The sequence below is a fragment of the Papaver somniferum genome, chromosome 6 (genome assembly GCF_003573695.1).
Source record: "Papaver somniferum cultivar HN1 chromosome 6, ASM357369v1, whole genome shotgun sequence".
Classification (NCBI taxonomy): Eukaryota; Viridiplantae; Streptophyta; class Magnoliopsida; order Ranunculales; family Papaveraceae; genus Papaver; species Papaver somniferum.
Genome location: NC_039363.1, coordinates 176,731,565 through 176,792,512, shown reverse-complemented (window position 1 = coordinate 176,792,512; position 60,948 = coordinate 176,731,565). Strand labels below are relative to the sequence as shown.

Genomic DNA, 60,948 nt, shown 5'->3' with positions numbered 1-60,948 from the left:
GTAATTGCACCACCAATACCAGCCACCCTACCATCCAGCACCACCACTGTCGACCACCGCCGACCAAAACCAGCACCACGACCGCCCACCACCACCACCTCCCAAAAATACGATGAAACCAATTTTGGTTTCATCATAAATACGATGAAACCGATTTTGGTTTCATCATAAATAAGATGAAACCGATTTTGGTTTCATCATAAATACGATGAAACCGATTTTGGTTTCATCTTGGTTTCGTGAGAAATCACCTGCAAGAAATTTTTTAAGAGGTATTATACATCTTCATGGATAGAAATACATTGTTGAAATACGATGAAACCGATTTTGGTTTCATCATAAATAAGATGAAACCATAATTGGTTTCTGCGCTTCAACAGCAATACCACCAGTTATGTCTCAAGACCCATTACTCAGCTTCACCTGGTATAGCTTTCCATCTAGGTTTACAGGCAATTCCTCATTGTATTGCAGCACTTCATTGCACCTGCAACTACAAATTCACTTCAAATCCCATACCCACTGCATTACTGCCTTGCATTTCAGTTCAAGCTCATACCTGAACACCACAAATGCTCCATCTCAGGCTCAGTTTGATCTTCAACTGGACCTGCAATATCCATATTAATTCAACCAGAGCAAAACCAGTTCCTCCATGGATTCTGATTATCACCAGCTGCAGTTCATAATCACCACCAACATAGGCATCTCAGTTCTTCTCTACTCTCAACCTGCAACTATACTTAAAAACCATTCTCAAGCATCAGCTCAAACCATTCTTCATAGAGAACCAACTCAAAGCCAACACCAGTACCACCTTCTCTATAATATTAACTTCAGCTGCAACCGGAGCTTACTAGCAGCATCAAATGAAACTCGTCACAAGACCCTGTCACTGCAATAACCATATCAAACCCATCACTGCAATAACCATATCAACAATACCAGCATCTACACTTGCACACTGCCAATCTGAAAGCAGCGGCAGCAACATCTCCTAGCTGACTCTACTCAGCTCCACAATCCAATTCACCACCTGCAATTGCTTCCCTCTCTGTGATGAACAGGTTTCGTGCACGATACGTCGATACCTAAGTAATAAGCATCCAACAATAAGACATTATGAAGGTGAACATACAATCTTACAAAATTATTGATAACTATGGCAGCTGAGAAAAAGCTGAACAGGTTACCCGACCTTTCAAGTCCTTAGAACAACAATTTTACTCTACGAAACCTGCACCAAAACAGAAATCATACTTTAGAATTTGCCATCCGACAACAACATAGACAACAATGATGAGCAGAAATAGTGAGTTACTTTCTCACTAAGGAATCTGTTTTCTACTCCAAGGAACCAACTTGAAATTACTCACTCGTGCCAGACGTAGTACTCTCCTTCCCTTGTTTCGTTCTCAGCTGTAATAGATTCACCTAGCACCAAAAAAGGACATCGGCATGAGTACAACCCAGGGGGAATCTACATATCAACGTCTATCAGTTACAGATGATAGCTAAAATAAGGAAACGATAAATATGATATCACCTCAAAAAAATTTCAGGAAAGCAAAGTATGAATGGTATAAAAGCGACGTATAATATTCATATGGGATTGTTAAATGTGACCCCATAACCTAAGAGGCATTATGAAATATGATGACTAAGAGGAAACATCTTGTTTAATACAGAAAATGCGCACATACCAACAAGGAAAACAAACAATCCAGGGAGGAGTTGTCAAAAATGTGCACAATCTTACTTCACCTGCTTAGTGAATCATAACGATAACATGTGATGCACAGGACATGCCCCTTCAAATCCTCCCATTTCAGGACACACACCAAGAATCTGGTGCTGTCGCTCACATAAAATTTGTCGCAATCACAATTTAGAGAATAATCGATAATAATTCCTAAGTACAAGTAACAAGATCAAGAAACTAGAGATTCCATCCCAAAATAATTCCATGCAGAACACATAATGCATATGACCTATGAAAAAAGTTCAAACCTAATGAAGTCCCATCTATCCACTATGGATAACTGCATAACAAAGAAACGTGTTCAGTTTACATCAACTATATGATTCAGAAAGCAGAGATCAAGAGAAGGTTCAAAGCAAAACTTCAATATATTCCATGAGATGAAAGCTTTACAAAAAGAAACCTTATAGTTGAACCAGGTGCTATCAAGGATGGCATTATTAGATCATGGTATACTAACCCATAAATTTATCAACGAAATTCAGTTAAATTGTACTAATGAAGCATCAAAAATTAAGCAGGAACAGTTCATTCAGAACATGGATTTGAGGCTTTTTGGATGACAAATTCATACATGAAAGCTTTCACATCTTGGATCTCTGAACCATAAAACTATGAGATAAGATAAATCAAACTGATCAACTTCGACTAACAGCAGTAACAAATTAAATCAAGCAAGTGACTTTGAAATCATGCAGCAAGAGATTGATATCTAAAAAAAAAAATTAACCCTAAAAATAGCTCACAAATTAGAAAGCTAAACACACCCATGCCTTGAAATTCTACGTAATACAAAAAAAAAAAAGAAAAAAGAAAAAAAACAGCGGAAGAGTAGAATCTAACTTCAAATTACCAAAATCTGTACATGCAATTAACTTCACAGGGTCAACAATATCAAAATTAAACAACAATACTAAATAATGGTTTATACCTGATGATAATCAAAGATGAATTGATTTCAGATTTCAGTAACAAAACTGATTTTGCATTCTAGGTTTAAAATTTTTTTAAGGTTCTGATGATCAAGATTTCTAGGTTTTGAGAATAGATCGAGATTTCTATGTTGTGATTACTGAAATTTAGGTTTCAATTTGTGTTTTCATTGTGAGATTTCTAGGTTTTGATTCTGGAAATTTGTCTAAGGATTTGTTTCTGAGAGAGAGAGTGTTGGGTTCTCTCTAAGAGAGCAGTCGATGAAACCTAGAAAAAGGTCGAAGGGTATGTTTGGCTTTTTTAAAAGTAACAAAAACTAAATTTACACATTATTATTTGGCTTGGGGTTTTTGTCCCAGTTTTATTTAAAACGGTTTTTATTTGGTAGAAATAGTATGACCGGTTTTTTCTTATCACTAGTTTGTTCACCTAGGGGTTTTGTCACTAGTTCTGTTTTGAAATTACTTATGGGTGACCCGTTTTTGTCCTATTAGTGAACCCCTCTATCGGAAAGTGACGCCCCAATAATAGGCGTACATGTCTGTTATGTTTTTCTTTGTTTGAATGGTCTCAAATTCCGAAGAAAACCACAACGTGGGGTGCTGATAAAGAGATCAGGATGGGGATAGTAATAGCTAGGACCAAGGCAATCATGCCAAAGAAGCCACTAATAGCTAGGACCAAGGCATCTTCGGATGAATCGAGAAAACACAAACCCTAACATCTCCTCTACCCCTATTCTCCAGCCCCAATTTTCCTCATCCTATGAGTGCCATGAGAGATCTCGGTGGTGATATTGATTGATATGGAGGGAGATGATATGGTGGATTCTGGAGCTGCTGTAACTGCTAGAGTGGATCCAAACTTGGGAATACTAATCAATGCTGCAAATCAGGTTAGCCTCAATCCCAATTTAATCTCTATTGATTTTATCTGCAAATTCAATAACCCTAGTCCTCTCACAATTAATTCCCCCCCGGTTTATTCCATTTTATTTTTTGTTGTTTCGATAGTGATTGGATTGCTGCTGTTGTTGCTAGTAGTGGTAATTACTTTTCATTTCTTTGTAATTCCCAAAATCATCACAACCAATTTAAAAGCCAGCCATCCTACTTTGCATTTTTGATTTTCAAACAGCTTCTCATCATCTCTCTGCATTGAGTCTCTTCCACACCAGTCCTAGCTTTTCCTCATTTCTGTATAATGAGAATCTTGTAGTGAAATTGGCAGGGCTTTGGCAACCCTGGAAGCTGCGCCTGCAACAAGGACTGCTCTGTGGAACTTAATAAGAAGTCAAATTCGCCGCTCTATGTATCTCGACTCTATTAGAGGTGGTGAATTAGAATTTGATGGGTAAAAAGTATTTGGAATGAGTTATAAATCCTCCAAAGTATGGTTTCAGTGTAACAGTAACAACCTTTAAACTCCCTTTCACCAATAGATACCATACAGCCATGTTGTCGATCACCACCACCCTTTTTTCCTCTTTGTATTGTGTAAATGCGTTTTTAATGTTTCTGCTTTACTTTACCTTATATGTATCCAAAGAAATAAGACCCCAATAACCCATAGATCATGACAAGGCTTGATGTTCGCCAAACACAGGGGTCTAATATGTAACTGCCACATCAGCAGGAAAGGTTCTCCTTTTTGTAATGATAAAGGAATAGATAAGAAATAGAAAAGAGAAGTAAAAAACACCAACTTAATTACTTTAGAGTTGGGAAGAAATTTGAAGATCGCAATGAGGATGAAGAATGTTAATGTTCTTGTCGACAACATACTTAATGAAGTTTTTGTCTCGAGTTCAAGATTTTAAGACTGAGAAGAGATGTCTTTGTGTCTCCAAGTCTTGGTATAACCTAGTCGGTTATTTTAAGAAGACAATTTTTTTTTTTCTTCTTCTTTTTGTTGAGGATCATGATTGCAGCTAGACCTAGGAAATACACAATGACCTTGTCTTAGTTTCATGTGCTATCGCAAGTTTTTAGTCTTACACGAAATTCCAATCCAAATTGCATACACTAACTTACAGCAGAACACAGGGAAGCCAAACAACAGGCACACTCCACCGCTTTGTCTTTAGAAAACACTGAAACAGACACCAGAGATACATGCAGCCAGCATATTCCACCACTTTGTCTCCCTTCAGCCCTGCCTGCCGTTTCCAATTCTAGTAGGAGAAAAACCAAATGTAAATTACATTTGGTGAAATTTAGCTAAAAAATGTTAATAAATCCAGGTGGGTAAAAACAACTGTTGGAACTTGTAGTTTACCTGTTTACTTGTGAAATTTACACTTGCCTTTCCATGTATGTTACAAGTGAAAGTTGATGACCTTGTAACAGGAGAAAGTAAAGGTTGCTAGAGGGAAAGCAAAGAGCCCAATCGTTGCAGGATTGATATTCCCTGTGGACTTTGAGAAGGACGAAATAGCCGAAGTCTTTGGCCTTGGCAAAGGCAGAACTGATCTGTTGGGTTACTCCACGTGGACGAGACTGAGCTGCAAAAACAAAGCCTAACTAATTACCAGTGTGAGCTTTCAGTTTTAACAAGTTCTGTTTTCATTTGTATGTTAAGCGCATATAAAATTAACCAACTAGGATAGTTCATTAGTAATTGTGATGAAAATTGTTTTCCGCACAAGTCATATTAACCTTTCATGATTAGTTAGTTACTTCCAGTCACGTCATGTTACAACTCACATAATTGACACACTGATTTTATTTGCAATATGTATAGCAATGGTTGTCTAGAGCCTAGACAGATTACAAGTTTTGCCTAGACATAGTTGTGTTGCTCGATGTTCCAGGTTGTGCTGCAAGTTATGGGAAACCAGCAACAGAACCAACATTCCGACTTCAATAATCAAGTTCCAGATGTTGAGAGTCCTGATGACAGATCTTGTGGGTGTTGAAAATCCCCAGGATGGAGTTCAAGTTGTTCATCTTTACAACAGAAAGAAGCAGGTTGCTACAAGGTATGTTGTTAATGGCAAAGAAGAAGTTGGAAGTCTCATTTGTTAAGACTTCAGCTCCATGACACTTTTGTCGTATACAGTTTCCCTGCAGCAACATACTTAAAGGTTCTATGTGAGTAAGTTTATCATAAGTTGATTTGACTGAAAAATCTCCTTTGCTGTTCAGAGCCCACTGTATTTGATCTGCAGTATCTTTGTTGATAGTAAAATTTTCAAGACTGGTGAGAAGACCATCAAACTCCCTTCTAACTGTAGCATTTATTCTTCTTGGCACTGCCAAATTCCAGCTATTATTATCCTCAAGAAAAACTTCAGCCACTGTTTTGTTTTTACTTCTGGAGACTGCAAAAAGATTAGGAAACTTTTCTTGCAAAGAAATATTAGCCAACTACACATCTTTCCAGAATCTAACACTGTTGCCAGAATTAACTTTGAAGAAAATATTACTCTTGAAAGTAGCTTCACAGTTCATTATGCCCTTCCAAATTGACTTGCCATAAGAATTTTTTGGTATTTTAGAAAACCAACCATGCACTTCAGAACCATATTTTTCTTCTATAATTTCTCTCCAAAGGGCTTCTTTTTCATTTGCATATCTCCAAAGCCATTTGGTAAGTAAGATTTTATTCATCTTCTTCAAGCACTTGATACCCAATCCTCAATCTTTTTTTTTTTTTTTTTTTTTTGTAAAGAGTAGGCCATTTAACTAGAATAAGCTTTCTTTCATTATCATTCCATAGAAAGTTTCTCATGATACCTTCTAATCTCTTAGCTACAGAGGCAGGCATAACAAATAATGACATATAGTAAACATTTAAGCTTGCAAGAGCACTTTTGATTAAAGTGATTTTACCTGCTCTGCTCAAATTTTTTTTGAGTGTATCATGTTTATCGTCTTTCCTCTCGGTTTCGAATTCATGAAACGTTTGTTATTTGTTTTGATGATTTTGTAGCCCCTGCTGTGACAGCTGTGATGCTCGTGACTACATACGTACTTGCTTGATGTGTTTGGTCATAAAAGTCGTATGGAAGCAACGGATAACCACTGCTAACACATTTCTGATATTCTTCGGTTCTATTAAGATTTTATACTTCTCATCATGCATTGAAGTCCCTGAAGGCGGGTAAATCCCACTCTCTATCTTCCGTCTGTACGGGCATAATGTACGTTTGGAACTATAGAACATTGAAGAAACATCAATATTTGATATGGAGAACAAGGTTTCGATACTGGTCCGAGTGCCAGGCATTGGGCTTGCTTATACTGATCTCGCGACTGGGGTGCCAGCCGTTTTCGGACGTTTTGTGGCAGAGATTTTGCCTGCTCTTCAACAGGATTTAGTATTTGTGCGTGTTAAACCTTAACAAGTTACCTATGTTAGTGAAAGGGAATGCTTTGTTGTAGACAGGCTAGGTACAAAAGAGCATGGCATGTTCCGGTGCATTGTCAGGTATGGGTACAGAGATTTACAGCAAGAGAATCTTGAATTCATGTATTTCACTTTGGCCATGTATTGCAAAAAACAGTTGACAGTCAAAATATCTTAGATATGACTGCCTTTGGTTGAATAACTCAACATGTGAAAAAACAACGGATTGTAGTGTTATGCAGTAGGGTATATCTAGCCCCATGTGACAAAAGTGGAGGGAAGAAATTTTAGCCATCAATTTTACACCTGAGATTTTAAAGAAATTTAGATACCGTTCCATCTTTTATGGCTAGCAGCTGACGCATTTCCTTTGTTTTAAAAGCACCACCAAACCTCTTTGTGTCTCTCACACTACCAGACTGATAGATGATAAATTCCATCCATTTCTTCAAGGAATAAAGAAAGAAAATCAAGTGTGTTCCCAACTTTTCTCAACTCATAATCAGTTGCATCATCTCATAAAGAAAGAAAATCACTGAAAATTCAAATCGCAGTCTTGAAGATTGTAGCAAGTAAGTCTTCTAATTTCATTTCATTTAAGTTAATTTCTGTACAATCTATTTTAACTATCAAGCACAATTTGAACTTTATCAATCGGTATTAAGAACCCATATTATGAATTTGGCTGGTTAATGAAAAATTTAGTTTTCAAGTTTCACGTGCAATCTTCACCTACATGTTCAATATTTTTGATCATGATAAAATTTACAGAAAAATATAAAAAAATTGATTAAGGAAAATTGCATCAAACTTTTGGAACCCTAAATCTTTTTGTTCTCATTTGAACAATAGTCAGTTGGAACACTTCACTTCTTTGATGCTGCTATTATTTTTCTTTTCCATTTCTTGGTTTAGTTTTGGTAAACCAAGATGTTTATTAGATCACAACCATTGATTTCAGTATCTAATGGCTATGAGGCGTTGTTAGATCTTGTATAACTGGATCCTGTCCGTAGATTCTTTTTTCGATTGTTACATAGTAGAACTATGGCTAATTTTGTTGTTCTGACATTGCAATTTGTGGCTTTTTTGTTTAGGTCGAGTACTACTTACTACCGGCAGCTGTCAAACCGAGTTAACTGTAATCATTTTACAGCTCTTGCTCTTTTATCACACTGAAGATGTCCAAACGTGCAAGTAGTGGTACGCGTGGAGGTAAGGAACCTAAAGTAGTTGAATCAGAGTCAGAACCGGGATGGTGGGAAAGTTGTGATCCAGAAATATTCCGACAAGAATTTAGGATGAATTGGTCCACATTCGATTTCATATGTAATGAGTTAAAACCAACTTCAGCAACCAAAAAAAAAGATGCAACCAGTGATTTTCGAAGAACCGTCGCAGGGTTTATTTGGAAATTGGCATCAGGTAAAAGAAACAGCGATGTGGAAGCCAAATTCGGCGTAAAATATGCACGATGTCGTCTGAGTTTGAAGAAATTTGTGGGATCTTTGATGCCAGAGTACGTTGCATGGCCCGATGACAGTGAAATGGAAAACATTAAAACGGAGTTTGAAATAGTTTCTGGAATAGAAAACGTCGTAGGTTCCATCAATACAACTTGTATCCAAATTGTTAAACCGAATCCACAAAAATTTCCGACTGCCGACCTATATTATGATCGCCAACTTACTGGACGTCAGCGAAGTGCTTCATATTCAATTGCTTTACAGGAAGTGGTCGATCACAAGGGCGTGTTCACGGATGTTTTCGTCGGCGAGCCTGGTTCGTTGGATGATTGCCAAGTTTATCAAAGATCTCCTCTATGCAACAGGGTTTTAGAACAAGGTGCTTGGATAGCTGGTACTGACAAGTTCCCGTTGATGGATAACATTTTAGTTCCCTACATAGATTATCCTAATCTGACTTCGACACAACGGACGTTTGACACTCAACTTTATCAGATAGAATCAATAGCAAGAGAAGCTTGTCTAAGATTGAAGTCGAGGTGGCTAATTCTACAAAGAGAAACAGATCATCCTAATTTAGAAACCATAGAGGAAACTGTCAAAGCATGCTGTACCCTTCATAATATCTGTGCGATTAAAGACGACGACATAAGCCCGAAATGGAGAATGGATGTGGAGGATAACCTTATCATCCCTGAACCACCTGTTCTGTCAGACGATGCAAGTAACGAAAGAGATGCAGTTGCTGAATAGCTTGCTAGGAAACTAGCATCAGACTTGCACCTTCGTCTGTGATGAAAGGTATGCTCTTATTCACTTATGTGCAGGACAACAACTGATTTTTCTAGTTTCTCTGATTGGATTTTATTTTTCCAGTCTGGCCCTGACTGTTTTCAGTTTCTTAATCAGAAACAAGAAACAACACAATGTGGTGCAGACTTTGAAGACGAACAACAATGTAATTGGGAGGTCTCTGATGCTACCCATTAAAATATCAAATCCTTTCTTGGGCCGTTCAGTTCCTTGTGTTTTCTGCTCTCGCCTTTTCTTTTTTCACTTATAGTGTGCTGGCTTCTTGTAAGGACAATTATTATAATAAACAAAAAAGTATATTTATTATTTGCATCTAAACAAATTAATGTAACAAAACCAGCACGAGGGGTCAAGCAAAGTACCCACACTCACCATATCATCTAATCACTATCAAATTAAAGTTAGATCTCACTACAAGGAAGGAATGAAGAAAGATAGACGGATAAAAAAATTCGACTCATTTCTTCAACTTTGTTTGCTTGCTTTGGTAGACTTAGTCTTATGGGCGGGATTGGAGGTGGTAGATTAGCATTTAAGTGTTGCAATTCAAAAAAAAATTGTGACAAAAAAGCTAACACTAGTTCTCTTTCATACCAGTTGCTAGCATGTGAACTAGCATGCTAGATAGTTACGCTGAATGATTCGGCGCTGGAAAAATTATCTTTTCGCGGAATGGTTCAGCACTGGATGATATATCTTTTAATCTGACGGCTGAGATTTAAAGTGTTGAACCATTCATCATTGGACGCTGAATGGTTCATCGCTGGACTGACGTGGACTGCTAATCTAGCTGCTAGATTAGCACTCCCATAAGACTTAGGAGGTAGTCCTGACTGCTAATCTATCTACTAGACTAGCACCCGTAAGATTAAGTTTAAGTATCGTGGAAAGAAGAAAGAAAGAAAAGAAAGGGTCTGAACAGTGTGAAATTACAAGTTGATCTAACAATGGTACAAGAATCTGATTCTAATAGCATTTCCATCTAACGTCACCTCAAGAGAGCAGGAGTTTCAAGTCTATTAGTCTTTGTAATAATTTGTTTTTCTCTTTTGGGTGTCAGTTTGTCGCGTATTGTAATTGGGGTATTGCATTGCATATCAAATAATTGAGGGTCATTTACTTTGTAACAGAAAGTCCTTGTCTAGTAGCAGTAATGGCTGAGAGAAGGAAAAAGAGAAAAGAGGGAGAGTATTATAATGAAATATTGGATTTAAGGTTTCTATTTATCCTTTACATCAATGGGTAGAATCTAATACTTGTACATCAACGGTAGAAACTAAGTTTAAAAATTAATCGGTTTTCCAATGGTTTTTGGTTCGGTTTTAGCAGTTAAACCGAACCAAAACCAACACTATCGATTTTCCACTTTCTACACCATAACCAATCCATTAATAAATGGTTCGGTTTGGTTTCTTCCTAATTGGTCTAGTTTGGTCCGGTTCCAGCGGAAAACCGAAACCATGTGCACCCCTGTAAGTTAGGAGTTCATTTCATGAGAGCCGGTTTGGATCGGGCTTAAATAAGTGTGCGTGTGCGGTGATCTTGGCCATTTCTCCAACACAGAAAAGATTATAATACACTGTAAATGTCAAATGACCCATTTTGCACCAGTAGTATGTGAACCCATATGTAGCCAACCCAATCAGGCAGGTTACACGAGCAAGTGGGTTGGTAAAGATTGATATCCTAACCAGCTGGCCAACCAATGATTATTAAAAAAAATCAAATCAGAGGGTTAATTAATTTACCAATTAAAAGTACTTAGTCCTTAATTATCACATGGCTACGGTATAGGATAGTGCAGACCCTCTATATAATGTGCCTTCCAAAAGTCTTCTTCTAAATCATCATTTTGGTTTCCCCTTGTCTCTCGCATTCTCATATCTCCTGTTTCAAGATGTTTGAGGCAATTTCACATTGGTTTCCTCTTATCTTGTCTTCTCTCATTTTCATATTCTTCTTTTGTAAGGCAATTTCACATTTGTTTCATGGCAAGAAGACTGATGAAACCAAAGATTTGGATGGTGCTGATGATCAGAAGAGTGTAGTTGGCGTAGAACAGAAAAAGACGATCCATGGAACGGTTGTGTTGATGAAGAAAAATGTGTTGGATTTCACTGATTTTCAGTCGTCTTTATTGGATCGAGTTGATGAGTTTTTGGGACATGGGGTTTGTTTGCAGCTCGTTAGTGCTGTTCACGGTGATCCAGGTGATTTCATTTCCTTACTTTTCTATTGATTTTAATTTTATGTTAATAAGTTGAGAAGTAGCCTAAACCATGCACTAATGAATTACCGTATAATTTTTAAAAAATTATAGCCTTGAGACAAAAAAAATTACAGTACAAACTTAACAAGTTAAAATTTAGATTGTGTAAGTCAAGTTGGGGCTAGAAATTTCTGATGTTTGCCCGTGGTTATGAATTTTAAAAAAGTTATACTGTATTAGATTTGAGTTCCTCTATATTCCGGGGTCCTGGGAGTCTGGGGATAGTTGAGAAAACACTAGCCAAATTGAAGTTCTTCCATAAGCGTCCCAAATTTATATGTTTCTAACCGTGACCTATAGTTTTCTGCTAGTTAACACATGATTAAAATGGCTGAATAGATGAGTAAATATGTTTATTACTGTGAACCAATAGTTTTCTGCTTATGTTTATGATGAGTTTGTCTTGGTTGTTGACCAAATGTGAAGTGTTTTAATCATAGAGATCAGAGAGTCCTTGTTAAAGTTCTATTCTCTCTTACCTTATCACAACTCGACAACTCATACTTCACTTGTCTGTGGTCAATGGTTCTCAAAAAGATTTAGATCTCTTAATTTCCAATATTTTATGAACAATCAGATCAAATGCTAGTTTATAAATTAATTTTTATACAACCCTGCCTGCTTGCCTGACTGGAATTATTTTATTTATTTGCAATTTGCAACATTCTTTTCTGTTTTTAATTTCATCCAAATAAATTGCAAGTTGACAGTGCCACAACTAAATGTCGGGTGAACGTCAATCTGGTTCTACTTTTCGGATATTAATACTGAACGTCATATCGGAGGTTTTCTCCCTTTGCATTGGGGTACAATGATGTTCATCTTTTTGTTGTTTAATTGGGTCGTGAATAATAATACCCAAAACTTATCAATGTGATACTAAAATTAAATGCAGAAAATGAAATGCGAGGAAAACTTGGAAAAGAATCGCATATTGAACATTGGATCACGACAATGACCTCAGCCAAAGCAGGATCATCTGTATTTGGGATCACATTTGAATGGGACGAATCAATTGGAATTCCAGGGGCTTTCATTATTAAAAATCTCCACCACAGTGAGTTCTACCTCAAGTCACTCACACTTGAAGAAGTTCCTGGCGTAGGCCGTGTTCACTTCGTTTGCAACTCTTGGGTTTACCCGGCTCACCATTACAAAAGTAACCGCATTTTCTTTGCTAACCAGGTACGCTCCGTCAAAGAGACACAAAAAAATCTGACAGAAAATGGCAATGTTCTAATGTAATGTATATTTATTTAAGATTGATTATTGTTGCAGAGTTACCTTCCGAATCACACACCAGAACCTCTAAGAAAGTATAGAGAAGATGAGCTTAAGATTCTCCGTGGAGACGGAACGGGAGAACTCAAGGAGTGGGATCGAGTTTACGACTATGCAACGTACAATGATTTGGGTAACCCTGACAAAGGACCCAGGTACGCCAGACCAATTTGTGGGGGATCATCAGAGCTTCCTTATCCTAGAAGGGGACGTACCGGTCGCAAACCCACAAAGACAGGTATCAAATATCATCAGACGTAACTTCTTTACTAACTTGATTTTCTTGGTATAGAATCTCTACAATGTTTAAGGCGAGGCGCCCAAAGCGCAAAAGGCGAGGAGCCACTATCTCGAATTATTCTCTTTCTAGTCGTCTTGGGCGCCTTAGGCGTTAGGCGAGGCGAAGGTCTTTGCGCCCCGCCTCACGCAACATAGGTACAAATAATGTAAGTTTGAAGCATGCATGTGTCTAATGCAGGCTATTCGCTTGTTCTGTTTGTTAACAGATCCCAACTACGAAACCAGATTATTCCTGTTGAGCCTCGATATTTATGTGCCGAGAGATGAAAGATTTGGTCACTTGAAGATGTCTGATTTTCTAGCCTACTCTCTGAAGGCCATCGCCCAAGTCCTTCTTCCAGGGATAGTATCATTTTTGGATAGCACTCCAACGGAATTTGATTCTCTCCAGCAAGTGTTAGACCTACACGATGGAGGACTCCGGCTTCCATCCGCTGCAATAGATGTAATTCGCCACTCCGTCCCCTTTCAAATGATTAAGGAAATCTTTCGTACAGATGGACACGTACTTAAGTTCCCTGTACCTCATGTAATCCAAGGTACCAGAGGAAAATCTGTCGTCGCATCTCCTTAAATGTAAATTAGAGTTCAAGAATTGATTCTTCATGCTGCATTTTTCGTACTTGTGCAGAGGATAAGTTTGCATGGAGGAGTGACGAAGAATTCGGAAGAGAAATGCTTGCTGGAGTTAACCCTATTGCAATTCGACTTCTTGAGGTACAAGACAAATCAAAGTTCTTGACTCCGGTACTTTCCGATAGATTTGTAACTCTAAATTGATTTCCTTGTATCTGATTCAACAATTTGTAGGAGTTTCCACCAATCAGCAAGCTCGACCCTGAACTATATGGAGACCATTCAAGCTCAATAACCAAAGAACATATTGAGAAGAACCTAAATGGCTTAACAGTAGAAGAGGTAACTACATTTACGTCATACTATACGTTTTCATTACGAAAAATCATAATTATATATGTTTCTCAATGTACTGAGAATTTGAAGTATGAATGCATAGGCTTTGATGAACAAGAAGCTATTCATATTAGATCATCATGATACATTGATTCCGTACCTGAACCGCATAAATACAACTACAACAAAAACTTACGCGACAAGAACCGTCCTCTTGTACCAACAAGACGGGACATTGAAGCCTTTGGCTATTGAGCTAAGCTTGGTTCATCCAGATGGAGAAAAACACGGTGCAGTTAACGAAGTTCATACACCGTCTGAAGATGGTGTTAAAGCATCAGTTTGGCACCTGGCCAAAGCTTATGCAGCTGTGAATGACTCTGGTGTCCATCAACTCATAAGCCACTGGTAACACTTGTGCTCATATAAATTTTCTTGAGTTTCTAGCTAATGCACTTTTGAAGAGCCTGATTTTGTGAGATATTTTTACGCTGCAGGTTGAATACACATGCGGTTATTGAGCCGTTTGTAATTGCCACAAACAGGCAACTAAGTGTTATTCACCCAATTTACAAGCTGTTGCAACCTCATTATCGAGATACAATGAATATCAACGCATTGGCTCGTCAGACTCTCATTAGCGCTGAAGGTATCCTTGAAAATACTGTTTTCCCAGGAAAATACGCTATGGAATTGTCAGCAACAATTTATAAAACGTGGGATTTCACTGAGCAGGCACTCCCGGCCGATCTCGTTAAGAGGTAGTAATTTCCAAACGCATTAGATTTATCAATTCATTTTTAGATTCTTGCTGAACGAGTTCTTGGTTATTACTCCCCTCTCTGCAACTAATTGCTCATTTTCTTCGTTTGTTCAGAGGAATGGCAGTTCCGGACCCAACCAAACCACATGGCCTTAGCCTAGTGATTGAAGATTACCCTTTTGCTGTCGACGGGCTTGAAATTTGGTCAGCGACTGAGAAATGGGTTCATGAATATTGTTCATTTTACTATCCGACAGACGACTTGATCCAGGGTGATTCAGAACTCCAGGCATGGTGGAAAGATGTTCGAACCGAAGGCCATGGTGACTTGAAAGATAAACCATGGTGGCCAAAACTGCAAACTCTGTCAGACTTAACTAAATCATGCACCACCATTATATGGGTATCTTCAGCGCTCCATGCAGCAGTGAATTTTGGTCAGTTCCCATACGCAGGTTACTTACCGAACCGACCAACAGTAAGCCGAAGATTCATGCCCCAGCCAGGTACACCTGAATACGCTGAACTCGAAAACAACCCAGATTTAGTTTTCTTGAAAACTATAACTAGTCAACTACAAACCTTACTTGGGGTATCTCTAATTGAGACCCTGTCAAGGCATTCTTCTGATGAAGTTTACCTGGGACAAAGAGATTGTTCTGAATGGACATTAGATACAGAACCACTCGAAGCTTTTAAGAGATTTGGAGATAATCTGGTTGAGATTGAGAATAAGATAATGCAAATGAACCATGGTAAGAAATTCAGAAACAGATTTGGACCAGTGAATATGCCATACACACTGTTGTATCCAAATACTTCTGATCTAAGCAAAGTTGGTGGACTTACCGGCAAAGGAATTCCAAATAGTGTTTCCATTTGAGCTTTGAGTGGTTAGCCTAGATACATCTCAATAATGGAATGCTCATGCATCCCAGGAACTATGAATAGTTTTTATGGTGTACTTGTTTTATTGATTGCTTCTAACGAAAATAATTTCGCAGGACTTTGTATTTAGGTTTGCGTGGTTAGCCCAGTTTTATTTGGTATTGTCACACGATAATTTTACCACTATATTAGAGTGACATCCGATTTCCTAGCTAGGTAATTTGATGAGGTGAGTGACTATAAAAATTTTATTTTGGACAAACCCTGCCAAAAAAAACTTCAGAAACTATATGCACAGTAAAAAATACAAAATGCAAACTTGATGCGGTGGGTCCCATCTGTGTGTCATATGACACATCAAAAAAGTTTCCCATGAAACGTTAGTCACTGTCCAAGTTTTAGGGTTTAATGAGTCTATTTAAGTGTAGATCAGCTGATTAAAATCTTTTTTCTTTTTGAAGTTTATACCGATGAAGAAAAAATTTATACCACAATGTCAAGCATTCCAGAAGAGATTTACTTCGAAATTCTTTTAAAGGTACCAGTAAAATCCCTATTAGCTTGTAAGTGTGTTCGCAAGACATGGTTTTCTCTGATTTCTAACCCTAATTTTATTAAGACGCAACTTAATCTTACTATCCAAAGAAACGATAACCCTAATCTCATGCTTCATGGGATTACTGGAATTTATGAGTAATAGGTACCGCTACCTATTCTACTCTATAGGTAATGATTCATTGAATTCACTATTATCAAGGGATAAATATTTTCATGATTATGCAGCGGAATTGGATTACCCATTCAAATCAGTTTCTTCAGTTCAACTTATGTGTTGTTGTGACGGCCTGGTTTGCTTATGGTTCGGAGAGAAGAAATTATTTTGTATTTGGAATCCAGCCACAAGGGAGTACAAGACATTGCCAGAATCAAACAGATGCCATGTTAGTATGGTTGCACTTGGGTATGATTGTAAGACTAACAATTACAAGTTACTAGTTGGTGGTGAAAGTTTGTTCCAAGTCTGTTCCTTAGGATTAAATGCATGGAAAAGAATCGAAAACATACCTTATAGGTTTTATGGTGGTAGCCAATCCGGGGTGCTTGTTAATGGAGATTATCACTGGTTAGTGAAAAGGCGATTTTCCATTGTTGTAGTAGTTTCTATGAACATAAGCAACGAGAAATTCAAAGAAATGGAACTACCACAAGAAATTCGGGAGAATGATCAGTCGTTTAATTTGGGGGTGTTGGAAGGGTGCCTTTGCTCACCCGTTCGGGATGTTGATAGGAATTTGGAACTTTGGGTAATGCAAGACTATGGGGTTCGAGAGTCTTGGACTAAACGTTATACTGTGAAAAATATAAAAGGCCCTTACTGGAGACCTATTTGGTCTTATGTAGAAAGAGATTTATTTTGAAAGCTTAGTTTCACTCAACTCTAGAACTTATGTAGGGGGAGAAGAACAAATACAGGAACATGAATAAGAAGATGCTGATGAAGAGAGGGTGGTAAGAAGATGCTGATGAAGAGGCGTGAGTAACTGTTCGAACATCAACTTTAGCAATATAAAGACTTTACCATTTAGAATCAAAAATATTTTGGTACTGTCTTTTGAACCCCTTGTCGACAAGTGAACCCGTATTGGAGGTAAAATCCCACTGTCAGAAATCGTTAGTGCAGTGTTTCAATTATAACTTCGAATACATTATAAATTACAAATTACTAGGAAGTGCTACTTTAGTTAAAAGTTCGGAAGAAACTATGTTTTGTTTTCTTTTACATTTTTTTAACATCATTTGGCCAGAACTGTACAGCTTGAGGGAGTACGCTGTAGTGTACTAGTGTTGCAATGGTTCTTCCATGGTATAATGCCAAACTAACATTCATCAGAACCAGAGAAGTAATGGCGAAAAACACAGGAGAAGTCCTTGCTTCCATGACCTTCCTCGCACAACTCCACGATCTGCTTACACATAAGTCGCTACATTTTTAAGGTGATATTGTTTTTATACCAATATCATAAATGTTTGTCTTGCATGGGCAATCTACTGATGAGGGCGAGACTGATCGAGAGAGAGAACTTACATATCCTTTACCTGAGATGTCAATGGACATGTGAGATCAATATCTTCCGCTGACGTTGAGGCAAGTTTTAAGTCTTTGGCCTGGATTCTGGTCTATAATACAAGAACATGCAACAGGATATTCAGTTGCCAAGTGACGAAAGGAATTTTACAGAATGATTTACGAAATAAAAGCTGCACTAGTAATGTTAATGAGTTATGCAGAGTTCAAATTTGTTTACAGTTCTTACTTCAAATTAACTTGATGAACCTAATAAAAGTGAAACACGAAGGCGAAGAATATGGCAATTTGGCATATTATGATAGCATGTCATGAACAGATTACTACCACGAAAAACAGCTCCCGTGATTGGCACCCACACTTGCCAGTGGTGGAACTAGACATTAGTTATAGGGTGCGCTAGAGCTTTTCTTAGGCCTGGCTTAAGCATAAAATTCACACATCTATTATGTGGCGCTAACTCAAAACGATTTTTTGGGACCATGGTTTTATTTTGGGTAAAGACATTAGAAGTAAATTTAGGTCACCCCTTATCTAGATATTTATATTAATACCTAAATTACCCTCCTGATTAATTTTGGATGATGATTAGTTAGTGTAATGATTAGTGAGATGATTAAGTTAAAGATAATTAATGAGATTAAAAAATCAGATGGTTTTTCTTTTTAAAGAAGTAGAATTATTGAGAGAGTAAAGTTAGAGAAGATGAAAAAGGAAAACATGAAAAACGATGGATTTTATCAACCGCAACCGGAGGAAGGGTATTTGGGTACCCAGGTAGGCTTCAAATTTAGATAATGTTGGTTGAATTGCTCCAAACTTTCAAAAAAAATGAAATTGTTTATGTAGATTTGAGCCAGTTCGGTTACCATATGTCAAGAACATGTAACCGAACACACCTGAAAATGTAGTTCGGTTACGTTTTCCAAACACGCAGGTTCCCGAACTCGCTCGTTAATGGAGGTTTTGGTCGTACAGTGTAATGTTCGGTTACCTAGGATAAAATGGTAGGTAACAGAACTTCGAACATAACAATTTATTTGGGTACAACCTGTGTCTTCGGTTAGTTCGCAAACTTCGACGCAACCAAGTTCCCAACCGAACTGCAGGTTAAAAGTAACCTAGTGTTAAAAGTTTGGTTGGTTCGCAAACTTCAACATATTTTGCGAATCAACCAAACTGGGCTTATATATGCATATATGCAATTAGGCAAATGTTCGGTTATTATTTCTTGACGAATTAGGTAGAGTTCGGTTACGAAGTTTCAAAGTTAGAGTTCGGTTACAAAGCTTAGTATTTTTGCGAACGAACCGAACTTGTGGACTTCTCATTATTTTCGTAAACTAAAGTTCGGTGATATCCTTATTTTGCGAAGGAACCGAACTTATGGACTTGTGTTGTTCTAATACGAGTAGTTCGGTTAAAAATATTTTTTTTTTGCGAATCAACCGAACTCTGAGTTCGGTTAAGAAAAAATTAATTCTTGATAACCGAACTTTTCTCTGAAAAAAAAGCCCTCCATTAAACCTCTCTGCAACTTCCATTTTCAACTCATTTTAATGATTACTTCTCATTTATTCAACCAAAAACGAATAACAAGTAATGGGTTTGTGAGAATATCTTTGTTAATGTTTTAAATTAAGCTATATATATATAGTGGTGGTGGTAATCGGAGGTGGTGGTGGTAATCGGTGGTTGGTGGTGGTGGTGGTCGGTGGTTGGTGGTGGTGATAATCGGAGGTGGTGGTGGTGGTAATCGGCGATGGTGGGAGGTGGTGGTGGTTATATATATATATATATATAGGTGGTTATTGGGTTGGTTTTAAATTAAATTAGATTAAAGGTAGATTAGTCATTTCAATGCTTTAGGACACCCCTTATAATTATAAGGTAGGTGGCCTAATAGGACCATGGTCCCCCAAAAAAATCATGGTCCCCAAAAAATCGTTCCTCAAAAAAGGCTACAAAAAAAAAGTGTTTTTTCTCTTGTTGGGGGCTGGCTTAAGCTAGCCCTAGTCAGAAGGTAGTTCCACCCCTCCCACTTGCCTAGGCACAGTGATGTTGTCTATTTTTTTCAGGAGGACGTAGGTTCAGGAATACCTGATCTGAAAGTCTTCTTAAGATTTTGGAGCACCAGTAATAGACCACACCAGTCTCTTAAAAATGGGATTTGTATCTGGAGTGATTTTTTGCAGAAACAATTTGCATATGCCGAAACACAAACAGAAACCGGAAGGCGTCGAGAGATTGGTTGCCTGACCTAGTTGAAATACATTAAAACATATCGCAACTTCTTGAGTTTTGAGGCAGCTTAGTTTCCCGTTTAAAGTGGAACCTGGTATGCTGAAACTCCACATTCAGACTTCACAGCCTAGTCTATAGATTTATCACTCGTATGATATACCAATACACAATAGCCATCGGCATGCTCTAACTTGACGAAGGTCCTCCTCCAGTTTTTATCAAGAGAAGAACAAGTTTTAAGTGTAGAAACATAGGTTCAAAAGGATGCATACCATAAGTTAATTGGATGAAAATCCACCATTATAATTCTTTGAAGCTACGAAATTTACATCTCCATTAATTCACAACTTAACAATTTTGAACTTTTGATTGTATCTCCTTAGAGCAACCACAGTCACGACCAAATTTGGGTACTAAACCCAAATTTGGTCCCAGAAAGTGCCGCAGTGGTGAGGAGTAAAGCCATATTTAGTCCAGAGAATTAGGGTTTGTGACCAAATGTGGTCGCCAACCCAGACTAAAATGATCAATAGTGGGACGGGTTATTACGAGCGTATGAATCGAGATGGAAGTATAGTGGGCGCTTCACACCGGGCGTATGTATAAAGAACGTATGATATTGGGGCGGATGTATACAGAGCGTTTGAATTAGGCGTATTTATAAACACCGCCGGGCCATACGGAGATAAAACATACGCCCCATAGCAGGCGTAATTAGAATGTACGTCCCAATGGGGCGCAGTTATTAAAAACGCCTGGTTTGGGCGCATGTATTACGTGCTCCTGTGTGAGGCGCATGTATTATGAGCGTCTGTGTGATGCGCATGTATTATGAGCGTCTGGAATGGGCGCACGTATTGTGAGCGTTTGTTAGCAGGCGCAACTTTAATTTACGCCTGCTTTGGGCGCATGTATTACGAGCGTCTGTTACCAGGTGTACACCCAGACGTGCGCCAACGGTTATATTTTGGAACTGATTTTCTGATTTTCTGATTTTCCGACCGTTTGATACATTGCAACGGCTCTTTCGTATATCTATATATAGCATTTGATAGTACTAACTTATTTCTGCATCCATTATTATCTTATCATTTATCATTTCTATTTCAAGAAATATAGAAGTATGGCACCACGCGGTGCCAATTTTACAACAGAAGAAGATACAACGATATGTAGAATCCATTTAGCCATATCTCAAGATTCTGCTACCGGAACCGATCAACCAGAAAGATTATTATGGAGTCGGATCAAAGCTAAGCTGGAAGAAGCCCTGCCTTGTAAACCGAAACGTACTTGGACTTCTATCCAGAGTCGATTTCAGGGAATAAGTAGAGAGGTTTCACTTTATTCTGCAAAAGTGTTGGAAGTTGATGGTGAATATCATAGTGGCTCGAATGAAGTCTTGAAGGTAAGTAATCGTCAATTTTTGCACCCTTAATAATTATATACATGCAAATGAACTGATGAGTATTCAAAACAATAACAGGTTGAAGAGATAAGAAAGCGATTCAAAGAAAGTAATGGTAACAAAAAATTTAAGCACGAAGAGTGCTACGAAATTCTAAAAGATAGTATCAAATATTCAGGACGGTCGACGTTTGTGTTTGATTCAGCCCAACAAATGGAAGATTCTCAGAGTGGTGAGGAAAACGCTAATATTGAGGAAACAATTCCAGGCGAGTCCAATGATGATCTAGATATTGGAGATATAGAGAACACACGTAAGCGTCAGTTGGGGAAGAAAGCATCGAAACAACTAAAGAAAACAGGGAGAGAAAAATCCAATGCCCAGGAGGAAATGCTAGAGGATATAATTAAGGAGCAACAAAGTTTCAATGCTCATTACAAAGCACAATCACTAATGAAGATGAGACAGAGACAAGCTGAGTTTGAAGCAATACAAGCTAAGTCTTCGGCGAAACAAGCTATGCAAGAAAAACTCGATTTAAAGAAAGAAGCGGACGATGACTTAGCCATAATGTTGAAGGATGTCTCTGCATTGGACCCTGTAACAAGAGAGTACTTCGAACTTCGAAAGATGGAAATACTACAACGCAAAAGAAACCAATCTTAAAGCATTACCGGATTAGTTGAACCTTAATATTTATCATTAATAAAAAAACTAGTGAATTTTAGTGAATTTTAATATTTATATGATAAATAGTACATTAGTAAGCAACGTTACAACATATTTTCGAATGAAGAAATACGATACAACATATTTCCATCCCAACTTAATAATAATCTCTAAAATTTGACCATATGTGTTCGATTAAATCTTGACGCAAGCGAAAATGTGTTTCTTTATTGTGAATAGCATGACGCCGATGTGCAGCTCTCATTCTGGAAAGTTCCTCAGTACCTACCCTCGATATATTCACCGGTGCCGACCTGTTACGTGAGTCATATTCATGTGGCCAATCACCGGGAAGACGCTCATCCTCCACTATCATATTATGTAAAATAATAACCGTTTCATTATATAGGCAAGCACATCCGGGTTCCACATTCGTGCAGGTTGTTTGACAATGGAAAATTGTTGTTGCAGTACACCAAATCCACGCTCTACATCTTTCCGTGCACCCTATTGCATCGATGAAAATTTATATTTTTCCGGTGTATCTGGTTGTTTAATGGCCATCACAATAGTAGCAATCTGTGGATAAATGCCGTCACCGAGATAATATCCCATATCATATGCATGCCCGTTTATTTCAAAGTTCACCGGCGGTGTTTTCCCGTTGATAAGTTTTCGAAAAATATAAGAACGATTCATTACATTAATATCATTGCACGAGCCGGGCATACCAAAAAACGCATGCCAAAACCAGAGATCATGTGACACCACTGCTTCTAGCACAATACTTTCACTCCCTTTATACGCGGTGTATACCCCTGATTCTGCTGACGGACATCTATCCCATTTCCAATGCATACAATCCACGCTCCCCAGCATCCCAGGAAATCCCCTGTATTTGTTTTCTTTCAACAACAGTTCAACATCACCCGCAGTTGGTGAGCGTAAATATTCTTTCCCATACAGTACCACAATCGTCTTACAAAACCGACGGGTTGCTTCTAAAACGGTGGTTTCTCCAATGCGTAAATACTCATCTATTGCATTTGCTGCACATCCACAAGCTAACATTCGGATTGCTGCAGTTACTTTCTGATGATGGGATAATCCAAGAATGCCACAAGCATCTCTTTTTTGAGCAAAGTAAGGATTTCTAGACACCACATCTGCCAATATTCGGTTGAACAATTCTCGCCGCATTCTGAATCTCCTACGAAATATGTTAGCTGGGTAGGTGGGGTTGGCAGAAAAGTAGTCATTCCATAGAAGTATATCTCCGGCTTCACGATTTCTTGGTATTTTTATACGAGTATGAGACCATGTCATACTTGTAATGGCAGTTCCCAAACTAATTGCTAGGTTATTTCGGTTCAATGCAACCGCATCTTCATCTGATGAGTAAAACCTGTTATCAGATATCGCAGAAGAAGAAGTAGAAGAAAATTCGGAGTCCGAAGAAGAAGAAGAAGATTCAGCGTTATTGTCACAGTATTCCATTGGAATGTATAGTTTTAGAAGTGATTGGGAGAGTTCGAAGAAGAAGAATATTTGCAGTGTTGGTTTGTATTCACCGAGATATGTAGTATTGGTTTTATAGACACATGATAGACACTTATGGCATTGCAGATTGAAAATGCGAGTGAAAAGAATTGACACTGTAAAAACTAAGACTAAAGCTAAAAAGAAGCGACACTGACAATAGGTCGGATTGAAAATGGAGGCTTAAAAAGAAATCACACTAATTAAACTACAAGTACCCAAACGGAGGCTGAAAAGAAATCAACAAGTCATAATGAAAATGGAGTCTGAAAATGGAGCCTAAAAAGTGACTCTATATAGAGATAAGAATAGATATTGTAGATTCACTGAAAACGGAGGCTAAAAAGTACCCAAACAGATATTGCAAAGTACCCAAAGCGGAGGCTAAAAAGTACCCAAAGTGGAGGCTAAAAAGTACCCAAACAGATATTGCAGATTGAAAGTGACAAAGTTAGAAACGTCATCTGTAGGAGTATGCATCTAATTCATTAAACAAAGTTTGCGCTTAATCTGTAGGAGTATGCGATGGCGTTTGCCTTGGTGGGATAAACGTCATTCTCGGAAGGGGGTTAACAGACGACATTGTTGATGCTTGATTCACTGGAGTCCACACCGCTGGTGGGATAGTTTCAAAAAAAACTGCCGAATCCAATAGGAGGACGCGGTGTTTGTTGCATACGGGATTGCATCTGATCCTCCAGGTAATTGTTACGAGATACAAGTCCTCGTATTACTTCATCTTTTGCCTTTAAAAGTATCATCCTGTCTTCCGTTTCATATAATATAAACTCGCGAAACGCACGATTAAAATCGGCATGTTCTTGAACCAGACTATAAGCTTCAGGCTGTCGATGTAAAAAAAATTAACGAAGAAATGAGATTACCATATATTTTAATATAATGACGGGATGTACTTATGTATGATAATTGTTGTGGTGGTGGAATAGGTACATGCTGAGAAGGTCGTTGAATAAGGTGTTTAACACGGTTACCATCAATCCCATGTAGTTCAACTACCCAATCGACTTTGGTCACGAATTGATGGAAGTTAGTTACATGTCGCCAATATCGAAGATACATATTATATGAAACAGCTTTCACAAACATATTTGCATCTACCCATCCAGCTTCTTTCACAAGTTTTGCTTTCTCATGACTGACCTCGCCAATTTTAAATGGTGGATTTCTAGGAATTCCAAAAGTAGGATGATTTTGCCTCCAAGATCGTTCTCCTAGGTACCACATATTTTGTAAAATTACCAGTAATCAGAGAAAATAAGTTCTTCAACTTAGGATAAAATGATAACTTTGAAGTAATAATGTTCATATAAAAACAAAGTACTAATTCGGAAGTAGAACCAATAACTCGTGTTGTGTTCATATAGGTCAGACACAAGGTCAGACACTTATGTCAAGCACAAGGTCAGACACTTATGTATGACCTTTCTACTTCCTACTTATATAGGTCTTCTATAATATAGAACCATATAACTGACCTTGCCAATCCAAGTAAATATAACCCTTTTGTTTGAAAGCTCCAAAGCCTTGCGACCAACATCAGAGTCAAGAACACAAATGGCGGATTCCCACGGTTTCCATGTCACGATGTCTGCAGTCAACTGATTAAGCGCATTCCTACAGTGAACAATATCAATAGTCTTTTTCTTTGCTTTCCACGGGGAAGTTCTTGGCCATTTTTCTTCACTAGTTGGGTCGCACGGTCTAATATGCCCAGATATTCATATCCCCAAAACTACTCGATCATAACCAACCAAATAAATCAACTGCCAAAAAATATACATTTAAATGAAATAAAAATAAATAATAATTTACCTCTAATATTTGGAACGGCCCACTAAATGACTTCTGTCCCCTACCAGAGGCGTTGAGTGCCACACACAATTTCGCAAAAGCAGGACCACCCCAGTCATACATATCAACTGCACTTAGATCCTCAAAAGCATCTAACCAAGCCGCATCAATGTAGTTCTTTGCATTGGAAAAGAAAAAATTTCCCAAAACATACATAAAAAAGGCCCTCGCCACTTTTTCTGCAAGTTTGTCATCCAAATTAGCTGCAACCAAGATATCTTCTTTGAAATATGTAGTCAAAAATTTAATTGTGATTGCATCTGAAATCCACTGTGGCGGGGGGCGTATTTTTCCAGAAATTGGGGGATCTTCATAATCAAAGGGTTCTTCCATTTCTGGAAAAATATGCTCACGGACATAATCAAATTTGTACTTGCCTGGGTTATACGGAACCTCATCCCCAATTCCAATACTCAATCCTGTCAACATTACCCAATCAAGCGGCGTGAATCCCATTTCACCAAAAGGGAAGTGAAAAGTATGCGTTGTATCCCACCAACGCTCAACAAGATAATCAATCACTGGGTGTGATGCTTCTCCTATTTCCATGGCTAATAAACGTCCCCATCCTGCCTTGTTGATAATGTATTTAATTTTTGGACTATGTTTTGTTATCTCCTTATAATAAACAATGACCGAGAAGAGTGAACCACGATGTTGGTACCTGAATTTTGGATCGCTTGAATATGTAATATCTGTAGAAGCGTGTTTGTCACTATCTTCCAGGCAATTGTAGTTGTCTAGGGATACCACTGACGGTGTTGTTTCATATTCGCTATCTTCATCGAACCCGGAATCTGGAACCTCCAAATCTCCAACATTAGGGTCTATTTCAGGCTCCATTGGACCTTTACCTTTGCGTTTCTTATTATTCATCTTTTTTCCTTGTGAAAATCTCGACGTTATTCTGCTCAACATCTGAGCACGATATAAATACAAGTTAGTGATTGTTTTTTCAGCAGTACAACAGTACCCTCCATTTTAATAGATTTGCAACAACTGAGTTAGCAAATCGGCAGAAAATGAACAAATCAACATATGTTATGCTTAAATAAATCAAATTCCACCCAAAAACAAATCAACAAAATTACGCCTAATTAACCTAATTACTTAGGAATAAAAACCATACCTTTAATCTTCAATCAAATTTCCCCGCACCCAATTAACGAATTAGATTACTTGTTTCTTTCAGAAGAACATAGATTAATGGCCATCACATGAGATTTAGGAAGAAAATTTGCCCTAGATTTTTACTTAGGTTTCGTCGTCGTTTTTTTTTTTCTTCTGTAAACATAGGTTATGTAAAAAGAGGAGGAGAAGAGATAATAACGTATATATCCAGACGGTCTTTCTAAAAACGCCCCACTCAGAAGGATATTCTATGCACGCTCCACTCAGACGCTGCTTCTATAAACGCCCCACTCAGACGCTGCTTCTAGAAGCGCCCCACTCAGACGGATTTTTAATAAACGCCCGACACAGACGCACAATCCATCTACGCCTGAACTAGACGCACTTTCTATGTCTGCCCAACACAGACGCACCTTCCATATCCGCCCTACCCAGACGCACCTTCTATGTCCGCCCGAGTCAAACGCACTTTCTATCTCCGTATGTATCAGACGCACATAACTTCTCCGTCCCAGTAGACGCACTTCCCATCTCCGTCCCATGTTAGGCGTGAACTATACCTACGCCTCAATCAGGCGCACGTAATAAACTCCGTTTCATTCAGACGCATATTTTAAAGAACGCTCGGTCAAGAAACGTGAGTATAAGTTCCGTCTGCACCAAGCGTTCGTATAAGTTACGCTTCACCAAATTTTGGTCGTCCCCCATTGCGCTTGAACACCCAGAATACCAAATTTTTTTGGCTTTTAGTCTGACTTTTGGTATTTGGTCCGTCTCATGACCGTGGTTGCTCTTAGTTACAAAGGGTGAACCCTTTATGAGAAAGGGTGGGTCCCATCCCACATAAGACCCAGCAAATAAGTTTCGCATGAAACTTGAAGAGTGTCAAAGTTTTAGGGTTTAACGAGTCTATTTAAGGGTAGATCAGCTTAATAAACTTTTTTCCCCTTTTTTTCTTTGGAAGTATTTTACGGAGGATAAAAAATGTCAAGCATTCCACAAGAGATTTACTTTGATATCCTCTTAAAGTTACCAGTGAAATCTCTATTAGCTTGTAAGTGTGTTTGCAAGGCATGGTTTGCTCTAATTTCTAACCCTGGTTTCGTTAGCATGCAACTCAATCAAAGAAACGATAACCCTAATCTCATGTTTAAAGGCGCTACGAAGTCTACGAGTATTCATGGAATTCTTTATTATCGAGGGATAAATTTCTTCATGATTATGCAGTGGACTTGGATTTACCCATTCAAATCAGTTTCTTCGGATATTAAACTTGTGTGTAGTTGGGACGGCCTGGTTTGCTTATGGTTCGTAGACAGGGAGTACAAGAAATTGCCAAAATCGAATATACCTTATGTTACTATGGTTGCATTCGGTTATGATTATAAGACTAACGATTACAAGATACTAGCTGGTTATGAAAGTTTTTTCGAAGTCTGTTCGTTAGGATCAAATTCATGGAAAAGAATTGAAAATGTACCTTACAGGTTTTATGGTAACCAATCCGGGATGCTTGTTAATGGAGATCTTCATTGGTTAGCGTCGAAAGACCAGACTCTTCCAAAGTTATAGTCTCTATGGACATCAGCAACGAAATATTCAAAGAATTGGAACTACCTCAAGAACTTGGGGAAAATTCATTTAATTTGGGGGTGTTGGAAGGGTGCCTTTGTTCACTCGTTCGGGAGGGTGTTGACATGCATTTGGAAATATGGGTAATGTAAAATTACGGGGTTCTAGAGTCTTGGACTAAGCGTTATACTATGAAAAATATAATGGTTGTAACCAGCGTTTATTTGAAACTTGTGTGCTCTTTGAAGACTGGTGAAATTCTATTTGCGGGTACTTGGGGTCAATTTTCGTATGACCCTGAAAATGGAATTACAAGTACTAGAAGTCCAAACATTTCTAGTTTGACATATTTGAGCCAACTTGAGGTTTATTCTGAAAGCTTAGTTTCACTCAAGTCCAGAACTTATGTAGGAGGAGAAGAACAAGTAGAGGAGCAAGAATGAGAGGAGGAACCAAATGGAGAAGAATAAGAAGATGCTGATGAAGAGAGCGTGAGTACTTGTTATCAGTCCTTATAATATATTCACCGCGTTGCATTATCTATAATATTTTGATCATATTACAAGCCTTTACCAGGTAGAATCAAAAGTATTTTGGTACTGTCTTTTGAACCCCTTGTCTACAAGATCTTGTTACAGGTCCTTGCCAGCTTCATTATAGCGATAGTGTAGGGTGGAGTGAGCCCATAGTGGAGGTAAAATCCCACTATGGCGGAAATAGAGCAAACCTGACTGGTGGTGTGAGCCCATAGAGTGGTAAAATCCCACTATGGCAGAAATTGTTAGTGCGGAAATTGCTGTTTCAATATAACTTCGAATACATTATAAATTACAAGTTACTAGGAAGTGCTTCTCTAGTTATCTTAAGTTCCAGAGAAACTATGTTTCGTTTTCTATTACATATTTTAACATCATTTAGCCAGAACTGTACAGTGTTGCAATGGTTGTTCTTCACTGGTAGAATACCGAACTAACATTCATCAGAACCAGAGAAGTAATGGCGAAAAACACAGGAGAAGTCCTTGCTTCCATGACCTTCCTCGCACAACTTGACGTATCTGCTTACACAGAAATCAAAACATTTTTAAGGATGATATTGTTCTTGTACCAAATTAAAATAGCAATATCATAATCTTGAATGGGCAAACTACTGATGATGGAGAGACAACTTACATCTCTTTTGCTTGAGATGTCAATGGGCATTTGAGACCAATATCTTCCGCTGATGCTGAGGCAAGTTTCAAGTCTTTGGCCTGGATTTATTCACGCATTACAAGAATTTGCAACAGAATATTCACAAGTAACAGAAGGAACTTAAGAATAGCAATGCAAAATAATTTTAATGACTAATGCTCGAGAGATGATCCTAAACAATTCGGTACATTATAGTATGTCACGAACAGAGTACTATCGCAAAAACAATTCCCGTGATTGGTTGGCACCTAGGTACAGTGATGTGGTGTATTTTTCTCAAAAGAGAAACATTGGTTCAAGACTATATAACATGAAAGTCTAATCCTCTTCAGATGTTGGTGTTTGCCCCATCTCATCTTCAGACCTCGGTCAATAGGCAAAACAGTTTGGTTTTTTTTTTTTTTTTGAAGCATTACAGTTTGGTTCTTGGAGCAGCACTATTAGACCACACAGGTCACTTAAAAATGGAATCTGTATCTAAAATTGAAATGCTTTTTTCCAGATATCAAATTGCATCTGCTGACACACAAACAAATAACTGGAAAGAATCTAGAGAAGAGTGGTTGTCTAAACTAGTTGAAACGCGTAAAACATATGCTGAACTTCTTGAGTTTAGTGGCAGCTTGATTACCCGTTTAAAGTGGAACATGGTCCACATTCAGACTTTTCAGCCTAGTCTACAGACTGATCACTCCAGTTTATCAAGAGAAGTAAAACAAAAGGATGCGTACCATAAGGTTGGACGAAAATCCACCATCATAATTCTTTGAAGAGGGCACTCCTTCCATTACTCCAGGCACTGGGTTGTAACTGTCACTGTAAAATGTACACTTCCGTTAATTCAACCTAATAGTTTTGAACCTTAAGTGGATACCAATAATAAATATATACAAAATGCAAAATCATTTTCTGGGTTAAATCTGTACATGGATGTGCCATGCAAAAACGTTTAGGACACCACCAAGTTTTCTGAGAGAAACTGCGCCAATATCCTCCCTTCATGTTTAAATCAAAAATTGCACTCCCACCATGATTATAGACAAGGTAGTTCTCTAGGTGGAAATGATGAGAACCACTGAGCCGTAATTGAGAGTGGAGCTGGACAGGATCAAGATGCGAAATTTCAATATTTTACAACTTACTATAGGATATTTCCTAGAGAAGTAACTACAGTCGTGCATGAAAGATATGAATCTATTCACATGAAAAACAGTCTCATGAATTTGGATGGATAATGTCTACTGCAATTTTCCTGCTTATCAATAGATAGGTATGAGAGATATGATATACCTACTCCAACAACGAGCACTGGAAGAATTAAATATCTTGGTTAACGTACTTGCAGTAATTCCTAGTGATTGACCAAGAGCCAAGGCTTCTGACACTCCGAGCATACTGACAGCCATTGCCAAGTTATTACATATCTTTGCAGCCTACAAAGAGAAATCATGCAAAGAGGAACCAGACAGTAAGCAACTTACTTATAGTAAAGCATCACTAAAACATGTTATAAAATTAATTGAGGATGTTCCTTCAAAATAATAATTTTGAGCCATGAGTACTTATTGGATCTGATCTATTAGGATGTGGACAATATTTAGAAAGCAGTATCATAAGCTGCATGACCGTAATTCAGTTCCATCAAGATAGTTGTCTATCAAGAAGCTCAAGTTATACCCAAAAAGGTGCAGATGGGTGAAGAATGTGGATTGCAGAATGAATTTTGGGTTCTTCAGCTAGATAGTTTCAAAATTAGTGCAGAACCACATTTGATAGTTTCTTAAAATAAAAAAGAACAACTAGAGAGAATTGTGACTAACTAAAAGTGCCGCAGAAATGGTGAAAGCAAGTACATACAGCTGAATTGATAATATCAAAAAGTGGACCAGTAACATCTAATAAATAAGAAAATAGCAGGATTAAACTAAGATTTTCAGGAAAACTTACAGAGCCATTTCCAGCCCCACCACAATAAATTGTGTTCTTTCCCATGGATAAAAATAAAGGGCTTGCTGACAAATAAGCATCCTCTGACCCGCCAACCTGAATGACATGCCACCACATGCTAGTAAGTTGATCCCATATTTAATACCAACTTGTACATGCGAAAACTATGTATAAAGTTTAAGATGCTAAATCACAGGGTGTTCTCTAATATAAGCTAAGCTTCATAACCTTCGCAGTATCATACTTTCAGATAAGAACAGAAGCTATTTACGGAAGCAAAATCTTTCACTAGGAAAGGGATTATAGTGCTACAAAATAAAGTGTACTCTATTGTTCTCTCAAAATGTTCAAGAAATTCCAGAAGATGAAATAATAGAAGATACGATACAATGTCACACGATGCTAAAATAGCTCCCCCAACAAAAATGATGCAGGCTTGTCCAATCCTAGAGGACTACAGAAAAATTGAGATGAAAGATACATACCATGAAAGTAAGGCTCCTAGCCTCTGCACCAAGAACACCTCCAGAAACTGGAGCATCTAACATGACAGAGGTGTTCCTGAAACCTGTATGAAAAGTCATTTAGGAGCATTCAACAACTAACATTTAAGGATAGGCCTTTCTGAATCCGTATGGAAGAATAAAACCAATTAAAATGGTTCTGACGAAGGACATTGTTTCAGTTAATCACACACCTTTCTTCTCTTTTAGGGCACAGTTAGATACGGTTGCAGAAAGCCTTCTTGACGTCTGAGGATCAATTGTAGATGAATCTATGAATAACCAAGGTCTTACGGGATCCTCCCCACCTTGAAGCAAACCATTTGGTCCAGTGTAAACCTCCATAACCTACTTAGAAATAGTTTCAGTTTACACATCATTTTAGTTATCTAGATTTTGACAATTCGCAATCCCTTATTTGAATGATTAACATTCCTTCAAGATACTCAAAACGATTGTAAATACACTGAACTATACAAATGAAAGTATCCACATCAAGAAAAATACAAACTTGGCGCATGGACTGGGTGAATCATTTAACCAAACACCTTCCATATAAGTAAAAACACTACACAGAACTCAGCTCACATTGGAGGATGAAGGCAGCATGGTAATAACAATATCACTTGTTTGTGCAACTTCAAAAGGGGTTCCTTTAGTAGCTATCCCTCTCTCTGAAAACTTCTTCATTGCATCCAAATTTCTGGAAAAAAAAAATGTAAAATTTCTGGATCATCCCTAATAGAAATAGATCAATACAACCAATTGTACTTGAGAGAGGGGGGTTTACTTACTTGTCATGGACAGAGACATGATATAATCCAGAGGAAATGAGATTATTGACCATATGAAATCCCATATTTCCAAGTCCTATAAATCCAACCTTCTCTTTCTATAAATAAAAAACAAAATCAGAATTAAGAATTTTGAACTGAATTTGTATTCTCTGCACTGTATAAACAGGATGGAAAGTGGAAATACTAACCTCAATTGGGACATTGGAATCTGAAAAGAACCTGTATAAATATGATGATGATGATGGTGGTGGAAGTAGGAATTTGGATTTTAAATTGGTAAATCCTACTTTTAAAGCTCTAGAAATCGCCATAACTGATTGATCTTGAACTAAATCTTTTTTTTTTTTTCTTTGTTTTTTTTTTTTTTTTTTTTTTTTTTTGGTTCTTGCTAAACTAGCTTGTGAGCTAAGAGTCCCAGGACTAACACAATTTAAGCAAACAGACTGAAATTTGAATAGATACAAATAATGGAGGCGTGTATCCACGTATGAGTACGATGTATATCCAAACTGAAGAATCCGACTTTACTTTGCTTCAAAAAGAAAAAATACAACTCCCAATATTTCCTACTTGGAGTATAAGAGCATCTCCGATTAGAGGTCTTAAAATAGCATGAAATCTAGGATTCAAGATTTTTCTCCGCTAATTTTTCATCTTTGGTGCAAGGGTCAAGAGCAAAGCCATAAAAAAGATTATGACATGGCTGAATGGGGTAATTGTTATGAGCAAGTTCACATCATCCTTTTCTTAAATAAGACACTGGGGGTTGGAAATGAACTTACAGTGTGTTCGTTTCAGGTAATTGGAAGCCCATGAATTGGATTCCGAGGGAATCAGCCCAATTACCCTGAACTGAACCAAGTGAAAAAATCCAGAATCAGATTCTTAAGGAATCCAATTCCCCCGAAACTAGTCTTTTCTATTTCAGCGACCGAGCGATGCAATGCAATTCGATTTCGAACGAAACAGATGTAAAATGACTTCATTGCCCCTTCTTACAAAATGTAGATTGTGAAATCTCTTCGATTTTTAAAAATATCAATATATGGAGATTTCCAATTCCAATGTTGATCTTGTTCGAACTTTTTAACCCTAATTGCATCAAACCTTAGTCCTATCCATCACCTAATACCGGAGAAGATTTGGGTATTAATTCTTTCACCGTTACCGACAATAATATTTGTAAGGGTGTTGTCAAGCAGATTAGGGTATCTGTAAGACAAACAAACTTGAGGTATCGCTGTATTTTCTCCTCTTTAGAATTGATTTCAATTTATTCTCGTTTTACTTGTATTAGTTTTGTAAGTATAAGCTATGATCATTGATCATGTATTTTTCCTAATCACCAGTAAAGCTATCTTTATAATGTCTGTCACATGCAGTAGGTGTTTGAGAGAAGGTCTGAATGACCTTTAATAGGTACACTAGCTCTTTTTTGCAAGGCTGAGTGTTTATTTTTTGATGCTTGCTTGGGTATCTGCAATTTATGTAACTATAATTTGGAATGTTGTTTGATCATCTGATTCGTGTAGAAAAAATTTGGTTTTGAATAGGTGAGTTTTGAGACTGGTATGGTGTATTAAAATTTCAAAATGCAAGGAAGGGTATTAAAGTGATTTGCTATATTTGGATTACCATGTAATCCAATTACCTGAACCAAACATTAATATTTGGAATCATAATCTCATTCCTTGGAATTCAATTCCTGCAAATGGATTACCCCATTATTGAATTCTCTGAACCAAACAAGCCGTTAAGGCTAAACCTTTTTTTTTTTTTTTTTATTTAGCAACTCACAAAACAAAAGGTGTTAATAAACCACGCGCAATTAGGGGATAAAAAAACTAACTGGGGATAGAGAGAAAAGATAAAAATTGGATTTGAATATCAAATCAGGGTCACCCCTTATCTAAGCATTTTATCTAATTCCTAATCTACCCCTTACTAATCATGTTTAGTGGTTAAATATAATTAGTTAAGATAATAGATTAGTTTGATAATCATTAGAATGAATCATTATCATTGAATTTGTTGATGCAACAACATCAAATCAAGATATTTATGATCATGAAGGTTTAGGTGAAGAACCAACCCAGGAAAGTAAACTAGCTGAATATATAAGTGCTCCAATTACTCATATATAGGTATTAATGTATTAAAATTTGATTTTTTTCATTGAATTCGCCATTGTTGCGCCTGAAAAACTCAGAGCCGACATGGTAAAAGTATGAATACCATGTCGGCATTGACCAAATTAACCGGCATGGTATTCATACTTTCACCATGCCGGTACACAATATCCCCCAATTTTGAAAATTGGAAGTACACTACCGGCATAGAAAGTTCAGTATCGAGCATGCCGGTAGTAGTGCCGGCATGGTTGATTCCCAAGTGTACCGTGCCGATTTGAGGACAAAAACATACAGAAAACTTGTCTGAAATAACAAGTACCGGCATGGTATTCATCTTAAAAAACCATGCCGGAACTAGTACTGGCATGGTATTCATCATAAAAAACCATGCCGGCACTAGTACCGGCATGGTATTCATCCTAAAAACTACCCGGAACAAAAAAATAGTAGGGTATTCATCATAAACACAAGCGGGGAGTGGATTGAAAGTTTATGATTCTAACCCAAACGAAGTTTTAAAACAACAACGACACTTTAAATATGATTAGGTATCATGTACCTTCTCAATAAAGCCATTTCTTCTTCTTCTTCTTCTTCTTCTTCTTCTTCTTCTTCCTCAAGAACAATTCAATTTAACATATCTTTAAGAACTTGTTGGGGTTTGATTTTGATTTTTAGTTTTAAATTTTAATTTAGATGGAAGGGTATTTTAGTATTTCTGTCCCCAAAAAACACCCCTTAACGAATATTATTGGATGGGGTTATTAACTCATATCCCCCAATTAGTTTTTTTATCCCCAATTGCGCGTTCTTAATAAAACGTCCATCAAAAATGACCTTGATCTTTTACATTGGAGATGCTTTAATTAAGAAGGCACAATTAAGGGATACTCTCACAAATAGGGGATACTTCAAAATAAAAAAATAAAAAAAGACATTACGAAGTAATTGAAGAACCCCTTATCCAAGTATCCCCCAAGCATATTAACAATCGGCAAATGGGAAGTCCTACCTGACAACACCGTCGGTATTGCTTTCATCAACAAAACAACACCGATTGTAAAAATCGGTATTGCATTCATGTGTAATAACAGTGCCGATTAAAATATGAATGAAAAAAATAATCACATCGATCGCACTATTGCGAACAACGAAAAAATAATCATTCGTATCAAAGATTAAATATTTTCCTTGAGAGAAACTCATCCAAATCTTGTCCATTTAGAGAAACTAAACCAAATCTCGACCATTTTTTGTCGTATTCCCATAGAAGAGAACTTGAGAAACAGATAAGGTAAACAGATAGTGGTATTCGATGACCTAGCTTTTGGTTGGCATATTATGAAAATCGCTTTCAGACCATACCTTGATCAAGCTAATGAAGTCATGGATAAATCTGATCCATGTCATGATCCTAACCAATATCCAAATCTTTAAATCACTTTCTGATAAATTCAATTCAATAGAAATTTCTTCTTTTAATGCTGTGGCAATCAGATTTTCATTACTGCAATTGATTGATTTCATCGAAAAAAATTCCAACGGAATCACATAGTTTTTTTTTTCAATTGAAAATGTCGGGGGTGATACACATGATTAATTGAAAACCCTAATTCTTTTTTTTTCTTTTTTGTAACAATGATTTTCCGGGCATTTTTAGGGGCGATCCTCAAAGAATTAGGGGCGATACAAAAAAGACAGAAAAGGTCACCCAAACGTAAAATGTAGTCGTCCCTTATCTCCCATTTTTTAATGGCCGAACTACCCTTTACAATCGATTTAACTTCACAATCGGGATGTTAATCCACAATCGGGAGTCAATTTAGTTTATATAACTTCCGAATATAAAGTATCCCCAAAATAAAATCCTCTATCTTTTGAATTTTGATTATCCTATAATCGGTAGTAAAAAAATTTATCTTGACTCTCGATTAAAGTAGATCTTTTGCTAAAATGCTACCATAATCGATAGTGAATTTAGTTTATTTAACTCCCGAATATAGAGTAGCCCCAAAATAAGATTTTGCAAAAATTCTCAATTTTTTGAATTTTGGTTGAGCCTATAATCGGTAGTAAATGAAGGTATCCTGACTTCCGATTATACAGTGGTCCTCTTTGCAAATATCCTACTATAATCGGCAGTCAAGGTAGTTCATATAACTACCGAATATAGAGTTGTCCCAATATGTGATTTTGCAAAAATCCTCAATTTTTTGAATTTTGATTGAGCCTATAATCGGTAGTAAATGAAGTTATCCTGACTTCCGATTATACAGTAGATCTCTTTATCGAAATCCTACCGTAATCGGTAGTCAAGATAGTTCATATAACTACCTAATATAGAGTTGCCCCAAAATGTGATTTTGCAAAAATCCTCAATTTTTTGAATTTTGGTTGAGCCTATAATCGGTAGTTAATGAAGTTATACTGACTTCCGATTATACAGTAGATCTCTTTACCGAAATCCTACCGTAATCGGTTGTCAAGATAATTCATATAACTACCGAATATAGATTTTCCCCAAAATGTGACTTTGCCAAAATCATCTATTTTTTGGGTTTTGGTTTAGCCTATAATCGGTAGCAGATGAGGTAAAATCCTGACTTCTGATTGTACAGTGGCTCTCTTTGCAAATATTCAACCATATTCGGTAGTCAAAATAGTTTATATAACTACCGACTACAGATTAGCCCCAAAATGAGATTTTCCAAAAATACCTTTTTTTAAAAAATTTTGATTGAGCCTATAATCGGTAGTAAATGAATTTATCGTTAACTTCCGATTAATAGTAGCCCCAAACACGCATTTAACACAAATTTATATCAATCTGTAGTATCTTTGTGTTACTTAACTACCGATTAAATATTAACAATCAGAACAAATTACGGAAGGGCATTAACGTATTCTTTTATTTTTTGGACATCCCTTAACCTTGACTATGAGTTGGGAATAAAAAAGTCGCCCCTAATTATTTCGGGGTCGCCCCTAAAAATGCCAGAATGATTTGAGGGATACCAAATTAAAAATGACCCTTAATCAAAATCAAGCTCCATATAACCGTGAGTATCCCGGAATTGTGTCTTCTTAATTAAGTCTGATGGAGATTCAAAATTCAACTTCAAGTTAAGTTCCACCACGACTTGATTTATGACTTACAGTCCTCCAAGATGAGGAAAAGTGCAAAAAATAAAAAAATGAAAAGGAAAAATGAGTAACGTGCTACATAAGCTATGAAAATCTCTTGAGGGGTTTACTTAGGAGACATAGTACCGGAGACCGCAATATATAGATTAGCAAGATGGGTCTTATAGGGTTATGTCTGCCGAGATATTTTTTAGGAAATTTTTATGGTATGTTTAGAATTATTGAAATAAAGCATCTTCATTGGCGGTCATAAAGATTCTACATGTTGAGAGCTCAAATAGAACTCTTTGTCTCATAAACCAACTCCCGTCTAACAATGTAGGTTTCAATCATCGAATTCATATGTGTACAAAAATATATAAGAAAAACTCTTATTTATTTTTCTAGATTTTTTTTCTGATTTGTTTAAATGATAATAATTGAATAAAAAAAAAGCCAGTGTAATTGGGGTATACCCAGATTAATTGAAGTATACCCGAATTTAAGTGGACTCTTTTTAAGGGTTAAGGCGATGTCCTAGTGGGTAAAGTTACAAAACTACCCTTTCTCATTACAATTAAAACTACCCTGATAATTTTTTCAACTCATTTTCATTTCATCTTCTCCACTTCCATCTTCTCCTCTACCATATCGGCTTCCCCCCATCACACCTCCATCAAAAAATCGTCGATTAATTCGTCGTAATTGTCTATTCGAAAATTCCATCATCGATTAATCTTCAAACATGAAGCCGCGTGTTAAACAAACTTTTAGAAGACTAGTACTAAAGACTCTGGCAATGGAAAATCTGTTCAAAATAAACCGAAGCTAGAGAAAACCCATTGAAGAAGAAGAATCATTGAGACTGCTGAAACCGAAAAAATGACGCGATTGAGAAAGTAAGGGCCTACTTAAACTCACTCCAGTACTTCAATTTTATATTTTCATGTCAAATTAGGTCAGAAAAATCGAATTTGTGAATCTGCGGTTACTTAGCCAGCAGTGTCTCTGATGCATGACCTTGCCTACTTTTCATATTTAAGGTTAGTCGTTGTCTTCCTAGGTTGAAGATCATGTCGACTTTTCATATCTGAAAATCCCATTTACAGGGTCGGCACGATATTCAACCTTAAAACCTTGCCGACTAAATGTAGTTTGTTAGTTTTTGGTTCTTGAAATTTTTAACATGCTGACTAATGCTGTGAAAATTCCCGAGTCCCATATAGTTATAAGCCGGAAGGCTATTTTAATACAACCCTACCGACTGAATACTAGTCGGCACTCTATGGATTGTCGACCCTGCACACTAATTGTGTGGAAATCCTTGTGTTCCTGTATCCAATCTTGTTATTAGACGACATGCTATTTGAATACTTCCCAGCCGACCATTGGCCATTAATAAAAAATACTAGTCCGATTTTATCCACTCTATAACGGGCGTTGATACGATGGAAATTTATTTTGAAATGGCTATAATCATTGGTTTTAAAGACTCACAAAAGCACAAATTCTGGCTATTGAAGAGTCCTCTACAAATCCCATTATCCTACTATTTATGTTAATTGCTAAATGCCCTCGAATTTATTATTGTTAATGATCAGATTAACTAAATCAAATAATATCCGTGATAGATTATTTATAATTAGTGTTCGAAAATCACAGATCAAAATTTTTTAAATTGACTTACGTCTAGGGAACCTTACCATAAACCATGAATACGGTTGGGAGTCAATGTTTTCCCAATCGTAGAAAAATACATGGTAACTTGTGATATTTCAATCATAAAAATAAACAATATAATATGGAAAAGAAATAACACAGATACCGGAAATTTTGTCAACGAGGAAACTGCAAATGCATAAAAACCCCGGGATCTAGTCCAGGTAGAACACCAAACTGTATTAAGCCGCTACAGACACTAGCCTACTACCAATTAACTTCGGACTGGAATGCAGTTGAGACCGAATTAAACCCTCACAACAATTCAGTTATAGTTGCGCTACTTAAGCCTCTTGAGTCTTAGCAGGACTCCGTGCAAATGGTTCCCTTAGTTGTCGTCCTTTACAGCCTAAGAGTGTCTTCAACTCAGTTGAAAACTTTAAACCAATCTGCCTCCCACAGATAAACCCATATATGTGATTTCATTTTTGATCGTAGATCAAGGTGAGATTGAAAATCGATTACAATAGACAAAGTTTATCTAACCTCAAAATCCGGACTTATGCAACCCGAAGTGTAGCCTAGATATTATTCACCTCACGAGAATATTGATGATTTCTATTTGATCTTGATTGATGGAGCAAGCTCAACAATTAAACAAGATTAGGATACTCGAACTATTATGATAAAAAATAGCTGAACCTGGCTTTCACAATCCCCTATGAAATTTTTTTAGTTGCTAACCCCTAGAATGGTTTTAGGAAGAGGACGACTCTAGTTTTACAACTACGACATACAAAGAAGTGGTGTCGGGATTCAAAAATCCCAGTCGGTTGAGGTTCCCCTTTTATAGACTTTCAAAGCATAGGTTGCTTTAGGTTTAATCTAAGATATCTTTGGAACCAAGCAAACAATATCCACCGTTAGATGAATCTTTGAATCTGATTAACATAACAAGATATACACACTGGTTTTGATGAACCGTAACAGAACCGTGCACAAAAGACCACGCTCATGAATGGTTAGTCGAAACTAGCCAACCGAACTACAAGGCCAAGCACTATGGGAGGGGTTATCCATTCCCTATCCCTCATATGTAGGTAAGGATATGGGTCAACAGGAATCCTCACTATGGTTTGCTTTTATCCCTTTCATATATGACACTGTGTGAATAGTGCAAAACGGAAACTCAGTTTCCGTTTTTTTTTACCCAAATTTTTAAAATTGGGTAAATTGTATAGGTTAAAAGATAATTAATAGAAAAAATAAGGAGATAAAAAAGGTAAAAAAAATGTTAGTAAGTAAAGAGAGTAAAAAAGAGAAGTGTTAGTGTAAAACTGTGAAAACCAGAAACGAATACTCAGTATCCGTGTAAAATGCAACGGAAATTGAGTTTCCGCAAAGCACAATTTTACTCAGAAACTGAGTTTTCGTGTCATTTCCCTTCCATACTACCCGAATCAGATGTGATCCAGTTTGAGTACGTAGTGGGGAAGGGATATCCCTACTTATGTAGGGATATGGAGACCATAGAAGATAGTTTTTTACATATTTATCTACATATGAGGGATAGGGAAGGGATAAAGGGCACCAGTGCTTGGCCTAAGCTTGAGCATTTTCATAAGCACTTAAGACTTTAACTTGAATCACAATTATATGATCAAATATGTCTATAATTCCTTTAGAGATTATTCATATGCCAATTATTTCGGAGAAATAATTTTATGTGCATATGAATTTAATCGATATGGTAAGTAGATGTACAAGATATAGATACTCGACTTAGTATAATTTTAGTTAAGTTTAGATATAGAGTCCTTACCGAAATATTTGAGCTTATAAAAGCCGGATAACTTCACATTCTTATTTGTTAAAAGAGTAACTGTTTTGAACTTAACCAATGACAGTAGCAAATTAGGTACGGATTGAATGTAGTATTAGACAGATAATCTTTCATTGGTAGAAACTACCCATAAAAAAATAAGAGAGGCACCAAACCTTCAACGTATTTTTTCCGTTTAAAGTGTTTCATGCGTGCTAACTATTATTAGAATCATGAGCTACCCATCCTCACACCCTTTCAATACTAGTTTTTTGACTGATTCTATCAGTCGTGAGAGTATCAAAATTGCGATATACCTCATTCTTGTAGTCTTGAAGTGCAGGGAGCACTACCCTCATAACACTCGTCATTAGAAACTCATCATTATCAAAAACAAGTGGAGAATCATCAATATACAAGGAAGTTGATTATATGAAGCGCTTGCAGGAAACAAATACAAGGAAAAGCTAAATATAAGACTTACAATGAAGATGCAAAAGATGAAAAAAATCGTGTATTCATAACGAAAAATAAAAGAGCCAGAAAAAGGTAGAAGAAGTAAATTTTGTGAATTTGAGGTACAAGTAACATCAAAAAGACTGTAAAAAATTAAAATCTTAAGTTTCTTTCGTGTATATATTGACATCCCTAGTGCACATAATAAATTACGATCATATTCGAAATACCAATTACCTACACATAAATAGGTTATATGGTTGGTTTTCCCCAATTTTACCCAAATACGGCAAGGAGTTCATAGTTTCGAACCGTAGTCTTTCTTACGGTTGGGAAACTTGGCCGTAAATAGGTCTGAAAAGCCTAAAAAACAAAATTTTTACATATTTCAATAATTTTGAACAACAAAGAAGACAACGAAGCTAAGTTAGAGGTATACCTCACTTCTTTCATCCATCCATTGATTCTTCAGTTTGTCTTTTGTTTACTCATTTGGTTGAGATTCACCATCACTTTTGGTTAATACTCTTTACCATCTAATGGATCAACTATCCTCGGATCTCCATCATGAGGTATGTAAAAGAATTTTTCTCAAGCGTATAAGGACTATACACCTCAAATTTTTCACTTTAATCACTCATTTTGGTTGAGTAAATCAGAATCAAGGGTTCCTCAGAAAAATCAACATTTTTTCTCTTCCCTCGAAAAACCAAAACACTAACTTTAATTTTCTACCTACAACTATAAATCAAAATCATTAATGTAATCTAATAGCTAATACTAAGTTACATACTCCCTCCGTTCCATTTTACCTGATGTTTTAGGGTTTATTTTTATGTTCCAAAATAGATGATGGTTTTAATATTTTTCTCATATTCTCACTGATTTGCCCTTGCTTTGGAATCATACAATATCATTAATTTTTATTGTAAATACTCTAATTTTAAATCTACTCTAGTTTGGTAGTATATCTCAAGTAAATTACTAGGGAATTTGATAACTTTCTCTAAAATCTAGAAACTAAAAACTCGTCATTTAAAATTTTAAGAAGAATTAATATGGGTAGAATTGGAAAGATTTATTCTCTATGGTATTTCTTAATCTCCGTGAAAAACTCTACAACGTCAAGTAAACCGTAACCGAGGGAGTATATTAATTAAATGATTAAAACTAAATAAACAATTATTTAACCATTGTTTTTTTTTTAAATATGTATGAGCTTTTAAAACTACAAATAGTGACCTTTGAAGAGCTATAGGACGTGACGGATAAATCTTCACCAACCACACTGATCCTTCGCCAGAACATCCTTTTTCTTCAAGCTAACAACTCATAAAAATGACCAATTAATCCATTAATGGTGGATACACTCTCTTTCTCCTTCCCAGTTTTGCTCACGGCAGCAAAGACCCTTCTCTATTTTTGCTCGACCGCACTCTTCTTGTTCTCACGGACAACTGACAAGAGATATACTAATCTTTATTTCCTTATCCTAACCTAACAAGGTAAATCATAGCTATCTCCCCCTTATTTGATATAAGGGTCACCGTGACTGTTGGGTCATAAGGGTGTGCAAACCCAACATATTGTTTACATGAGAAGCCCTTCTACTGATTTCCTAAGCCTTTATACGAGGTTTCATAGTAAAGGGTAGTTATCTCTATCTTTTATGTTTCAAGATTTTGTGAAGGGGAATATGTCGGAAAATATATGTGTAGTAATTGTTTCTCAGAAACCATGTTCTTCCCACAAACAAAATATTATCAAATAAAGGAGTTAGAAAGATTTATTCGATTGGTTGAACGAGGCGACGTACTCCCCTTTCCTTAAAGATTATGTATCTCTACATACATACAATGTATAAGGTTCTAAGAATATCATCTTCCAAGCTACAATGATCACGCCGTATAGTATGCAGCACTACAATACTATTCGGCCAGTAAACGTTGACAACTACCGCTCCTAGACACGAATCACTTTTGATTTGAGAACTTGTTTTCAACTTCTAAAACTTGTAAAACTCATAATAGTTTAAATCAAGAAATACGTATTAATAGTGACTCCACAAGGTTAATAACTCCTCAGCAGTCAACTTACATTAAAGGTAAAAGTATTCAAGATCAAATTTTATTGGCTTCAGAGATGGTTAATGAAATGAAGAAAACAAGAAGAGGAGGAAATGTAGGAGTGAAGCTTGACATATCTCAGGCCTATGACTCTGTAAGCTGGGAGTTTTTACTTCAAGTACTAAGCATGTATGGCTTCTCCAACTCTTGGTGTCAATGGTTGAAGATACTTTTTGAATCTGCAAAGATATCTATCAATAAATGGAGGACCACATGGCTCTTTCTCTGTTTGGAGAGGTTTGAGACAAGGAGATCCATTGTCTCCAACTCTGTTTGTGCTTATGGAAGATGTCTTGAGTAGATGTATTCTTAAAATTGTTCAAGAGAAGTTGATAAGTACAATGGTGATAAGAAAAGAAGTTCATCCAACCCACTTGTTTTTTTGCAGATAATGTGTTTCTATTTTGTAATGGAGCTAAAAGAAGTGTTGAACATCTTGCTAAGCTGCTGGAAGAGTATAAAAAAGGTTCAGGTCAAATAATAAACAAGGCTAAGAGTAAGTTGTTTATTGATGGAACTACATTGTTAAGGAAGCATCAAATTAAGGAAATTATGCATATGGAACTGATCACATTCCCTGACAAATACCTAGGGGTAGTCCTTGCTTCTGGCAAAGTTAAGGTCAGTTCAGTGTGGCCTATGGTGGAGCTAATGTAAAAAAAGCTAGCATCTTGGAAATGAAGGCTTTTATCATTCCGGGGCAGATTGACACTAATTAAGTCAGTGTTGAATAGCATACCAATTTATAATATGGCAATTTATAAATGGCCTGCTTCAGTAATTAAAATTTGTGAGAGAATCATACGGAATTTTCTATGGTCAGGTGATGGAGAAACCAGAAAATACACTATTTTGTCTTGGAAGAGAGTCTGTACTCCATATAGTGAAGGAGGATTGGGTATACAAAGGCCGGAGATAATTAACAGAGCTCTTCTCATGAAAATGATGTGGAGAATAATAAATTCAAAGGAGGATTTGGCCATGTTCATTAAGGAAAAATTTATAAATAGAAAAGGGCAATGGAGTGATGATTGGAAGCAATCTACTATTTGGTCAGGTTTGAAATGGGAATGGGAAGTGTTAAAAGATAATATTAAATGGTGTGTTGGTAATGGTCAAAGGATTTCAGTATGTAATGATGTCTGGGCTGGAGATACTCCACTAATTCTCAAAACTGAATTTAACTCATATGTTAAGAAGAACCTGCAAATGAAGGTGACAAATCTTACACAAAACAATAGGTGGAAGGTGCCAACTAAAATACAACATTTTTTGAATGCTCAAAATTTGTCAGAACTGGGAGAAGGGCAAGATTTACTGATTTGGACTGGTAATCTACAAGGTAACTTCACAACATCCTCTGATATCTCTATTTTAAGACATAAAGAACCAGAAATGAATTACCACAAATACATATAAAATACATTTCTTCATCCCAGTATAGCAGGTAATATTTGGAAAATCCTTAAGGGAGTTTATGTAGATGATACAGTCATGATTGATAGGGGATATGACTTAGCATCAATATGTTGTGCTTGTGAAAAAGACCAAGACAGCATGAATCACTTGTTATGGCATTGCTTTTTTAGTGTGTAAATTTGGAGTTGGATCTGAGTATTTTTGAAATTTGTCCACCACAGTCTTTTGACAACATTTGGAACAACTCAAAAAATAAAAGACCTATTATAAAAGAACCTTGGATTACACCTGCTTGCTCTGTTATCAAAGAATTATGGTTCCAAAAAATAAAAAGCTGTTTGAAGAAGTCAAGCCAAATATTCAGCAATTTAAGAAAAGAATAATGAAAATGGTATCAGAAGGAGGGCTGAGAATGAAGGGTACTAAATGGAATCAGAATTATGATCTACAAATAATTGAATACTTCAAATTGGGACGCAGACAAAGCAAGTTTCAGCGCATAACAAGTTGTTATTACATTCCACCTCAAATTGGATTCACTCTATTTTGTTGTGATGGGGCTTCTGTGGGCAATCCAGGAGCTACAGGCTTTGGTGTAGTTGTAAGGAATCATTTATGTCAGCTGGTTGGAACTATGGCTGGAGGAATTGGTATTGCTACCAATTATATTGCAGAAACTTATGCTATTGTATGTGCAGCTGAGCTGGCAGTTGAATGGGGGAACAATATTCAACTGTGCAAGTTAGGGGTATAATTGGTAAACAAGTTTTAATATAACATATTTAAAAACATTTTTCTTGAATTTTATAAATTTGGCCTCGTTAGAAAGCTTTCAAAGGAATCTAGAAGACAAATTCAAACCATAATATCACTATTTTTGTTAAGAATTGAGCAAATTAGGCTCTAGGTAGTAAGTTTTAGTATTGGTTAGGATTTGGATCCTAAGTTTATTTGTTGACGGATTGGGTAACTTGACTGTGAGTTGACCAGTCAATAGGTAAATAAATTGACTACTACCACTCCACTTATTTTAACCTTAACTCTCCGAGCGGTAAAGTTATCGATGGGTGCTAACAACCACATCGATCAAGATCCAAATCTATTATCATTCGTCTCTACAAATACATAAGTAAACCCTAGTGATCCAAAATCGCCCTCAAAATTGATCTAAGCTACGATCTATAATGATACAAATAAGGAGGAAAATAGCCTATTTATTCCAAACTTGAGAATTCGACCTGGCATTCATCATTAATTTTACCACGCCGACTCTGAGTTTGTTTTACTCATATACCATGCCATCAAACCAAGATGTTTTACATTCAACCTTATTTGGACCTATACTTGAGTATTTAGAGTAATTATGTCATTAGATTCTTCATTTTACTCGCGTGGCTCTTCATTTGAACTTTCATGCCCATAATTGTCTTTAGGGTTTTTTTATATATGAAATTTTGATTATCTATAAAATGTTGCACTTAAAGCAATACCTTCTTATTTAATAGTTATAATCAATCTAAAACATTGTCTTGCATTGTCTATCAGGTTTTTATTGTCAACCCTTATAAGTTTATGTAGCATGTTATGATGCCTATTATTAAACTTTTGTTCACGTCTGCTATGCAGGTACCTTACTGGCTATCTGACCTAACTTGATCCGATGGGAACTTCATTACAAGTCTAGAGGTCAGTGTGTAGATTCCACTGAGGGTCTTGCGCTAATTGCCGCAGATACACCTCCAAGTAAATTAAAGTTAGTAATACTGCACCCATGATGAATTATTTAAATCTAGTCTACCTACTGTAAAGTTTCACATGATCAAACATTGCTCTTATTGTTATTACGTTTTCTACATGTTCTATTTTGATGTCTAGGAGGCCTTCTGGTGAAAGGAAATGTGAGATTTTGGTGTAGGTATGCTACTGGTTCCTTGTGTTTTAGTCGTTCAAGTTAATTGAATTATATAATCCTCCATCATTAATCGCCAACTTGATGCCACGGTGGAGGATTTCATATAAGTAAATGCTAACAAATTATTCTTTATCTGTTTTAGCTTCAAAGTGTTTACTAAATTCTAAAGATTTGGTGTCGTAACTCTTGAGTGGCTACAAAGAACTTGTTTCAACTGTAAAACATGGAATACTGGTGCATATCATACAATACTTCCAAGATGTGTGCATAGTGTTTCAGACGGTCCTAAAATAAATTGGGATCCTCTGTAAAACTGTCGCATAAAATAAGCTGGGTACCTCTTCAACACGGTTGTATAAACTAAATTGGGCACCTCTCTAACATGGTCGCATAAGTTACAATAGGTATCTTATTTTTGAGGGTACTACAAAATAACGATGGCCAGTAATAATGGGTAACTAACAACAGGATCAAATATGTTGTTTGTTTTTTTTCGAGTGGAAGTGTAAGAAAATGCATCGGTTTTGTTTATGAAGGAAATGATCAATAACCTAGTTATTCGATGTTTCTTTTTGCATGAAACTGTAGATTTTGTTTTAACTTGTTTGTGGATTACAGATGAATTTGAATTCTCTTTCTAGGTTTAATGTTCTGTTATGATACTATAGGTTTGTTGTTGAGGACGAGTTAATTAGTAGATGATAATATATTTGATTTAGTTATTCCCACTGCTGAAAGTGAACTCATCACCGTTGATAGTGAATGAAATTCAGAGGATGACCTCAGATTGAGTAGATGCACTTACATATGTGGGTTGGAAAGAGTTTATGGTGGTCCATGTATGCCTAGCACCACAAGGAATGGTGTCATTGATATGGCTGCATGTGTTTGACTTGCCATCATATATGTTGGACGACGAAGTTCTAGAGGAACTAAACACTTCTTCGGAAAAGGTGTACGTTGAAGCATTGGAAAAGGTTCTGCACATGTTTAAACTCTAATCTTTACTAAGAAAATTTCATGTGTATTTTGAATATTAGTGAGACTACAAAGAGTATCTTTGAAAACGAAGTTTCGCATAACGTGATGTAATCATCTTGATTTTTTCATAGCAACTTGAGGAACAAAGACCCTTATGTACAATCCGAGCTTCCATCACCTCCTACATCTATTAAGTTGGAGTATATATACACCCAAACAATAATATACTTGAAACAATCTGCCCAATTTTTTTTTGTACTACAGACTGGTTCAGTTACCTAGTAAAATTTATACCCCTCCAAAGTCACACTTACCCATCATAATTTATAGTACCTTGAGAAAATTAATACTCAATAAAATTAATACGCCCGTGTTACCGAGGTACCCAATTTATCTGGTAACAGACGTACATATACTAATCATTTACTTGAATGGAACTGTTACAGATTTGGTTGAATCATTTACCAACATGTTAGCAGCAATGAATTACAATGATCAATTCAGAAAGTATCAATGACCCATGATTAAATGGTAAACGGTATAGTATACACTCAGATAAAAGGAAAAATGTCCCACTTGAATGAAGACTGGATTTGTCTAGAGATAAAATGCACCAAATACTAAGTGAGAAAAACTTTGGGGTTAAACCAGGCCGCGCAAACGCCTTCAGAAAGCCGAATTCTGAGACCATGTCATATTATGACGACAACACCTGTAGTTTCTTCGACCGTCCCAGAAATATCATATGTGCAGTTGCGAAGATGCATCACTGGAGTACAAAATATATTAATTTAGTTACAACTTACACTCCCTGATACATCCAGCAAAAAACAAAAAATACAGAAAATAGCAATCTAGGCACGGCAAACTAGACAACTAATAGTAAATTAAACTACATGCTTATAACTACAGGAAACCGCAAATACTATGTGCCGGTAGGACGGGGGACAACAGGTGGGACACATGACCTTATGTTATAACCCATATTGTGGCATTTAATGCACCTAATTGTAAGCCTCACAACACTTTGAGACTCGATTTTCTTCATCTTCTTCGTGCGACCACCATTGCGCTTCCAAACGGGAGGGATAATGTATTCAGAAGTTAAGTCGTAGGGCCATCTGGGGTAACCTTCACATGGAGAAAAAGTGACAGCATAGGTGCGCCGATAGTTGTCCATGGAATACCTGTTCGAAAAACGATTAATAAAAATATTTTTTTAAGATTTTAATTTAGTGTTTCTTTTGTGAATGCAAACTTATTAGTCTCACATGGTGGAGTTTCCATTTTTTAGTTGTTTTTAAGAGACTATATAAGATTTTTAGTCTCACATAGGGGAGGAGCTCTTCTTAACTTGAGTTTGTCAATTATATAAACAAATTCACTTCTTTTGTAAATGTATGGGAAAAAAAAGGGGTTTCTCTATATTTTAGAGGGACCCCTATATGGTAAAGGGGTTGCTCTATATTTTAGAGAGACCCCCAAGGGAAATATTTTGTATTGCTTTCTTTAACATTCGCGATTTTCCTTAATGTTTTTTTTTTCTCGGAGTTGTCAAGCTCAAGTTGAGCATCTACTATATATGCTAGTAGTAGGTGTATTAAGGTGTTTTATCCTGGAGATATCCGTCCTGTGAGGGCTATAGCATCACTCTTGAGTGTAGCCGGGCGCTAACGTCTTAAGGACAGCGTGTTGAACACGCGACTCACTCTGTTTTCCAAAGTTTTTCCCTGTTGTTGTTGCGGAGATATGGGGAGCTTGTTCATTTCGTCAAAGCAATCACTTCCACTATAAAGGAGCTAAGTATCAATAACTTTTTGCTTATTTGATTTTTCTTTGTTTTTCATTATTGCACCCAACAATCTTAAGACATTACTTATTTGTAATAATCGAAAATGGTTGGTCTTGTGAATCATGGATGTTAATTGTGGAGTGAAAAACAAAAAACGAATTTTTGGTCAGCTGTAGAGTTTCGAATTTATCTCTCAACATAGAAGGAATTTCGATGACCCCTTTTGACACAACGTAGTAGACATCCTGATAGTTACCCGCTTAAAATTTCAGAATATTTGGACTTGTAAAAATATTTTTTTGATATTTTACAAAACAGAAAAACGTTTCTGAAAAATTCTGACGAGCAGAAATTTGTTGCTAACTAAATTAATTTTTGTGGGGTAACCATGAGTTTTTTGAAACGCTGATTCAAACGAAGCTTGTATATCTAGATGTTATCTTCAAAACTCATATTTTACTTTCTGATTTGGAATTGTGATTTGTGAATAAAGGTGTCATCTCCAAGGGACATGTCTAATAGCCGCATGTGGTTGGAAACAAATATTCCAAAGATGACAAAGGTGAGAACATCGAACGCAACACTAAGCGTGGTCTTCATAATAAAGGTATGTTTCGTAAACCTGAATCTAGCATTACTTTAATTAAGGGTGATTTTTATGTTTGTAAATTCCTAGCCATATGGAAGTAAATTGTAGACAACGTAAAAACCTTAATAAGTAGTAAGTTAATGCTAATTTAGTTGAAACAAACTAGAACGAGTTCAGTGGCATGATGTCGGAAGCTATTTTAATAACCAATGTGAGAGATATTGATGGGTGGACTTTGGAGCCACTAAGCATGTTTGCTGAAACAGAGACCTGTTCACCTCCTATTAGAGGATAGGGGATGTCGAGAAACTCTATATGAGTAACTCATCTGCAACAGAGGTTGCATAAAAGGAAAAGGTCGAGCAGAAGCTCATATCTGTAATATTCTCACATTGAATGAAGTTTTCATGTTCCGGGCATATGCAAGAATATTGTATCTTTTTATGTTATAGATGGTAAAAGATTGGAGATCTTAAGTGAATTTAGAAAACTTGTTGTAACTAAGGGCAGTGATTTTTTAGGCGACGGTTATAAGACTTAGGGTCTTTATAAGCTTAAAAGAAAATCTGATAAAATGAACATAGTTGATTCTTGTGCTTTCTTTTGTGTGACTTTGACATGTAAATGATAAGTCAATGCATAAACTGGATAGCATAGGCTACGTACCCAAATTTAATTTGGATATTGAACACAAAAGTTAAATTCGCGTAGAATCAAAATATGATAGAAAACCTTTTAGCAAAATGTTCATAGAAATTCTAACCCTTAGAATTAATTCACTCAAACCTAGTTGACATGAATCCGGTTCAAACTAGAGGTGGTAAGAAATGGTTTATTACTTTTATAGACGACTGTACTAGGTATTGTCATATATATTTGCTTAGAGGTAAGGATGAATACTACCATTAAAACCATTAGGTCTGACCGTGGTGGTGAGTACAAAATTCCGAAAGGAGATTTCTGTGTAAAACATGGCATAATACACGGAGTTACCCCTCCTTATTCACCTCAGTCGAGTGGTGTAGCTGAACGTAAGAACCGTACCCTTAAGGAGATGATGAATGCCATGTTAATTAGTTCAGGATTACCTTCGAACTTGTGGGGGGAAGCTGTCCTCTCAGCCTGCTATATGCTGAACAAAGTACCTTTTAAAGGATCAGATAAAACTCCATATGAACTATGGAAAGGTATACAACCTTATTATGCATACTTCAAAGTGTGGGGGTGTTTGGCTAAGGTTTCCATCCCGAAACCTAAAATAGAGGACCCAAAAATATAGCTTCGTCCATAACATTTACCGAAACCCCACTCTGCTAAGAAGCTTCATTTAGTGAAATGGACAAAGTTCGTCTGAAGCAGACTTGGGATCATGCTAGTTTACCTCCGGGAAGTAAGACCATAGGATGTAAATGAGTCTTTAAGAGGAAACGTAAGATAGATGGAACTGTGGAAAAATTATGAGGCTAGGTTGATATCTAAAGGATATAAACTAAAAGTAGGTGTACATTTCCTTGATTCTAATTCGCATGTGACAAGAATTACTTTCGTTGAGATGCTAATTGTTATTACTGCCATAAACAACTTAAAGATACATCAGATGGATGTTAATACAAATTTTATAAAGCCGTGAATTAGATAAAGAAATTTACATAGACCAACCTGAGGACTTTGTAGTGAAAGGTTGTGAAGACAAAGATTGCAAGTTGAACAAATCTTTGTATTGTTTTCAAATAAGCACGTAAACAGTGACATGATAATTTGATCATGTGATAATGAGTAGTGGATTTAAGGTAATGAATCTGACAAGTGTATTTGCAAGTAACTTGTTAAGGATGCCTATGTGATTGTATGCTTGTATATTGATGATATGCTTATACTTGATATAAACGTAGATATAATTAATTCCACTAAAACATACGCTGAATGAGAACGTTGACTTGAAAGACTTAGACCTTATTGATGTAATCATAAGGATGAGGATTAGAAGATAATCTAACATTTATAGTCTTAGTCATTCTCATTGTGTTGAATTTGTTCTTATGAGATACAATCAGTCTGATTGTAAGCATGCCTTACTCCGTACGATTCTTCTTGTAGATTCGAGAAAAATAAGAGTAATGGAATATCTTAACTTGAATACTCAAGAGTTATAGGATGTATGATGAATTTAATGAACTGTAAGAATCCATACATTACCTATATTGTGAGTAAGTTAAGTATATATACTTGTAGTCCAGAACAAGAGCATTGGGATGCGCTTAATAGAGTATTATGGTACCTAAAATACTTTATTACCTTTTTGTTTTATTTATGAAAGGTATCTTGTTGTCCTTGAGGGACTTTGTGATGCAAATTGGATAGTTGACTCAGAGGAGTCTAAGTCTACCAGTGGATATGTTTTCACTCTAGCAAGAGGGTTTGTTTCTGGAAGTTTTTCAGACAAACATATATTGCTCAATTCATTATGGAATCTGAGAGTATTGCGTTAGATAAAGCACGAGAGAGTGCCGAGTGCCTAATATGCTTTTTAGATGACATTCCTCTCTGGCATAGGCCTGTGCCAGCTATATCTATACACTGTGTTAGCCAAGCTATAATAGTTAAAGCTAAGTAATAACTAATCTCAATCGGCGCTATTTCCATTGATTGGCTAAAGTCCAAGGAGAATTTCGCGCAACCTTTGACGAAAGGTTTGTACAAAGAGATAGTCAAAAATGCATCGAGGGGGTTGGGGCTTAAGCTCATATATTAAACTTACCATGAAGGATACTCAACCTTGCTGACTGGAGATCCCATGATCAAGGTTTCGAATGAGAAACTAATTTGTGGTGGATAAAGGTAAACACTATCATAGATTTTCATTCTCTGTCCCTTCCCTATGGTGTAGACGTGATAGTGTGACTGCATGTGGAGGATGACTTTTTAATAAGTCTTAATGAGTTCTATAGTTTCAATTTAAGATTGAAGTGGGGTGTAGCAGTAAACACTCTTGATGAAATTCACCTATCTGAATGGGGAAGTGGGTCGCTTCCTATGAGAATATGAGATGATTCTCTAGAGCATTCTGAGAAACAGGATAAGTCCAGGGCCAAAACGGACACAACGGCACGAGCTTGGCAGCAACCTTGGAGATATCATGCGTGGTTATTATCGCGGATTACACCAAACGCTAGAAGTTCAAGACATCGCGTTCACTGTCTAGCAAGTAGTTCCGGTAATCTCTCACGAAGCAAAGGTTCAAGACCTCATGGGCACCTCTGCCTATAGTGGTATTTCCTGTTTTTCGTTTTTATCTATTTTTAATTCCTTTTGAGAAAATGAGTTTTATGTTGTTTCTATGGTCTTGGTATTACTAGTTCTTAGGACCTAAGGGTCACTAAGGGTTCACTAGTTCATGATTATTCACTTTGGTGAAAGAAACCTTTAGTCTCACTTGTGAGAAACTAAATATGAAAGCTCTCTATACTATTATGATTTATGCAATCCATAGTATGACCCTGGGATCAACACACTACTGTGTGAAGGAGAGGACGTTGAAATGGCTAGTTTGAATTCAACATGCACGATCTGTCTGTCTGTTCAGTCAGTTCAGCTCGTGAGGTTGGGTTGTTGATTTACCAAGATCTATCTGTGTTTTTCACGTTTTATTGAGTTTTCATTCATGTGGGGGATTGTTGGAAAAACGATTAATAAAAATACTTTTTAAAGATTTTAATTTAGTGTTTCTTTTGTGAATGCAAACTTATTAGTCCCACATAGTGGAGTTTCCACTCATTAGTTGTTTTTAAGAAACTATATAAGATTTTTTGTCCCACATAGGGGAGGAGATCTTCTTAACTTGAGTTTGTCAATTATATAAACAAATTCACTTCTTTTGTAAATCTATGGAAAAAAAAGGGTTGCTCTATATTTTAGAGGGACCCCTATATGGTAAAGGAGTTGCTCTATATTTTAGAGGGACCCCTAAGGAGATTCTCTATATTTTAGAGAGACCCCCAAGGGAAATATTTTGTATTGCTTTCTTTAGCATTCGCGATTTTCCTTACTGTTTTTTTTTCCGGAGTTGCTAAGCTCAAGTTGAGCATCTACTACATATGCTAGTAGTAGGTGTATTAAGGTGTTTTATCCTGGAGATATCCGTCCTGTGAGGGCTATAGCATCACTCTTGAGTGTAGCCGGGCGCTAATGTCTTAAAGACAGCGTGTTGAACACGCGACTCACTCTGTTTTCCAAAGTTTTGCCCTATTGCTGTTGCGGAGATATGGGGAGCTTGTTCATTTCGTCAAAGCAATCACTTCCACTATAAAGGAGCTAAGTATCAATAACTTTTTGCTTATTTGATTTTTCTTTGTTTTTGATTATTGCACCCAACAATACCAGTCATAGCAGTAGTCTGCCAGATCCAGACCCATACGCATTATAGACGAGCACGCATGTATACATGGAATACCAGCACTTTGGGGAAACATCACCTAATTAACATTGATTGACCATCAGAAAAACATCATAAAAACTAAATGTGCTCAAAACAGCAATGTTGCATAGAAGAGCTGCAAGCCAACAATTTCAAACAGATATGATATACAAAAGGGGAAGTGGAAATTACTAAGATATTTGACTGAAACTCTATAGTTTCAACAGACAAAGTTAAATTTAATGGAAACCATGAGTCCTTCAATCTAACAATTTATTGCAATAGAATTTAATTAACCTAATGAGATACAGACATGCGTACTAACTCTATATGTTCCACTGGTTGTAGCACTTAACACCTAATTTCCGAAATTGCATAATAGTGCACCAATACGAAATTGAGACCAATTTTGCATCCAGTTCTAAGGTTTAATATTGTTGAGCAGCCTCAAATACCTTAGTACCTAAACAGAGTCAATTCGATTCAATCAAAATTTGGGTCGAATCAGAAATTAAGGTTTCAAAACATTCCCAATCAGAGTCACACCATCAAAACATGTTAAAAAATAGAGATAAAATTGTCAACATATTTCATTAGACAATCATAACTTAACACAAATCAGGGATCTGCATCTTCAACTTTTACTAGACACATTCAATTAGAGAATACACTACGGCTAGTTGCAGCTTGACTAAGTAACGGTAGGTTCAGTTGATGTTACTGGTTTATATAGCTATATAGAAATCATAAACAGATCTAAATACTCTGGTTTCTAATTTTCCATCAACTGTTTTTGATTCAAATCAATTTCCAATTATTGATTTTTGAAATTGAAAGCATCCCAAATACTTTAGTTTATATAGCTTGGTTTGATATTTACAAGACCCACCACCATAGATCTCCCGTAAGTAACAAGTAGATATCTCTCTATTACCGGAGGAAGAAATAGAAACCACAAACATCAATTCATAAAGGATCGTGAAAAATACTAGAAACCTCGTACTATATGGGTTCAATGTATAGAAGCCCTACAAAATGAATCATCCACTATCAACTCCATACTTTTATTTTTCTATATTTCTAGACCCATAACTTTTATTTTCAGGACTTTATAATAAAGATGTTTTGTTTTAATGGCAATTATACCCTTTTCAATATATACAAGAAGAAAATCAGCACTTTCATTTCTTCATTTTCTTTCTCTCTCTCGGTTGCAGAGAATTCTTTTTAAGGGTTTCCTGATATTTATTTTTCATCTTTCGAATCGATTTGATTCAATGGAGATTTCGTAAAAACCAATCATAGTCGAAGATCTTAAGATTCCAGCAAATCCTAAACGTAGTTCGAACACCTCCGATCTTGGTTCTGTAGGAAGAATTCTCAATTTAAGAGGAGAATCAGAAGATTACGATTGAACCACTACAATTTCATCATCAGATCTAAGAAATGAGATAAGTTTTTCTCCTAACCTCTGTTTTCTTTTTGATTGGAGTGATAATTTTGTTCTGAAAAATCAGATTTACGACTATAAAATCTAATTTCTAATCAATTTTTTGATTCAATTTACAATTGGAGTCTATATTTGTGATTGTCTCTCTTTAATATTTGTTCTGAGACAAAAGAAAATTTAGAAGAAATTACGCAAAAATAAATAAATTAGGGTTCGAGTTTGAGATTTGATCGATCTCTCAATCCCCTATCCTGATTAAAAATCCAACTTCAGATTAGTAATGAGAACATCTAAATCTCCATTATCCATCTAACCTTTTCAAGTTTGAGTTACTCTCAATTTTCGCCCTAACCTGGAACTTCTGAAATTATTATTATAGCTTCAATGAAATGATTGCAATTAGTTTTGATTTTATGGCTATAGATGAACCAACAGAAAACAGTCTTGAATTAAAAAAGAGTTTGATTCCTTAATTGTTGTATTTTCCTGAGAAATTAGAGAGCTCTGATTCATTCTTATCACCAGGTTCATCTGTGTTGACATATATGAAAGAAACCAGAGAAGAAAATAGAAGTCAACCGATGAAGATGATTATTGGTACTTCAATTCAGATGCCCTGCTGCCAATGTTTTGCTTTTGAGGTAAAATTCTTGGTTGTTTCTCACTAGCTGTATCTGAGTTATTTGTTTATAGTTAGGTACTTTATTTCCGATGTCATGCTGCCAATGTTTAGGTTACTCTGTAAATGTTGGAATTTCTGAATTTCTGAAAATTGGATAACATCTTGACTACCTATGGTTGTGGATTTTCGGTGACACGTTTTGTCGGTGTTGTTGTCTCTCCGGTAAATCTCGCGACCTGCCTCATTTCTACTTTGCTTTCTGTATCCTGTCTTAAATCTTAAAAATAATTTTTGAAATGATTTTGCACTCTTATTGATTGATACCTCTGGATTATTGTCTATAATGCGACATTAACACAAATTTCGTATCCAGGTTGGTGAATTTGAATGCTATTGGAAGGCTCGTGGAAGCTAATGCACTTGATATGGAGATCATTCCAAACCTTAAGGTAGACGTGTCGTTTATATATCATTGCTTAATTTCATCTTTCGCAGTGTTCCTGTTTATGTTTTGTCGTGACTATTTGGTCTACATGCATGTGTAGCTCTTAATTACACATGTTATATGCATGTGTAACCAAGAGTTACACAAGTCAGATGCATGTGTAACTCCTAATTATACATGATAAAATGAATAATTTTAGGTTGTCAGGAAAATGATGTGACTGAACCAATTTAGTTGTGCTGGCTCGGTGTTAGACTGTGAAGACGTTAATGTTATATTCTTGAAGCCGCAAAGCTAGTATTATTATGTTACCTTTTAGCTAGTATGCTTGTGTACATAATTATGTACTATCCATAGAAACTCTTTACATTTGATATGCAATGTTCTATTTATGTTAGTTAAGCCAGTGACTATGCTGGCTCATTTATTTTTTTGTATAACTGTCGTGTTTGGATTCAAATTTTTTGTTAAAGGTGGTTACTAGTTGATAACTTTAGCATAAAATGTGCATATCTCTGAGATTTAGAGAGGCATAAGAAGTTGACCTAAGGTGATGAAACCAATATCGATGATAATATGTTGCAGGTAAGCTTTTGATTGTTCTTTATGGCACAAATTTTTCTTTGAATATTGCACAATTTTTAACTATCCAAAGATAAAACTTTGTTGATAACAAAACGAAAATTAGTTAACATATCTTGCCGATGTTTTGGAGGATGATGGAATTAGAGCGAGTTTGGATTAGGATTTGGAGTCAGTGGCGGTGATGTACCTGGAGGTAGTACAATAATGGTATCCCGAATCCCCACAAGGTATGTTTAGAGATTAGGCTGATATAACTTTGATTCCGTGCAACATGTGCATGTGTAAGTTGTAATATTACCAGTCAGATGCATAACTTCCAATTATACACTAGTTATATGCATGTGTAACTCGTAATTACACATGTTAAATGGTTGTGTAACTTTTAGTTATACATGATATACGCACGTGTAATTCCAAATACACATACGAAGTAAAGTCCAAAATAGCTCTATATTACCCTTATTGATCTTGTTGGCTGAAATCTCGCATCTTAGCATATAACTTTCCTAAGTTTCGAATGTTACATAATGATGTGCTAGGCTGACATAAATTTATTTTCGAATGTTACATAACAATGTTAGGATGACATAACTTTATTTCTGTTGCTTAAAATGTTCGTCGTCATCATAAGTTACCTAACCTGGAATGCCATGAGCACAACAAGCATAGTGTTAAAAACGTCTTTATGCTAAAGCAGTGATATCTTAGTTAAGAGATTCTCATTCACTTGCAAGGTTAACTGTATCATTTTATGACTGGGAATTTTTTGGTAGTCACCTCTCCTTTTTTTGCTAGTTTTTCTTATGTATTAATGAACTTTAATCTTCATATTGGCAGAATACCCCTTGTGTTACGGTTACTGGAAGAAGTACACAGACCATGAGGCATGCTTGGACCTTGTCTACAAAGTTGTAGAGGTGTATGAGCGGGCAGTTTCATTCGTGACCTAATCTAGACATTTGGTTGCATTATTGTGAGTTTTCCATGTCGTCGAATTATGAAGATCCCGAGACTGTCCAAAGGTATTGACTTCTTTCTTCTTAGTTGACATGTTTGTTGGAGATTTGAATTTGCTGATTTTATGTTGACATATCTAAGTCAGATGCATGTGTAACTAGGAGTTACACTATTCAGAATGCATATGTAAATGGAAGTTACACTGTGCGGATGTGTGTAGCTGCAAGTTACACATGCTAAATGAATGTGTAGCTTATAGTTACACATGTTAATTTACACATGATATGATTATAACTTTCATTCCGAGATAATTGGATGTGTAACTGCCAGTTACACATGCTAATTGGATGTGTAACTGCCAATTACACATGCTAATTGGATGTGGTTTGATTGAATCTGAAATGATGTAAATCTCAGTTTACTATTTCGATGCGTGTGTAATTTATCATCAACATTCAATGTAAGTAATAACTCTGTTTTGTGCATATATGACTCAAATTCTTCTTTGTTCTTTTCCCTTTCAAATTCTGACTCAAAATTCTTATTGATTGCAGGTGTATATTCGACTACATTTACATCTACCAACTATTGTAGTTACACGGTATGGCCTGGATTTTTAGAAAGTGCAGGGTCACCACCACTGGAAACTACATGCTTTGTTCTTCAATAAGGGGAATCCAAGTTGATTCCGGCCCCGACATCATGGTCATGTCGTTTTTGGGGATGAACCCTTTGTAGTTAAGATTCTACAACAGGTCAATTCACTTGTGTAACAGGTGACTGTGGTTCAGGACAGATTGAATGCGCAGGAAGAGGTGTCGCTCCACCTGCTACACTGGCAGAGTTCACGCTCAACGTTTCAGGTGGTTTATATTTCTACCATGTGAGTTTATTCGATGGTTACAACCTTCAGATGTTGGTGGTTCCTAAAGGTGGGTCTGTTGGTACTGGTAATTGCAATACTACTGGATGTTGTTGATCTCACTAGAATGGATCCAACTGAACTGAAGGTGCTCTATCAGATTCATCAACGCCAAATGTAGCTTCTAAAAGTGTGTGTGAAGCATTTCATGAAGATCAGTATTGTTGCAGTGGTGCATATGCTAATCCAGATGCATGGCATCCGTCTTCGTATTCGGAGATCTTTAAACACGCTTGTCAATTACAAGCTACATGTAACTGTCAAATACACTAGATAGATGAATATGTAACTCTCAATTACACTAGGCAGATGCCTGTGTAACTTCTAGTTACACATGCTAAGAAATTATTGTAAATGAATATTAAAGTAATACATGTATTTTGATGTCTATTTTTTTTATGTGTAACTTTTCATTACACATGACATATACATGTGTAACTTCTGTTTACACATTCACACTATACCTTAATAATTATGGGCCTAGATTTAATAATTTTGGGCTTAAATTTGAATTTTATTTAATTTGGGGCTTGACAATATATAAAAGGGCATGGATGTCTTTTAATAACTCGGGGCCTAGATTTAAACTTCTTTTAATTAAGGGGCTCATATTATGGGTTATCCACGGGTTGGTCATTAGCCTAATTTTCCCGTTATAAAAGCTAAATTAGAGTTCAATTAGAAAATAAGTAGCTTTACCAACGGCAAACCTTACACACACTTAATAGAAATATAATCACAAGTGGAAGTATAATAGCAATTTTAAATGACCTGGATTTGGATTCCCGTCTATCAGCGATCGATACTTTCTATGCCTTGTATCACCTGTCGGAGAAGGAGAAGA

The 60,948-nt window shown here is 36.5% G+C and overlaps 6 protein-coding genes and 1 long non-coding RNA gene across 18 annotated transcripts; 5 read left to right on the top strand and 2 right to left on the bottom strand.

Annotated features, from left to right (window-relative positions):
* Nucleotides 1–734: 734 nt before the first annotated feature.
* LOC113286473 lies at nucleotides 735–2,893 on the bottom strand. The gene is made up of 4 exons (XR_003329313.1): nucleotides 2,694–2,893; nucleotides 1,377–1,434; nucleotides 1,199–1,237; nucleotides 735–1,091 (listed from the first exon to the last, which is right to left on the bottom strand). It is a non-coding gene; the product is annotated as an uncharacterized LOC113286473 (long non-coding RNA).
* A 509-nt stretch (nucleotides 2,894–3,402) lies between these two features.
* LOC113290222 (protein ALP1-like) lies at nucleotides 3,403–9,646 on the top strand. Of its 12 annotated transcripts, none has more exons than XM_026539814.1 (7): nucleotides 3,403–3,590; nucleotides 3,926–4,026; nucleotides 4,741–4,937; nucleotides 5,044–5,229; nucleotides 5,508–7,617; nucleotides 8,143–9,312; nucleotides 9,421–9,646. In XM_026539814.1, the coding sequence occupies exon 6, from the start codon at nucleotides 8,227–8,229 to the stop codon at nucleotides 9,262–9,264; it is 1,038 nt and encodes a 345-aa protein (XP_026395599.1). In that variant the 5' UTR covers nucleotides 3,403–3,590; nucleotides 3,926–4,026; nucleotides 4,741–4,937; nucleotides 5,044–5,229; nucleotides 5,508–7,617; nucleotides 8,143–8,226; the 3' UTR covers nucleotides 9,265–9,312; nucleotides 9,421–9,646. The 12 variants fall into 12 exon arrangements, with proteins under 12 accessions (XP_026395599.1, XP_026395597.1, XP_026395596.1 ...); XM_026539812.1 differs by having other exon boundaries at nucleotides 5,438–7,617; XM_026539811.1 differs by having other exon boundaries at nucleotides 5,044–5,675; nucleotides 6,629–7,617.
* A 1,479-nt stretch (nucleotides 9,647–11,125) lies between these two features.
* LOC113290221 (probable linoleate 9S-lipoxygenase 5) lies at nucleotides 11,126–15,866 on the top strand. The gene is made up of 9 exons (XM_026539808.1): nucleotides 11,126–11,534; nucleotides 12,489–12,778; nucleotides 12,872–13,112; nucleotides 13,381–13,713; nucleotides 13,806–13,891; nucleotides 13,985–14,092; nucleotides 14,190–14,494; nucleotides 14,584–14,847; nucleotides 14,964–15,866. The coding sequence occupies exons 1-9, from the start codon at nucleotides 11,222–11,224 to the stop codon at nucleotides 15,730–15,732; spliced, it is 2,709 nt and encodes a 902-aa protein (XP_026395593.1). The 5' UTR covers nucleotides 11,126–11,221; the 3' UTR covers nucleotides 15,733–15,866.
* An 818-nt stretch (nucleotides 15,867–16,684) lies between these two features.
* Nucleotides 16,685–17,155, top strand: LOC113291885 (F-box protein CPR1-like). Its single transcript, XM_026541367.1, has one exon. It carries the CDS (start codon nucleotides 16,685–16,687, stop codon nucleotides 17,153–17,155), a length of 471 nt encoding a protein of 156 aa, XP_026397152.1.
* Nucleotides 17,156–21,190: 4,035 nt separating this feature from the next.
* LOC113291884 lies at nucleotides 21,191–22,141 on the top strand. Its single transcript, XM_026541366.1, has 2 exons — nucleotides 21,191–21,475; nucleotides 21,554–22,141. Exons 1-2 carry the CDS (start codon nucleotides 21,191–21,193, stop codon nucleotides 22,139–22,141), a joined length of 873 nt encoding a protein of 290 aa, XP_026397151.1.
* A 5,529-nt stretch (nucleotides 22,142–27,670) lies between these two features.
* LOC113291883 (F-box protein At5g49610-like) lies at nucleotides 27,671–28,258 on the top strand. Its single transcript, XM_026541365.1, has one exon. It carries the CDS (start codon nucleotides 27,671–27,673, stop codon nucleotides 28,256–28,258), a length of 588 nt encoding a protein of 195 aa, XP_026397150.1.
* A 785-nt stretch (nucleotides 28,259–29,043) lies between these two features.
* LOC113290220 (probable 3-hydroxyisobutyrate dehydrogenase, mitochondrial) lies at nucleotides 29,044–33,404 on the bottom strand. Its single transcript, XM_026539807.1, has 10 exons — nucleotides 32,887–33,404; nucleotides 32,696–32,793; nucleotides 32,490–32,604; nucleotides 32,096–32,249; nucleotides 31,884–31,966; nucleotides 31,399–31,494; nucleotides 30,742–30,884; nucleotides 30,183–30,267; nucleotides 29,431–29,510; nucleotides 29,044–29,315 (listed from the first exon to the last, which is right to left on the bottom strand). Exons 1-10 carry the CDS (start codon nucleotides 33,007–33,009, stop codon nucleotides 29,228–29,230), a joined length of 1,065 nt encoding a protein of 354 aa, XP_026395592.1. The 5' UTR covers nucleotides 33,010–33,404; the 3' UTR covers nucleotides 29,044–29,227.
* Between the last annotated feature and the right edge of the window lie 27,544 nt (nucleotides 33,405–60,948).

Excerpts from the sequence above, each read along its gene's own strand:
- LOC113291885 (XM_026541367.1), top strand. The coding sequence starts at position 16,685 with ATGGTTGCACTTGGGTATGATTGTAAGACTAACAATTACAAGTTACTA.
- LOC113290220 (XM_026539807.1), bottom strand. The coding sequence starts at position 33,009 with ATGGCGATTTCTAGAGCTTTAAAAGTAGGATTTACCAATTTAAAATCC. Across the intron at positions 30,885-31,398 it reads GTGGGGCTGGAAATGGCTCT|GCTGCAAAGATATGTAATAA; the intron begins GTAAGTTTTCCT and ends TTCTCTTTGTAG. Across the intron at positions 29,511-30,182 it reads GATTTTCGTCCAACCTTATG|GCCAAAGACTTGAAACTTGC; the intron begins GTACGCATCCTT and ends GAATAAATCCAG.
- LOC113291884 (XM_026541366.1), top strand. The coding sequence starts at position 21,191 with ATGGCACCACGCGGTGCCAATTTTACAACAGAAGAAGATACAACGATA. Across the intron at positions 21,476-21,553 it reads GCTCGAATGAAGTCTTGAAG|GTTGAAGAGATAAGAAAGCG; the intron begins GTAAGTAATCGT and ends AAACAATAACAG.
- LOC113290221 (XM_026539808.1), top strand. The coding sequence starts at position 11,222 with ATGTTTGAGGCAATTTCACATTGGTTTCCTCTTATCTTGTCTTCTCTC. Across the intron at positions 14,093-14,189 it reads ATGGCTTAACAGTAGAAGAG|GCTTTGATGAACAAGAAGCT; the intron begins GTAACTACATTT and ends ATGAATGCATAG. Across the intron at positions 14,848-14,963 it reads CCGGCCGATCTCGTTAAGAG|AGGAATGGCAGTTCCGGACC; the intron begins GTAGTAATTTCC and ends TCGTTTGTTCAG.
- LOC113290222 (XM_026539818.1), top strand. The coding sequence starts at position 8,227 with ATGTCCAAACGTGCAAGTAGTGGTACGCGTGGAGGTAAGGAACCTAAA.
- LOC113291883 (XM_026541365.1), top strand. The coding sequence starts at position 27,671 with ATGTCAAGCATTCCACAAGAGATTTACTTTGATATCCTCTTAAAGTTA.